This window comes from Rhea pennata, chromosome Z (genome assembly GCF_028389875.1).
Source record: "Rhea pennata isolate bPtePen1 chromosome Z, bPtePen1.pri, whole genome shotgun sequence".
In the NCBI taxonomy this organism is placed as follows: domain Eukaryota; kingdom Metazoa; phylum Chordata; class Aves; order Rheiformes; family Rheidae; genus Rhea; species Rhea pennata.
The window spans coordinates 49,452,004-49,524,092 of record NC_084702.1 but is presented as its reverse complement, the minus strand read 5'-3'; positions in this window follow the sequence as shown (position 1 = coordinate 49,524,092).

The following is a 72,089-nucleotide window of genomic DNA, read 5'->3' as shown; positions in this document are numbered from 1 at the left end:
CAACTTTACTATCTTCCTTACAAATACAAGTGCCAGTGTTTCACAGAATATTTACTTCAAAATGATGTTTTATTTTCTGAAGAATATTTAATTTTTCATTCATGCTGCTCCTCCTATTTAATGAAAATTTTTGAATACTTGTCTTTCATAAGAATAGTAAGACTTTGATGAAATAAGAGCATGCATTTTCTTTTTTAAAGGTTGGTCTTATGTAATAAAAATATCCAAGCCAGTCTTATATTTTCCTAAAATTAAATAAGAACTAAGAAGCTGTTTCTATACACACACACACATACACACAGAAAGAAAGGAAGAAACGAAGAAAGCAAAAAGCAAGGAAGAAAGAAAGAAAATGGGAAACATTCTGTCATCTTTTGAATTAATTATTCTTTTTTGAGGGAATGCTTTTTATTAATTGCAAATTTATTAATAAAAATATTGTAAAGAATTTTATAAACAGTCTTAAGTATAAAGAATAAAGTGGGAAATTGAAGCGTGGAAACAATATCTCAAATTTTAGGAAACAACAATGAATTCAACAGAATTTCTTTTTCAGAGCTGTGCATTTGCAAATTATCAGTTCAAAATTTGCGTTAGTCTTCATAGACTTGAGATTTAAGTTGGTAGGAAAGTTTTGTTTTTCAAACAGCTTCACTGTAATACTAGCATTATTTTTTGAAGTTTTCTTTATTTGTAAATATTCACTATTGCTGAAAAGGATCATTTTGACACTTAAGAAATAAGAAAATGATTTTTTTTCAAAAAAAATCTAAAAGATTGAGCTGATTATTAGCAGAAATGGTCAAGACTGTAGTAAAAATGATTAAGAGCAATCAAAGTTGTTCAAAATTACCAAGACTAGTAATCACCACAGTTAGTATTTTTCCTATTTCAATTGTTTGTGAATTTATTTATGAAATTTTTAAATCTTAAGTATTTTCTCATCTAGTTGAACATGCTTGCTTACCTCCTGTCTGCTGGTTCCTGCAGCTGCTACATGAGAGCATCATATTCCCTGAAAATAGCTCTACGAATGGACTTAAAAATTCGATGTATGATTTGAAAGTATGTTTGATTTAATGTATCAGCACATTGTGGATATCTCTTACTATTTTACATGTAATTAGAAAACTTTTTTCTTGTATTACATTGAAGGTCATTTAGCAAGAAAAAAAATATGCCTTTTTTGCTTTCTTAATTTTTATTTGGATCAGATCTTTATTTTTCATCAGTATCTTTAGGTTATCATATACGCATTCTACCATTCTATAAATTTAGCATATTGTTATGTCAAGTAGGTTTGGTTGGCAGGATACTTTTCCATCAGCCAGTTGAAATAACAAGAACATTTAATTTTTTCAGATTGTCTTAAGGCATATGAAAAAGCATTTGAAGGATATTAGCATGGAAACATTCTCAATTGTCTTTATGGCATTACTCATGTATTAGTAATTCATTTCCTTCTGTGGTTTGATTGCAATTTGTCACTTTGATTTTAAATCTCTTTTGTCATCTATTAGAAAATGATGAGCTTGAGCCATAGGAAGAGTTCCCAAGTGAACTGGTCTCTGAGTGTGACTTTAGACACTTCCGTTCATAACTTAGATCTTCTTTACCTTTGCTCAGCTGTCGCCTAACCCTGAAAACAATGGAGTTCTGTCCCAGGTTGCCTAAGCACTGGTTCTTCTGCATGCATGCACAGGAGCAGATGGGCACTGAGCTCCCTTCTTACTCATATGGGGATGAACTTCACCCACAGCATTTTCAGACACTTGATTTGAGAGGTGTTTGCCGAATTTTCCTTTTGGATTAGTTTTTATACAAAAATGGAGGAGAGAGTAACCTCACCTTCCTTCATTTTTGCCTAATAGCTTCGAGATGCTCCTGCTTGAGGGGACCTGAATCTTTGCCTTCTAGAAGAGTGGCTCAATGTGAGATTGTAAGATAAGGGAGCAAGAACAAGAACCTAGTTCTTTCCATATAAGTGCCTCAAGCACAAGGCCTGGGGTACTAGGCCAAAGAATAAGTCAGCACAAAATAGAGCAGTTTGAATAGAAAGGATTCCTGTTGGCAGAGCCCTTCTGTGTGCTCTGTAGCTGATGATTCAAGGAATCTTCTCTGAAAGGAGAATGGCAGAAAAAATTACCTTCCACAGAGGTCTAGGTTTGTGTCTAGGCACATACCTCCTATGTGCCAGGTACTCTGATCATTAAGGAACTGAATAAAATTGATGTGGCAGAGAATTATTTTGTGTTTCATTTATTTATCAAGAAGAGTTGTCTCCAGGCTAAAATGTAGTGGAACATCTACAAAATGTAAAGATTCTCCCTCCAGAACTCTACTGTATGGGGCTTTTTTGCATTGCTCAACATTTCCACCTCTCTCTCTCTACTCAGGGGGGAACTCCATGTACATATTTTGTGGTGGCTAATTTGAAATTACTTCTAAATCACTATTTCATTCCTACTTGCATGTCATGTTTTAACTCCCCTTCAGTTTTGCTGGTACAGCTGTTTGTCAGGTCACAGTGAATGACTAAGTCCCCAGTCATTCTAGCAACTGGTTTACATCATGGCTGTGTAGTTTCATTGGCACCCTAGGCTGTCCACTGAGTTGTATTATGGGTGGGCAGTAAGTGACTGGGAGTGGATAGGGGAAGGATAACATCGTGTAAATAGGCTTTATAGCCACACAAACTTGTATGGACTCTACCATTGCTGAGTCTATTGATCAGCGTCTTCAGGCAGACTCACATTTTAAGCAGACAAATCCCAGCCAGTTTTAGAACAAAGAATAGACTGGTATCAGTTTATTCACAACAGCGATACTGTCAATCCGCCTCGAATCCTCTATAAGTACGCAAGGCAGTATGAAATTTTGAGCTTTTTTACTGCCCTGTGTATTAAGCAGCTTGAGAATAGTTTAGACGTTTAGTGGATGTCAGTCTCATACAGTGAGATTTAACTTGCTAATATGGCAGAGAGCTACCCATGTTTTTTGTCTCATGGGATCCTCAGGATCTTCTCCCATAGATAGGGAAGAGAGAAAGGAAAGATTGGAAGGAATCAGTGGTAACAGACCATTGGATTTGCTCAGTTTTGTGTGAAACTCAGTCCAAACTGTCCCCTTTTTATATAAATTCTAGTAGTTTAGGTGTAGCATCATGCTAATGTAACTGCCTTAGATGTGCAAGTAAGCTCAATGCTTGCTGAAGCCACCGTTTGCTCACATCAGCGCAGTTGGATACATAACCAAGTCAGGCTCCTAAATGAAAGCTCGGGAGCTGTGGCTGGGTGCTCTAAAGAAATGTCTCACCAAATGGTGAGTATTTGTGTGCTAACAGTTATAAGAATGGTATGTTCCCAAGCTGGTGAGAGATTTCTGATTCTAAGCTGAATGGTGTTTTCTTGCCTTCTGGGAAAGAACTTGAATTGAAAAACATAGCTTTGAAATATAATTTCTCAATGCTCCAAACCTGGAAGTAGTAAGAGCAGAGGGTTTAGTTTCATAGAAACACTTATGTGTGGGAGAGTTAAATGGATTTTCCTGTAAGTTAGTGACTGGATTTGGCTTTCTTAGTTAAGCTCTTTTCTAGTTAAAAATAGAATTGTATTTTTTCTATTTCTCTTCTAAGCATTTAAAAGTAAAAAATGTATTATAGATGTCTGAGCAGTGCCAGTAGTTCCTGCCAGGAAGTGTCATGAACAGTTTCTGTGGTAAATTAAGGTAAATGGTAGCTCAAAGCAGGTTATGATGTTTTACAGCACTGGTTAAGCTAAACCCAGTGTTTCAATGAGAGTTACGTCTGCTTGAAACAGATGTTTAATAGCTATAGCAAATCTGTATCAGGCATATTTGACTCCCCCCCCTTCTTTTCTTTTCTCCTCTCAGTCCAGTGTATGCCAGTTCCCCTGTACACGACTATTCTGCATTATTTTATATATCAATATAAAGACTTCTCACAGGTGATATAGTTGTTCTTCTATTAAAAAAAAGTTATGCCTTTCCACTTCTGCCTGGTTGACTAGTTAGAGTGAGCCAGGTGCTTGCTATGGTGAAGCCAATAGCTTGGTGACTGCATAAAGCCAAAACTGCTATTTCATTTTGTATGAAAAACCATTTTGTGGAATTTCATTGCTTGCTGTGGAAACCCCATACTTCCTGTGAACCAGTCAGGCAGGACTATACTGTCACTTCCTCCACAAGTATGTTTGTTTTCTAATGGTCAGGTGGGTTGACAGACTGTGTTTCCGTTACGCTACAGAAAATAGACATTTTTGCAGTTATATAGTACGGGACTATACTTGTAATACAAGCTCTTATTGCTACATTTTAATTAAGAACCTGGAACATGTTTGTTGCGAAGAACATGTTTGTTGTGAATAGATTTTGAGCAGGACTATTTCAAATGCTAACTATTTTCAGTTTTATTGGCAATAATAAAAATATTTGTGGCTCCATCCCTATTAAAGTGAAATTAAGTTGTATCCTTCATTGGTGCTTTACATTTACTTTGAGAAAGACGTCTGGAAGGCTCAAAGGGAAAGTACTGCATGATGCCTTTGCATAACATTCAGCAGAACATACAGGATTCCGGTTACATGCAGTAAAGCAGGAGCAGCAAGAGTACCTTCCATTAAAAGGCTGCTTTTTTAATGCTTGTTTTTGCATCATATAACTATCTGTAGTGCTTCGGAAGAGTGTGTAAAAATACATTCAGTACTGCAAAAAACCATTACTGCAACATTAACTCTGATATTCACAAGCTCTCTTAGAAATCTCCCCTGCTCTTTGTGTATTGATTTAGTCATACGTTAGAGGAGACTGTTCTGTTGAGCAAAGGTGTTTTGCCGTGTGAAAAGAAGTGATTAAGGAACATCCTTTAATCGACCAAGATGCACAAAAATATTGTCATAAACAATGAGGAGGATGGTAAGTTACAACATTTATGATAAGCTTTCTGATGTCCAGAATGAAAAATACTGACTTATAACTCAGATCTGTGCCACTGTTACAGGTTACAGCTAGCAGACTAGCTTTTTGTAGGTAGCTTTTTTTTGTGAAGTAAGCAAGTTTTTAATTCACTGCATATATCATTTAAGAATATGTTTCTTTCAAGCAATAAAAATACTAAGAATGATACAAATTGGTAGAATCTGCTTACGTTCAGCAACATTCTTAGGTGAGTAAATAGATGAAATCAGTTTTGTAGAGATAAAACAAGTAAATATTTTTTTTTTCCCCTAAACTATTCAAGTCAGGCAGTAAGATGGGAGTAACATGTAAATTATTGATGTGCAGTTTCTATTTACCTACATTGCTACTTAGTAGTAGCACTTCTCATTGACTTTAGAAGCTTTCAAAGATTATATATTTAAAAGACTCTGTATGTGGAACTTAAGGAATGTCCAATGAACAAATACATTGTAAGCCTAAATATCTCTCCCAACTGCTGCATAAAACTGCTAATGAAAAATGACATTTTAATAGGAAATGATCAGTTGCTCTTGTAGCCTGTTGAGCAAAATCTTGAAATTAACCTTTTAAAATAAGTTGTACTTTAGAGGAAGAATCTGTAGGAGTTAATATTTGTATTTAAACAAAAAATTTTAATATTTTACCGAGAATTTGCATACTGTAGAACACTTGAAATATTCTTTACAATGTTAAAAAACCCTGTAAATTTTAAACACTAAGTTGAAACCCTCTTTCAGACCTCGCTGATGTTTCTAAGGCTGCAGTTTGATATACCTAGACTAAAATAATGGCTAGCTGTTGCTGAAGGGAGCAGAGCAGATTCCTCCCACCTCCTTCCCTGCCTCTGTCGTACGCTTCTCTTGCATAGGTTCTGAACCTTGCAGTGAATTGGTTCAGGGAGTTAAATCTGACAGAAGAAATTTTCTAATCTGACAGAAGAGTCTTTTCTAACCAATCCTTACTCTTCCCTAAAATAAGGGGTGTGTGGGGGGGGGGTTGGGTCCCCATCTTCCCCCCAAAAAGTATCTGGCAAAGCTACATCTTAAGAGGAGCACACTACTTTCTAAGTGTTTTACTCCCAGGTAATAGAAATAGCTTGGTAAAATACTGTTTTGGTCTTTTTCATTCTTAAAAAAAATGAATTCTTAGCACACAAGAAGTTAAAGAACTGGTGAAATAAGCAGAGTTCTTGGTCTGTTACACATTTTTCCTTGCGAGTGTATGTTTAGGGGAAAGTGCAAAGGATTAGACATTGCTGAAAGCACCAAGGAGTTTCTACATAGAAAGAAACTAAAAAAAGGCCGTGCCAAGATGGTATCCTACCTCCCTTGATTGCAGACTTTACAGAGACCTAAGTGTTTTGTGCTTACGCTGCCAGGTCACCTCTCCTCTCCCTCCTCCACGTGTCTCCTTTCCAGTTCCAGGTGCAAGGGGAAATGGTTGCAGAAAGATCCATGGTGAGAGCAGTTTTGCCTTTCACCCCTCTACCGCTTCTAGAGCAGACTTGGGGCCCCAGCACTACCGCTTGTGGGGTATCTGTAGGCTATTCTAGCTTAGGATGTGAGCGGACTTGCTCTTTTCTCAGAACTGGGATCTGCGTGTGTATTATAAAGCCAGAGGGCACACAACAATAACAAGTCTTTTTCCTAAAGTCAGGAAGAACTGTAATCTTTTGTGGCCATATTTCAAGACCTATGTTTAAGGCCCTAATTCTACAGATTCTTAAATATGTGCATAATCTCTGTAAAAAATGAGGGGACCACTCCTGTGCTCCAAAATAGCATGGGTTTGGATGTGCAGCCGAACTCCGTTACAGATCTGTAGTGTGCACTTCCTTCCTGGTGCTTGACTTCTCACGAATCGTTTCCAAAGACAGATTTGGTAGCTGCATGCACAAACTTGAAGATACGTGTACAGTCCTTTTAACTGTTGCGTATTACTGGTTTGTTGGTATTGCATGCATATATGTGTTCTTTATGATATTTGCTGCCTGAGGGGTCAGACTCTGACACCATTAGGCAATTTGAAAGACGAGTACTATTTACAGTGTGAGGTGCTAGTTGCTTATTTCCTCAACTCCACTGGCTATATGAGTGCCAGAATCAGAAATAAGTTTCTGACTCAGGAAAAAATTTGCATATTCTTCATTTTAAGCATGTGGTAAATCCTATTCACTTTAATTAGAATATCCACACACTAAAAATAAAGTGTATGTTCAAACTGCTTGCTAAATTGGGACCTGCATAACTGTTTCTCCATTAATTTTACAAGTCTCATCAATAGTTATTGTTCAGCACCAGTTTTTTGATACTCTACTATTCTGTAATTAAAAAACTTATCTTGATTGGCAAATAACATAACATGATTTTAGATGATTTGGTTCATAAAACTACCATATGCTATCATTTAAAAAATAAATCAGACTTCTCCTACCCCACAATCTACTGAAGGAATTTCTAGTTGATGGCAGTACAGTATTATCTGAATTCTAAAATTTGTTTCCTTTCTATTTTTTCCAAAGGAGTCTTACTCAAAAGAGTTTGCTGTTGTGTTCAGGGGTGTGGCAGATTTTTTTTGGCTCTGTTTCTTGCAAACTGTGCTGCCCGTAACAAACTGTCTAGCGAGAGCAATGGTACAACATTTTCTGCATTTTCTGTGCATTTGGCAGAGGTTTTTTCATTTTGTACATTATTGGTTGTGCTGTGAGATAGCACAACAGAGCCCTCTGTTATTCTCTCAGCTGAGCTATTTGTTTGTAGTGACTCTGCTAAGTACTGCTTCCTGTGCTGGTGTTCTTCCACAAAGCAGTCTGCTCAAAAATGAGGGAAATATTGATAATATTCAACTCTTTGTTTGGTTGAAGGTGTAACAAAACTCACATAACATACTATTTTCAGTCAAAATAAAAAATGCAGCCCACAGCTTTCTAAATAATAGAGACATAATTTTATTTTTCTATCAGTGGAGATTAGTACGTCTCAGGGAATTCTTGAGGAAACGTGACTGCTTTGCAGTTGATGTTCTGAAAGAAGAGGGATGAACTGTGCACTTGAATCATGGTTTGTGAAAGCCTATTATTAAACCTGTCCACCACTGGCCAACCAGGAGTTTCTTAAACCAATAATATTTTCTGTCTTTATGCTTCAAAATAGCATGTGGAATTCTTGTACCGTTCTTCATTCATACTGAATAAATCTCTGCTCCTGCTCATCCTGCTGCAGTTTGAAGAATTTCCTTCTGTATTCAGGTGTTTCCATATGCTTTATGATACTGCTGGGTGTTAACAGCTTACCAAGAAGTATACATGAGAATCAATACCAAAAAAAGAAAAAAAATATTGAAAAGAGAAAGTTAATGACTGTAGTCGATGGCTCTACTTCCACTCAATTAAGGATGCATGTTGATTATAAGACTTTTACGCTGTTAGTATTTACAGGATTGCTGTTATACTTCTGATACCAATCTTTCAGTGCGGCATCATGTAGATATGCAGTAGGGGACAGCCTCTGTTTTCTTAAATGGTTTTAGATATCTGCAGTACTTTGGCTGCTTCAGATTGTCTCACAACTGTGGAAACAAACACATATTTTGCAGAGAGGCTGAATTCAGCTACTTACCCATCTCAAGCTTTCTGTATATGTTTCTTTGAAGCATACCTATACTGAGTAAGGAAATCTGTGAAAATATTATATCAAATGACTGACTATTATCCTTTTTCACCAAACTGCTCTTTACAGAATTAGAAATAGAAGCCCATGCACATGCAATGCTTGTGACATATTGACATTTCAGAGCGTATAGGGGGAATTGCTTTAGCTAGACCTAACTAAAGATTTCATCTCAGTCAGTACACAGAATGTTTCCTCCATGTTTGGGGAAGTTTTTTTTTGCTTGCTTTTTTTTTTTTTTTGAAGAAAGAGAATTCTGTATTTATTATAGAAGAAGGGCATTTGAGGTAATTGCTAAAAAAATAAAATTCTTGACAAACTGAAAGTACATTTAACTTTATATTCAACAACATGTGTTTTTCTAGTACATTCCCCTTTTAGAATGACCTTTTCCCTTCTGTTAATTTCTTGCTGCCAGGCATATATATTTTAATAACATATTTCCATTTGCTGACTATAAGGTACTAAATAAGCACAAAAGAGTTAATACATTTGTAGACTAATTAAGCTTTTCCTGTCTCTCCATGCTTAGATGATCATTTTCTTAAAATAAGCTTGCTTGCCAGTTTAGTTTATTCAAAATCCCTGTTCTTGGCATTTAGAAATGAACCTTATACTGTCATAAAACTCCGGATAAAAATCTATTGCTGTGACTGTGGAGGCAATAGCTGTGCTTGTTCTAGGTGGCTAGAAAAGAAGATGGTATATATTTTATGTAGTGAGATAGAATGCAACAAGTGATCATATTCATTCATCAGAAGTTTACTGTAAGCATTAACCAGCAGAACACAAGAACCTGTGGAGCGGACAAAGATTAATTATACCTGTGCTCATACAGTAATGTTTGTGTTCCAAACAAATTATATTTGCTTCTGTTTAAATGATGCATAAATCTGATACGTGCAGATGAACGTGTGTTCAGGATGAGTGAGCACACTTGTTTGAATGTCATATTTATCCCTGTATTTTGTCAGAAAATTAACTTCTTTGGAGTTTGTGCTTGAGCTGAGCATATGGTTGTTGATCTCTGGAGATGACAGCCTATCTGAGCAATAGCTCCTTATGGCTCGAGCTCTCCTCTGCTGGCAGATGCTTTGGGCTTTTCTACAATTAAGTGGAGATCATCACTGTTTTCTTTGAGCACTGCTGTGCCTTGTACTCTGAAGTGTTTTGTTAATCACTGTCTGCCTTCGACAGAAGCTGCCAAAGCTCTCATTAAGTTTGAATTTTGAGATGTCATGCTCGAATGATGGAATTTCATCCCTTTTCTGCATGAATGGAATTGGCTATGGAAAGGTGCCAACAAAAAATCATGACACTGAAGTATATTTGCTTTGCATTTCACTGCTGAAACAAAAGCGAGGAAGGGGAGGACACTTTCTTACAGTTTGTCTCAGTTCCAGAGCAAGGACTGGCTTGTGTGGTTTCCTGGAAGAAAATAATCATAAGGTCCTCACCTTATCATCTGTAGGGCTTATGTTGTTACTTTCTATGAACAATCTGTCACTGTCTTGTTTGCACGGTGAACTTTAAACCAGTTGCCCAAAATCTTTCGATGAATGCCACAATACTGTGGCACTGGCAAATGAAGTTAAGGATGCTCTATTAGAGTAAGAAAAAATAATTAATTAATTACCTTAAAAAATCAACATGTAGTTTGAGGCAGGAGTTCAAGTGGTGACATTATGATGAACCATAATAGGAGCAAAAATTAATGTTACTTTTGCCCTTCAAGATTGCTTGCACATGTGCAAGCAGAAAACAAAATGCATCTGTTGGCTGTTTAATGATTTGCAGTGGGGAGCTAGATGTTATGGGAAATATGGTATGAAAAGACACTGCCCATTTCTCTTGGTGACTCTAATTGTTCCAGCTGTATCAGTAAAAGTAAGCTTGGAAGAAAATTAGACTAATTAACTGTAGTGCCTAATCATTTCTGTCATACACTGGATACACTTATTAAGGCCAAATATGTAGGCTGTATTCAAAGAAGAATACTCTCCACTGTCAATTTATGTTTCAGTCATCTTGACAATCAAACTTAGAAGTATGTTGTTCACCCCAAGAATTTAATGTCACTGGTATGCCCTAGCTTTGTTTCTGTTATTGTGTTCTATGAACTTCTGAGGGAGGTTGTAAGTGCATGCCAGTTGTGGAGAATGAAAGAATTCCTAGTGAGTAATAAGTATTCCCAAAAACCTGAACCCAGAACCATTAACAGGAGCGGAGGTTATCCATCTTTTTCTGAAGGGCTAGATTTTTAATAAAATGCAGAGTCTGTTTATTTCTGCTGGTATAAAACACAAAGCTTCAGTCATAGGTTCCTATGGGATGATAACTACCAAAAGATTGATACAAAATAATTGGTCTTCTACAAAAATAAATTACTGACTTATGTACATGGCTTGGATAGATAATAACTGATTTGTATTTTATGTAAGACTGAGTGCAAAAGACAACATCTTCCACTTATGCTTAATATTTTGGAATTTTTTAGTTTTTGTAGGTTATGCTCAGAAAGCACATTTACTGATATATGATTTATATTTCCTAGTTTTTCGCTTGTGTTGTGCATTCACTATTTTTGTGTGGGTTAGGAGGTGATCATCACAAATTTAAGGATATTTACCTTCACCTTATTTCTTAAATCTTCTCTCACACCTACTTATTTAGCCAAATTACCTGGAATCTAATAGGTGTGAATCACAGAATCATTGAGGTTGTAATGCATGTCTAGAATTCATCTAGTATAACCCCCCTGCTTAGAGCAGGGTCAACAAGAGCAGGTTGCTTAGGGCTGTGTCCAGTTAGGTCCAGTCAGTCTCCAAGGATGGAGACTCCAGAATTTCTCTAGGCACCATCACACTAAAAGTTTTAATTTATGTTTAAATGAAATTTTCTGTATTTCAGTTTGTGCCCATTGCCTCTTGTCCTGTCACTGGCACCACTGAGAAGAGTCTGGCCCCATCCTCTTTATATCCTTCTTTCAGATAATTAAATGCATTGATAAGATCCCCCTGAGCCTTCTAGTATCCAGATTGAACAGTCCCAGGACTGTTAGCCTCTCCTCATATGCTCCAGTCCCTTGGCCATCTTTGTGGGCCTTTGCTGGACTCTACAGTACATCCATGTCTTTCTTGTACTGGGGAGCCCAGAACTGGACCCAGCACTCCCAATGTGGTCTCACCAATGCCGAGTAGAGGGGAAGGATCACGTCACTCAATCCACTGGCTCTTCCTAATGCAGCCCAATACGCGGTTGGTTTTCTTTGCTGCAAGGGCACATTATTGGCTTATGTTCAACTTGTCTGCCAAGACCCCCAGGTCCTTTTCCGTCAAGCTGTTTCCCAGCCAGCTGACCCTCAGCTGTACTGGTGCGTGGGGTTATTCCTCCTCAGTGCATTTCCCTTTCGTGAACTTCATAAGATTTCTGTCAGCCCATTTTTCCAGCTTGTTAAGATCCCTCCCATTGGCAGCACTACCACCTGGTGTATCAATTACCCCTCCCAATTTCATGTTGCCTGCATACTCTGTCCCATCATCCATGTCACTAAACAAATGTTAAAACAGTACTGGTCCCAATATCAGTCACTGGAGTGCACCTCTAGCAACTTCCCTGCACCTGGACTTTGGGCCACTAATCATAACCTGTGGAGTCTGGCAGAGTCAGCAGGTTTTCAGTGAGCCTCAGTGTTGATTTATCTAGCCTATACTTCATCAGTTTGTCTATGAGGATGTTATGGGAGACAGTCAAAAGCCTTGGTAAAGTCAAGATAAACTATATCCTTTCCTCTCCCTTTGTCCACTGAGCCAGTCGTCTTGAGGAAGGCTATCAGGCTGGTTAAGAATAAATTCCCCTTCATAAATCCATTCTGACTGATCCCAATCACCTTGTTATCCTTAATATGTTTGGAAATTATATCCAGAAGGATTTTCTCCATCACTTTCCCATGAATTTAGGCAAGCCTGTCATTACCTAGATCCTTCTTGTTGCTCTTCCTGAAGATGGGGTGACATTTCCTTTCTTCCAGACCTTAGGAACCTTTCCTTCTCACCATGAGCTTTAAAAATGATTGAGAGTGGTGTTGCAATGACATTGGCCAACTTTTTCAGCACTTGTGAGTGCAGTAAATCAAAGTAACAGCTTTCTGGTATATATAAAGAAAATGGAGAAAAACTTCAATATTTTTATGATATCACATGGCTTCATGTATTCACTCACAGAATATATTCAACTGGCTAGATATGCTTGTATTGCTTTTGGAGAAAGTAGGTGTTCTAACACTGGTAGGGTTAATGAAGAGTGTCTATTGGTTAAACTATATTACCATATATATATATGGAGTCTGAGATGTTTTGAGCCCTTTTATGGAAATATGAGAGGGACATAAAAGCCAGAGAGTCATGAGTGGTAGTATGAGATATGGGAAGATAAACCTTTTACTTTTTGCCAGACTTTTTCTTTTGGCCTTTGTGCCCCAGGAGGTTTTGGGAGAAAAACAGAGAGTTACAGGGAGCTTTCTCAACATTTTACTTCTCCATGGAGCACTCGGATCAGATTTCTGTCTTATAGGAAGGATGAGTTGGTTACAGGCAATGAACTCTCTGGGATAAACTTTACATTAATAAGTCTTATCTGATTCCATGTCTACATTTTAATCTTTCTGTGGAGGATGGCAGGATGAGATTGTTTGCATGGTCTATGCTGATATTTTCCTAACTTTGTACATTCTTGCTCTCTAGAGAGCTCTGGCTTGCTCACTTGTTTTTATGTTACTGTGCATGTGTGTAACATTTCTACATCAATATATTATATAACTACATGGTGACAGCTCTTAAATCTAATTTAGCAATTTTTTTGACCCATATGGTATATGCAAGTAAAAAAAAAAAACTCGCTCAAGTTTTGTTCTTCTCAGCTTTGTACTGTTTTAGAATTAGTATCGCGTAAGTGTGTACATCTTGAAAAACAGAGAGGTTTTTAACTCTTACAAAAATGCTGGTCCTGAGAGAATATTTTTATTGTGTAAGAGTAGAACTAAGAATTAAGGATGAAGAATTTCTATTTTTTTAAGAGCCAAAGAACATCTTGGAAGGTACAGATACAGGTACAATTTTGCAAGAGAGTAGATTTATTATTGAGCACTGTCTCAGAAGCCCAGCTTTATTTGTAAATAACAGGGGAAAAAAAGTTCTTTTAAGAAAGAGTGTTAATAGGCAGAAAAGAAAGGACAAACTATTGAATGAGCAACAATACAACCTTTCTGTATTGCAGAAATCTTACAAGAGTTATTGCTGAATGATTGTGTGATAATGAGCCTGTGTGTGTAATGTACCTTGGTGTGTAATTCCTTTGAAGGAGTAAGAATGCAGTTTGGTGAATTGATATTATTAAAGCCATATAGGTAGAAATAAGTAGCATAAAAACATTGAAATTTGCCAGTTTGTGCAGACTGAATTCTGTAAACATCAAGAGCAGAATGAATGTCTGTTATAGTTGTACAATAAAGCCAGATCCTCAAAAGATCTAGGTAGCTGCAAATCCAAGGAAGTCTAGGGTATGTTCAACTTTTTATTACAAACTGCCTTTTTTATTAAGAATAAGTAGAGATATATGCATTTGAAGTTCTCTGTTGTAGAAGAAAGGTATTTAATTACATACACACAGACAGAAATGATAACATCTGTTGTTTTCAAATGCAGTGGGTTCATGGTTGTTTGGCATTCTCTGCAACAAGAAATCAAAAATTTAGTTCATGATAAATGAATAAAATAGAGGCACCTCTGCCTTAAGATTGGCTAGATCACCCTGGAAGGGCAAGGATTTTAAGAAAATGATACTAATACCAAGTTTAAGTGGAGCTGTCAATTCTTTCACTAATAAATGGGGACTTGTGTATGTTGTGTTGTGAATCCTATCCAATTAATGCTGGAAAGCAAATAGGTCACTGCTGAAAATGAGCTTTTGAAATAAAACATATTTTAGAAATTATTTACATGTTTGGCTTAGAAATTATTTAGAAATCAGAGAAATGTCATAGAGGGAAAAGACCAAAATGGCAATTTTAGAAGGTATTTATTTAAGGTAAACTTACATTCTTTCTGAATTAAACATTTTAGACATGAAAGTCCCAACCATTATGTAAAGGTAATTTGATTAGAGTTTTTCAGTAAACACATTTGCAAAGAAACATTTGAGATACTCAACGTAAATCAGTATTGCTTTATTGCCTCTAGTGCAGCTTCACTAATTTTGCTGGTACAAGATGTGCTCCATCACCTCTTGGATTTTGGCTAATGGGTTTCTGCATTGCATCTGCATAACTGCAATGGGTTTCCAGAAAACAAAAATCTGTATATCCACAGAACATATGATACACAGTCCTGCATGAGTCTGTTCTATAGTACTTAAAGAAAATACATTCCCAAAGTGCCGGATCAACGCTGTGAAATGTGAAAGCAAAGCTCAGTTTGAGTAGTCCAAAGCACATATACATGCAATATGACAGTTCTGACACTGTCTTTTGAAATCTGATGCTTTCAGGGTGTGTAAAATGGAAACAGTTTTCCTCCATTTATTAGCACTGTGTGGGAGAAGGCATGAAACCCCAAATATAAAATGCTGATCCAAAACATGAGAAGGGGCTTGCAGCAATTTTTGCCATGCAGTATACATGTCTTTGAAGTGGAAGGCAGGCATGTCACCCACTTTCTTTGAACTGTGGTATTGCACAAGCTAGCGCTGACATGGCACAGCTTGGTGGCATTCTGCAGCGGAAGCTGCAGGGCTGTGACGTGCCTTTTACTCCGCCGAGGTGCCGCACGGTTCTGCAGTGTCTCATGTCTTTGTTTTGGGGAATACAGTCTCTGACAACAAACAGAATTGATGAGCAGAGTCAGCATTGAGATAACATACGCAATATGGGACATTCTGATGTCCAAATTCATGTGCATTATGATGTCCACCCGCATGTAAAAGCCTTTCGTAGTGTGAAATAGGGTGTTTTACCTTGAGCAAAAAAATACATTTTATTTATTTGCTCCAAGTGTTTATGTGCCATCTGTCTTCATCAAATATGTAGAGAGCTATGCCTTTCAGAAAAAAATTGTTCCTGCTTTAAGGAGTGGACAATTTCATGTAACAACATGAGCAGGAACCTTATTTTTGTAATTGTAAATTTTGTTGATATGAAACTTTTCCGATTGAATATGTGTTGATATAGGCACCAAAGTACTCAGTCTTATTTGTTACTATTTATTAAGGTTTATTACATGCATCTGTTACATAGTTTTTCTCCTAGCTGTGCCCATTTAACTGACAAAGAAAAATTTATAAAAGTGGTCGGGAGCTCAACATTTTGGAAGCAGAAGAGTGTTTCTAAGTAGAAAAATTGTATTTTAAGTAAACAAAAAGACTCTTAAGATTTTAACAAAATCTGTGGTCCCAGTTTGGATCTTGTTTGAAATACCTTAGCATAATTGCATTTGTCTGAATTAATGTACAATGATTAGTACAGAGATAGGTACTAGCCTGGTATAATGTATGGTTTACAGTGAAACATGCCATTGCATTAATAATGGTTGAAGTCAGTTATTTCTATGTTTGACATATTAACCTGTGTAATATTTTCAGTTAAAATCTAGACCGTAGAAAATAGTTGTATGTGTAGCTTAGGACAGAATAAATACACAGTCTTAAAAAAAATTCTAGTGAGGTAAAAGTGTTACTTTCTTTTTAAATTATTTATCTGTGAAGAATGCCTTTCCTTCTTTTGTGCTTAGTTTGTATTGCAAATCCTAAATACTGTCTTCTAATAATTTATCTGTCACCTTTCCAATTATTTCTGTTTACTTTAACTGAAGTCACAAAGGATATTAATATGCTTTTGAAAGTGGTAAAATATGCACATTGATGAAAAGCAGATTTTTTAAAGCATCTGTATGTCTTTGAACTGTATTTGGGGGTGAGGATAGAAATAAAAGATGCAGCATTCAATTGTTTCTAGAGGATGGGACAAAAGTGGAACATACTATTTATTATTTACATTGGGATGTTTATATTCTAAGCATTTAGAATCATAGAATCAGTAAGGTTGGAAGGGACCTCTGGAGATCATCTAGTCCAACCTCCCTGCTCAGCAGGGTCACCTAGAGCATGTTAGACAGGGCTCATATGGCAGTAGAGAGCTGATCCTATGTGTTGGTGGACACTTCTATCTTCCATTGCACCCCGGAGTGCTTTGCCTTTCCCTGGCTCAGAACCAAAGTCTTGCCTTTTTTCTTGGACCAACAGTGCTTCAAGTCAATGAGAAACCCCTCAACAAAAAGACGGCAATTTAAGAATGAGCCTTTTCCTGTTCATTGTATACTTTAAAGAAACCCTTTCAGGGTCCTGTACTAGCACTATGCAATAGCAGTGCTTTACCATGTGCTAAGATATGTTCATGATCAACATAAATTGCTCTATGCATGGGCTGTTGCTTTTTGTCTCTTACCGTGTGTTCCCTATGCTGCATTTGTGCTGGTGCTTGTACCTATGTGGTTGGGTGGTGAGCTAGATCAGGGGACCCATCCATCTGTAATCTAATCCTTTTTCAATTACATTTATTCATTCATTTGCTGGGTTTGTTTTCATCTAGATCAACTCCCTATTGGTAGACTTAAATATCACTCACTGAGTGCTTGTCTTGTTTCTTTTACTCTTTCCCATGGCATCTGCTGTTGGCCACCAGCAGAGGCTGGATACTGGTCTAGATGGACCTCTTCAGTCTGATCCAGCACAACCATTTTTTATGTTCTTAAAAATTACAGCACTTTTTCACCCTGCTTCCTCACTGTCTTTCAGCCTTGGAGCTCAAAAGGCCAGAAGGTCATTGTGGCCTCCTGACACTTCAGTGCTTGCCTTCTGACCTGGGAATTGCTGGTATGGCTACTTGTGATGGTAATTTTACGCTGTGCACTTCCTCCACTGGGAATTACTTGGAGTTTATAATTTCAGCATATTTTAATATCTACAAAATAGATAATCTCCGAAAAACAAAGTCAGATCTAAAATTTGTATTCAGATTGGTAAAAAGCAAAAATAAGAAGTCTTTTATAGCAGCATGTTCCATGGAATAATTATGCAAATCATCACTAAGGAAACAAGTGTTAAGTATTTTAATATATCAAAAATTTAGGGCCAACTGTGGATTTTGGGTGGAACATGTTGTTTTAAGATACATTGTTTTATCAACCTAAAGTTTTGAGAACAGCTATTTCTTAAATCAACAGTAATTCCCCTCCTTCTTTCTCCCCCACTGCCCCAAATTATAAGGCATGTGTTTAGCTGTTGTCTAACTTCATAAATTAAAACTGTTATTCTTGATAATAAATCCTATGTAATACACCTATGTAAAATACTTATGTAATAAACCCTTGTAATAAACCCTGTGCAACATTCACTTGGTGATTGTTTGGGAAGAAATAGCTACAGTCAAAACTTGATTCAAATATTTTTATTTTTGCAGGAGGAAAGTAGTCTAGAAATTCTAAAATGTAAAACTCTACTAGGCAGCCAGACTGCCTATACTTCTCATGGCAACAACTCATTCTTTAATCTGAGCTCATTAGATGACCTGGAAGTACCTAAATGTGCGGGTTCAAAACCTGAATTGAGTTCTTAAATGAAGCGTCACTTATACTCTTTTGTCTAGTTTATAGTAAAATAAAAAAACTGCAGTAACCAAGTTCAAAAATAGCATCTCTGTAACCTGTAGAAGGTTTCTAAACAGTTAGTGCTACAGTTTCTTACCCAGAAGGGTACCTACATAGATTTCAAGAGGGGATCAACTCATGTAGTTCATGCTACAGTGTTTTTAGGTGTGTGACTTCTCAGCGCAGACCATGGTTTTAGGAGCCACCTTAGGTGAATGATTCTTTCTTCCTCTGTCTCCATATAGTTGTTATGATCATGGTCTCAAAGGGATAATTCTTCATTCCAGGGTCTGGAAAAACATTCTCCATTTACAGTTTCGCTTACATGTGTGTTTATAGTTATGCATGAATAAATGCATGCTACAGAAAGAAAAAAAATGGATTTTTTTCCTTGGCTTATGTGAGATTGAGAGGACTATGGATAATATTGCTTATGAGGGCTGTTTTAAGTACAGTTACTAAAGTCAGTAAATAGTACTCTGTTACTGCATGGGTGGTTTGCTATACACGTGAGTTATCTGCTACATTAAGTGCTGAAGCTCGCAATGGACATTGGATAACCTTGAGTACATAGAACGTTAGGTACCGTTTCATTTAGCTTGCTCTTAACTGGGTAAAGAAAGTGTCTGTGAGGTGTATACATTCTGTGTGCCTAAGCTGAAAGAATTATGCTCCCATGCTCTCTCTCCTCCCCCTCCCTCTGCCTTCCCCTTCTCTTTCCCCTCCCACACAAGCTCTAATTTTGAACAATGCTTAAGCACATGCTTAACCTTTTTTTGGAATAAGCGTACTTATTTCACTGGGACATAAGCAGGCTCTTGAAGCTGAGTATGTGCTTAAGGTTCTTCTCTGAATTTAAAATGCTTTCCTAGATCATCATTCTTTGGGTCATTTTATTTTCTGCGATTTAAGCATATGTTGCTATTTACTGTTGCATAAATTGTTAAAATCTGAGTGTAAGTGCATAACCTTACTTAAAGCTGAGTTTTTCTTCATTTCCTCTGACTTTCTACGGTTGCTGTCTGCATACTGTCGACACTTAAACGCGGAGAGATCAAAAGATTGACAATTTTAGCGTAACCTTCATTTTAAGGATTCATAACCATCTCATAAAACATAGCAGGAAAGTAAACACCTATAGAAAAAAATGAAATGCCTGCATGCATTCTGTATGCTTACATAAAAGTTCATTTGTATATGAAGTAAAATCATTCCAATATGTGGGAGTTTTTTCCTCTGAAAGTTTTTATTCAAACTACTATTGTTTCAAATGTTTTCTACTCATACAAAAGGTAAATGATTTCTATTAATGACTAGTTATGTTTAATTTATAGTTTTTTCCATTATATGCAGGCTCAACCCTTTCATCCTCTGTAACTTCAATAGTCTGCATGCTTCTCATTGCACAAATCAGTACAGCCTATTTTTTAAAGTCTTTTTTGGCTCATTTAGATTTTTTTAGGGAGATTATATATGTATACATGAGTAGTGTAGCATCAAGCAATGGAGATCTGCAGTAGAAGTCCATGCATACATTATTAGTCAGATTGCAGGAAGATTTGAAGCAGAAAAGATGTTAGCTCAGCATAATGAATGTCTGCCAGCCATTTTTTATAATGACTAGCTGCAGTTCTTATTGTATGTCAAACCTTATGCTGTGCTGTACTGTTAGCTTTCTTGTTTGGCACAATCAAATGATGTAATGTATCCCTAGAAGTCTAGCTGGATCAAAGACACATACAAGGGATTTTTTTTCTGCCAGTAGTATTGTTGCATATTTTGCTAAAATTATAGTGCAGATGATAACAAATACATGATCACTTATCATTTATAATGCATTGTTCCTGCTCCACAGTAAAGACATTACTAGAATGGACAGCTTTGCTTGCCACAAAAGGAATGTTTAGATATTAAGTAGACCAGCAGGTGTTCAAAAAAAATCCCTTTATAATTGTAATATTGACCTATGCTCACTGATGCGAAGAACTGTAGTTAAAAGGAAAGTGCTTTCCTTTCTAGCTATTACTATAGCCCCTCAATGAAATACACTCAATTTTTTTCTTGTCCTGCTCATTAACGAGCAAAGATTTCAAGGTGAGCCAGCAACCTGAAACAATAGTTGAAATGCAATGTATTTAACTGCAGTTGAAGAACTCACCAGTTTTGCCTGTTTCAGGGACTATGCAAAGGCATGGGAAGCTTGCTTGTATTTACTTCTGATGTAAAGTCTGCAGCGCTATAGAAGGACAACAGTACTGTATGGTATGTGTATTCACTTTGGTGATAAATGCCTCATTCCTTCTTTAGAGGATTATTAAAAGAGTTCTCTGGAGGAATAAAATCGTGGAAGTCACACATTTAATAGCTCAGGTACAAAGAGTCAGATTGTGCCAGTTGGCAAAAGTTAGCAGGAAGCTGTCACAATAAATGGCAGCAGCTGCTCATAGTTCTAAAGAGTATGTCCCAGTCAGAACTGAAAACTGATGGCATCTACATTAATACTACCTTAATGGTCCATCTGCTGCTCCATAGGGTCCCTAGCTGCTGTATGGAGTCATAGGCATTTGACAGGCAGTCTCTGTATGCCAGACACACATCGTGCCAAATGTTTTAGGCTGCTTCGTATCGTTCTGATCTGTCAAACTTTCCCTATCATTTATCAGGCAAGGAGTTATGAGGGATTTTTTTTTTCTACACATCATTGACTTTTAGCATTTGGGGCAGCCAGGAATTTGGAAAGAAAGTTAATTTGTTTACTTTTTTTAAAAAATTGAAAAGAATGAAGCTACTTGACAAACTGTAAGCTGTGTTAACAAAGCAGGGTGACAAACCCTGTTGAGAAATCACCAGTTCCTTGTTAGAGCATAGAAATCTTTTTACAGTAGCAGGTAGAAAATTAAATACAAATAGCCACCAGAGAACAAACAGTGTTGACAGGCTCACTATTATAGCACTGAATTTGCTAAAAACCGGGTAATTTCTAAACACACTGTTGCATAAGTATTTTACAGTTTCTTATAAAAACAGCACCATGTATATATCAAATAGCTTCATTAGTCCGTAGAAATTCTGGTAGTAATGTTGGAGAAAGGTTTATTTAACTACTGAAGAAGAGAGATACTATATATATTTTTATGCATACATAAAAGTCATTCATTGCTCATATGATGATGTAAGATATAAGCGAATACAACCTAGTCCATCACTGGCATGTAAAAACTGTGTACTTTCTTAGAATCCTCTATGCTATCTTAATTATAGGTATAATTTTAGCTTATATAACATGCACATTATGCTGTTAAGGTAACAATAGTGTTAAAACTGTACAAAGTCTGCCACAGTATTGTCTAAACAGGAATACAAGCAGAGCTGTAGCATATCCACTGCCTTCGGACATTCTGTATCTTGCAAAAAGCAAGTATCATTTTTTGGCTGTATCTTGCTCCCAGAAGGCAGCCTATTTCTGGTAAAATTGGAAACTCTCACAATTTGCTTTTCGTGGTTGTATAGCTCCAGTAAAAATGCATTGTCTATTTAAATTTGCCATTTGTGTGAAAATGTTGAAGTTAGCACAGAAAATCACCCAGACTATGAGTAATGATCAAGGTATAAATGCTTGGAGACCGAGATCGGGATGTCAGCAAAAATGTCACCACTACTTTTCGCAGTACATGTTTTGATTTTCCTAGCTAGATTCGTTGAAATAAGCCAGGTGCTTGAAATTGCATGATACTCCTCTTCTTTTTTTTGGACTGACTGAGCCATGAACTATGAAAAATCAGTGAAAGGTTCTGACTCAGTTTCCAAGGACAGGCTTTAGCATTTTCCCTTTTTTCTCTCCTTGTTCTTGGATAGTCATGGGAAAATCAGTCAGCCACCAGAAATACTGGGCGCTCTTTATCATACGTGCTCTAGCCTGAATATCTTGAATTATACTGTGCTTAGGAACATATCATCTAATAATATTTTCTAATTGCAGAGCTGGCCGATGTGACGTGCTGTCCCGTCTCAGCACGGAGGCTGGGTAGAGGTTCCTCCCGTGCAGAGGGCCACGGTTCCCAAAAGATACTGCCCCGTTTGAGTGCTTATCTCTGCTGCCCTGGTACAAATTGTTGGTTGTGTAATTTCTTCCATTGTGGTTATAAAATAGTATTTGATTACTAGGAAATTATTCTACAGGGAAAAGTGTGTGCTTTGGGATTAAGAGTTGTATTCTAGCGCTTCAGAAAGTGCAAAGGGCAGATACAAGCACAAATGCACAGGTTATGAAACAAAGGAAACCATTTCTGTAAAGAGCTAAACCTTATCAGAGTGCTATCTACAGCCGCCTTATAACGTACTTGTATCTCTAGAAAACGGCCATCAAGACCGTCTCTAATCGCTGAAAATCTACCAAGGTGTCTTGGTTTAGCCACAGGTGATTTAGATGTGGGTAATGAGCTCTAAGCGTAGGATTCCTCAGCTGTGTTTAATTCATCAAAAGGAGCAGCGGTTGCAGGGAGCAGAGCCTGAGGCTGTGCAGCTGAGCCCCTCTCCGGCCGGGCTGCTCCCTGGCAGTAAGGGGCTCAGACCGGGGTGTGCTTGGGAGGGCATCCCGTGCGCGTCGCGTCCCACGTGAGCGGGACCTCGTGCAGAGGCTGCGTACCTGTGCCACGTGTGTAATGCCAGTGTGCCCATACGTGTAAGACTGGTGATGTGCTGGCCTGTACTTGTGCGTGTGTTTTTCTCCGGGATTGTTTGGACAGAAATAACGGAACGTGACCGCTACACAAATAGTAGGAAATCAATGAGAGTCGTTGTGAATGGCAGCGTGGCGTTGCCCCAAGGAAGGTGCTCTTCTGTGCCCTCACTGAACAAAGCACTTAAAAATTCCCGTGAATTTGCCGTTCCTTGCCCGGTTAGGGTGTAACCAGGTGTTCGATAGGTTGGTGACTGTTGTGAATCCCTCCTAGAAGGCTCCTGTTTGAGCAGCTGCTGTCAGCAGCCTGGCAAAGGAGGTGCGCCCTCCCTCCTTAGCACCTTCCTCCATCCTTTGCGAGTTTATCTGCTATTAGATCAGGGACTTTATGTGATCTCGACTCAATCTCTCTTCAATAGTCTATTTCTGTAAAAAGCCTGCACCAAAGAGGCTGTTTGTGCTTACTTTTACACACATTTAAATGCTTTGCTGGGCTGAAAACCCTGATTTCCTGTCACAAACTTGTTGCGAGGCCCAACGCCACTTTTGAGATTGGCCTTGGGGTCTTGAGGGGACCCTCTGCACACCACTGGGTGCAAAAGGGTTAAGGAGGGGCCCAATCATCTCTGCCAGCTGTGACCACCCAGCCATTTTAGGAACATCTCCTATAAAAGAGACTACAGCTGAGGTAGTTTGGTTTAACAGGGAAGCATGGCAAAAGCTGTTCTGGAGAAGGCTGAGGAGAAAGACTAGAGCTGAACAGGTAAGCACAGAAAATGTTGCTTTGCAGCTGTTTATTTACATGGTCTTTGGGCTATGAGCCAGAGGAAAGTGTGGTCTGAGCTTCTCTTGCAGAAAGCAGAGTAGAAGTTATGGTTACAAAGGAGCAAATAATTAGTGGCTTCCCCTAAAAGAGCGGATGGAGTTGGATTAAGAACTTTTTGTCCTTGGAGTATAAATTCAAAATTTTTCTTTCTAAAAACAAATGATTCTCTGCCAAGCTGGTTTGGTTTGCGTGTAACTCTTTTTGCTGAAGGATTTCTGTACTGAAACGTGGTTTTTAGGGTCAGATTAGTTCTGTAGAAGCTCTGTAGGACCATGTTGTAAGCCATATCTAGAATTTGGTAACAGAGAGAGAAATTCTGGATGGGGTTGTGCAAGGCAGCCATGAGGCAGCAGGGCCCATTAGCGCATATGGAAGTGGAAAGCCCCAAGAAGCTGTGTATTTTTGATGTGGCAGGTATCAGGCTAGAGAGTGTCCTGTTTCACATGTCTGAGCTAACCTCTGCATTCCAGGAGTTCAGCATTGTGGTGTTAGGCTTTTCAGTTAAAACCAAGAATCCTGCTATTAGGCCGGAAAGGTTATTCTTTGGGGTTGGGGAGTGGTGCTCACAGCTGTAGAGTCTCATCTAATTTTCCACTGTTATACTGCTGATTAGTGTAAGCTTATTGCTTTGTTTTAAACTGCATTGTACCAAAGCTGAGGCACTTTTCCTACATGTGTGACTATCCAAAAGGTGCGTGTAGGCTTTCGTTTGTATACGTAGCACAACTCACAACACATAGATGCTTTATACTTGATATTATAAAGTCTGTGCACTAGGGTAGCTTTTTTCAGACATTGAGGATAGAGGGAAATGGTGAAATCTTTATAGAAGCAGCAATACTCTACCCTCCTGCCCCTGAATTCAGCTTGTATTTAATGATATTGAGGAAGATTAAAAGATATTTTTCCTCATTTATCATGTTTCAAGCTTAAGTGATGGGATTAGATTTCCTATACAGTGACTAGACAGGCAAAGCCCTCCATAAAGCTGTGTTTTCCAGGCTCTTAGGCAGCAGAGTTGCTGTTGGCAGTGCCTTTTCTACCTCTTCTTCCAAAGCTTGAGGCAACTTTTCTGTTTCTTCTATGCATTCATTTCCAGTAGGAATAGTATATTTGATATGCGTATAGAAATTTATGTTATGTAGAAAACATAATTTGCTATTTTTTTCCAAGAGCGAAAACTTTGTCCATATTTTCTCGCGTTTCTAGTTGTATGGAAATGAATGCTCCTTCTGTTTAAAAATGAAAAATCTTCACATTTCTGTACCTTTCAATACATTGAGTCGAGACACTTTCCCTGTAAGCTCTTTGATAATGACGCTTGTAACCTAAGCATTATGTTAAGTGCAATCAATTTTAAGGGATTTTATGTAAGTAAAGGCCTTAAATAGACCTTGACTTATTAATGCATAACCCATATTGACATTAGTGGGAGAGACATTCACAGCAGAAGACTTTGCAGAGTACGTTCTACTATTAAAAATTATTATATTAGCATTGGCTTGGTATTCTGAGGGTAGAATCTCAATAGTCAGAGATTCATTGCTTTTGGTTTTTGTTTGAGTATTGAACTAAACACTTAAAAGTACCCAAAGGAAATGCTGAAAGAACGGAGTCAGAAAATTAAAACTATCCAGTAAATTGAATTGTTATGGGCAGATCAATAAGAGGGATAGAAATGTATATGCTAGAAGAAAGCTATTAAAAGCCAGTTGGAAGTGTGTGTGGGGGAACCCTTTAATGATGAAATTTTGACTTAGACTGGTATGTTTTTAAGTTGTACAATGAAGGGAGGGTGGAGGGCAATACCCCAAAATCACTTTTATCCTGGCCAAAAAAAAAAAAAAAAAAAAAAAAAAAAAAAAAAATCTTACTGAAAGGTTTCTTCAGTGTGTTCATATCTCCCTGTATGCTCAATCCTCCTTTTCCTCTGGCTGCTTAATTGGTGTTAACAAAGAAAGCACTGATGGCAGAGCAAACTGAGAGGTAGCTTGGTTTATCAGCTGAAGACCTGGTGTTGCTTAATTATTTGAACCTCAACTGCTGTGAAGTGTGTGGGGGGGGGGGGAATTAAAAATGTTATCTTTGTTTTTTCCTCCCTACATTTCTTTCTGCTGCATGTATATCTGCAGTCTAAAAACAACATTTCTGTTCACTATATATATTCATGTAGATCCAATCTCTTATTTTTGCAAAGCTTAAAATATCTGAGAGGAAACTTTTGATTCATTTTTAGGACTTGAGAGCTAATGAGCTTAGCTGTTAAAATAGTAACCCTTAATCATGGTGTCAGAGTGAGAAACACATGTGCTATGAGGGACCCTTTTGTGTGTCTTCAGGTCTAGTCATATCCTTTATTGGATATTGACTTGTAAATGTGCTCATGAACCGATGAGGCCTACTCTACAAAGAGGCTTTTTGCATCAAGTTTTTTTTGATGGTTTGAATTTTTGCTGTTCTAATCTGAAGATTGTTCTTAAACATGCTGCTGTGATGGTTAAAAACTGTGCTTTCAGCCTGAATTTGTTTATGGTCAGTTAATCCCATTTGTTCTTATTCCTGTACTGTCATGCAAGTTAAATAAATTTTCCTTGTATTTTTCTCTCCCTCTACTCTTCTGATATGCATATAGACCTTTTCCCACTATCCCCTTACTTCTTAATTAGATTTAACAAGCTACATAATTTCTGCCTTGTATAAAGAGATCCTCTCTTTTCCTGATCGTCCCAGTAGTTGTTCTGTGCATATCTTCTGCTTTGAATTAATATATCCTGAAATGCATGACCAGAATGGCACACAGAATTCCAAGTTAAAAGTCTCTAGTATTTGGAGCAATGATATTAATATTTCCTAGGATCTAACAGGAATATATTTTAGCATTACGTTTGCTTTTTTTTCTTGGCTGCGTAACGGTGGTGTCTTAGTCAGCCTGTGATCAACTAGTGCAAAGGAGGAACATACGGAGATCTGGTTGTTTCCAGCTGATGAGTTGGTGTATGCTTGGTTTATGCAATTGCATAGCCAGCTGCTTGGGATATGTCATTTGCAGGAAGATTTGAGAGGCAGCAAAGTATATGCATAAAAGACTGAAATTTGGGCTCAAGTGCAAAATGTGAATGTGAGCACCTAAAGCATCCAACAGTCAGGCCTGTTGCATGGCTGTTATATAGAGAGGGAACATCTGTAAAGTGTGGAAATGAATGTATGTCTGGATTTCAAACACTCGGTGAATTTTGCAAGTATTTAGTTTAGATTTGGGCATGTTGCTCCTTTTTTTTTTTTTTTTTTTAAAAAAAAAGTTTGTGAAAATGAGATGCATCCACAGTCTGAATAGTACTAATGTAAAGGCTGAAAGATGTTTTGAATTTGTGTGATAACCAAGATATGTATTTCTGATTCCAGTTTGTTAATGTTTATGTTAACTCAAATGATGTTCAACTCTAGGTATGAACTACAGCTAGCCAGTGAAGAGCTTGTTCAAATAAGAAAAATCTGTGGCATCTGTCTCCCTTCTGAGTAGGGAGTACTGAGGGAGAGTGCTAGTAATTATCTACTGGTCTATGGTTTCCTAGAGATTGAACCCAACTGTGGTAAATTCAGCTCCTTTAACTTATCAGTGTCAAGGCTGTGGCAGGTGAATTAATTTAATCAATTAGGAATCAATCTCCTAATTTGCTTTGATTGATTATGTTATGTTTTGAGACAGGAGTGAATCTAGTCCTTATGGCTACATCTATCCTAGTAAATTAAATGTTCTGGAACTGAGGCCAGAGAACTTAGGCAGAGAACTGCCAACAGCCCCACTGTTGACCACTGGGAAACTAGTCAAACTAGATAGCCTTGTGAAAACTCTATGTTGGTCCTGGGCATAGGCCTTATTTGGGAGAATTTTTGCTGGTGCGGGCTAAAACAATTCTGATAACTTTATAGGTGATCAAATTGCAGTGCTAAGAAATGGCTGGTTGGAATGGAAAATGGGGTGAGTGCAGTGTCAAGAGAAAGTTAGTCTAGACAGGTTAGACCCACAGAAATTGTGTAGAAGTGATTTTTTTTATTAAAAAACATGGATTTTTACCAGCTCCTCTATCCCCCACTCTAAAAACTTGAATGTCTTATTTTTTGAACTTTAAGAGATGTATTTAGCATTTTACATGCAACTGCACATCAAATAAGAGACACATTGCAGGACAGTTAACAGTCTGGTATTTACCTGTAAAGATAGAAGCTAATACAGAAAGTCCTCCCAAACTGGGCAGGGCAGATACATGATCTGAAAATTTTCTGAAAGAAGTAGATAATCAAGAGGCTGCTGGATATTTTGGGTGTGCTAGTTCTCTAATACTTTCAACCCCCTTCCAACTAGGGAATCTTTTTTAAGGGGCAGTTTTAAAAAACCTTTTCTGCCCATCTCTAATTTCATTTTAAGGGTCTCTCTCTCTCTCTCTCTCTCTCTTTTTTTTTTTTTAAACAGAAAATATGAGCATCTCTTTCACACTCTTAAGGAGTGAACCTTCATTCTTCACCCTCAGTCCTGCCAGAAAGGAGAACATGCTGCCAACATCTTCTAGCAACACTTAAGAAAATATGAGAAGAAATTGGCCTTGTTTTTTGCTTAGAAAGATGTAAATAACTTTTTTTCCACAAAACAGGCCTATTTTAGAATGGACATACCTTTAAAAATACTTCCTGTTTTTGTGTATAAATTGTCTGTATTTCTCAGATCTTGCTACTGTTGCCCAGATAGTCCAGATCTGCTTTGTTGAACTAGATAATCTCTTCACAGAGAGGGGATACCTTTGAGGTCCTGCCCCAAAGATATTCTGTATGTTTTTTTCTCTCTGAATATTTAACATGCTATTTCTTACTGATATTATGAAGATTACATTAGTTTCCAAACAGTGTATATATATATATTTAAAGATTGCTCACTGCCTACTGGTTAACATTTTCACACTGTATTACATTATAGGCATTTTCTCTGAAAGTGTCAAGCGTTTTGTCAGCCAAAAGTGAGCTTTAATAAAAGTCAGGCTCTGACAATTTTCTGGAATAACCTAGAGCTCAGCTTTAAGCATGTATGTGAACAGGATGTGAAGGTTGGATCTCCTGATAAAAATTAGCGTGAGCCATTACTGCACTCGACTGACACCTACATTTCAGTTTGCTCTGTGATCGTGCTTTCTATCAGGTTTAGGCACTTAGAAGGAAGCTGTCACTCATTTTAGCTAATCAATCAAAGTTTGTCACATTCTTGTGTGTTTTCACTAAAAACCCAAACTGGGACACCAGATGTGGTGAATACATGGACAGTCTATGTTTTTGTATGAAAACATCTGCTGTGACAAAAGAGCAATGTAATGCAAGTTTGGCTTGGAGCATATACTTTTTTTGTCACATGCACATCCATAAAATATTTTCCTAACCTATGACTCTGAGACTGCCCTCCCTAATTTGATTTAAGAAAACATTCTCCAGCTATTTTATTGCAAATTGGGTCTGGTTTTACTAGTCTTTCATAGCAGCTAGAAAAAGAAAGCTTGGCTAAGGAATAAATTAAACATTTGTTAGTATAGGTCTTCTCTTCAGAGCCTCACTTTGCGACTGGACTTTTCAGGTAGTGTGGCTAAATAAAATAAATACACTTATTGGGGGCAGGGAGAACCTTACAGGTATTTTGACTCAATGCTGCCTGTCCTTGCCACGTCTTTGTGTGAGGCAGCAATAGCTGCTTCTGTAAAGGCTTACAGGCTTCTTGCCAAGCATTTGTGAATAAAATTCCAAAGTATGCTCCAGAAAAGTACTTGCTGTAGTCAGTTAGCCCAAAGCAGCCTGGGTGGAGACCTCTGCAGAAAATGCATGAGCTAGTGGCCAGGAAGGGTAGGTGTTAATGATGACCTCCTCTTTGAGAGAAAAATCTAACATGATACTTCTGCTTAGGATGGACCTGCAGAAAATGCATGAGCTAGTGGCCAGGAAGGGTAGGTGTTAATGATGACCTCCTCTTTGAGAGAAAAATCTAACATGATACTTCTGCTTAGGATGGACTTTTGTGTCAGCTCTCCACCTGCAAGTGTATCTTCAGTATGAGCTTTCAACAGTACTTTGCAGTCATAATGGCTTGAAAATAGCATGAGTTTTTTTTTTTTTTTTTTTTTTTTTTTTCCTTAAAAGGAAACTTTACAGGCAGTTCTACTCTTCATTTAAAAGAAACTGAGGAACAGTGACAGGCAGACACTAAAGGGGAGAAAAATCGTTATATTGATCTATTTGGGAAAGCTTACAGTGGCAGAGATGACACTCATGTCCATGTTACTGGGATCCCATTCCCGAGATGCGCAAGTGCTATGCAGAACTGTTATACCTGACATCTATGCGAGAAGGACTGTTCATGCTTAGCATGCGATTCTAAAAGTTACTGTTCATTAAATTTTAAATTAGGATTAATAACAATAATTAAAACTATGAGATATGTTTATTGGGCAAGTAACACAGAGGGAACAGTAAGAACAGAAGTGGCTAAAGAGAACAAAACACATTATGAACCCAAGGCTTAAAAAGAGAGAGCAGATCAAGCCTCCCTCGTTACTCATTAGGAGAAGAGAGCATCTTTCTCCAGTTTGCGAGCAGGGTCTCTAAATTTTATGGGAATTCAGCAGCATGCTGATAAATAGTCTGCTTTTCCAATTTTCCAATTTGCTGCTGCAAATACCCCAAGATCATAACTGACAACATAGTCATAACATAGTCATATCTAAAATGCAGTTAGGTGTATTGCAAAATTTCTCTCTGCCAGCTAAACTCCAGTAGTTGATGCAATATGATGGCCAGGTCCCAAGTTGTCCAGCAATGAGCTTGACTCAAAGTCCCAGACCTTCTGCTGTTACAGGAGGAGCATGGAAGTGTCCTGGGAGCAGCAGGAAGTATCAAACAGTTGTATCCTTGATGTTAAAATTTGGCGGGGCCTGGGCTGTGCTTCCTACACCTTTGTACAGAAGGACCAAGAATGGTGGATAACGAAGTGGACACAAATTGGTTATACTGATATTTGGTTATGTTCCTTCTGCTTCTGTCAGCTTTAGCGTTAAGCAAGTTAGTTTCTTTTCTTTTCTTTTTTTTTTTGGGGGGGGGTCTGCTTTTTTCTGTAAAACCGAGATGATAATTGCCACTATTCTTAATGATGCTGTGGAAATAGGTTGATCCATGTTTATGAAATATTTACTAATGTTAAGGCCTTGGGGATAAATAGCCACTCTGCTGTTTTCATCCTGCCATGTCCCCTCCCCCTGATAATTCTGGTCCGTATTTTTGAACTGATCCCTAAAACTGAACATACTGTGAACTGACCTTTTGTCCAGCTGCAGGCTGCCTGCATCTGACAGCCTGATCTGAATGCACAAGTACCTGATTATGTGCATAAACAGCAAATGCATGCAGTTTTGGAGGCTAGTTCTGAAATCTTGACCTGTAAATGCAATAGGTCAGTTCCAATGCATCCACAATTCTCTTACCTTTCGTGTTTATTCCTGGGCTGACTCTTTCACAAGTGTTATGGTGTTTTTTCTGTTAATCACTGGGTCTTTATCTTATTATAGAAATATGATCACACCAGTATTGCCATTTATATTGAATAGAAAGGAGAAAAGAAAAAGTTTTAATTGATTTAAAAAAAAAATCAAACACAAATAAAATAAGCATGTGGAGTTTTGAGTTACAGTCAGATATCCTGGTAGGAAAAACTGAGCTAGAATTTTTATGAGAATGGATCTTTCCTTGACAGATTTTCAGAGCTTCATGTTTTTTTCATCCAGCTTGAAAATAATTTATCTTATTTTAGCATTGTTGCTTCTGAATCTGGCCTAAGCAATAAGGATAAAAGGTGACTAATAACAGCTGGTCTGTACAACAATAATTTGAAGATTTAATTTGGATTTTTGATGATGGAAATATTTTTTTCTAGTTATTCATATAGACAATATGCTGTTTTTTAATATGTGGCTCAGCTGTTCTTTTCCCCATTTGGAGTTCAGAATTTTTTTAAATAAATGACACATTTTGAGTCAGATACTTTCATATATATTCATAAGACCCTTAAAGTTTTGACATTTCAGGACTTACTCTTGCTGAAATCCTGGTCAGCCTGGGTCTGCTTCACAGGTGGAGAATCTTAAGTCTCCACAGAGTACCGTTAGCAATAGGCTCAGTGGCAGCTTTTGCTTGCTATTTTTCACCCTGTTTAAAGGGTTCCCTGTGAGGAACACAACCTTGAGAGTTGTCTTGTCCCTTGGGAGCTGATGAGAATTGTCCGGCTGACCGGAGGAGAAAGGAACCCCAAATCGGGCTGAAATCTGTTGCACCACCTGCCTCCTTGGACATCCTTGGATGTGCAACACAGCCGAAGCCCGAAGCAGAGGGGTACATAAGACACCTGATTATCAATCTCGTTCAATAAATTCTTTATCAGTATTAAGCACAGGTTAGTTTTTGTGCCAAACTAAAATGGTCGAGTCCTTTATTGTTCATTTAGTAGGTAAATTCCTCAAGTTCACTTTAGTACAGACTTATAAAACACTTCTGTTTCTGCTTGCTTGAAAATCAGTCAGGAATGGCACCATATGTTTATCATAAGCTGGAGAAGCTTTTATCTAACTAATTGAGTCTGTTCTGATACTGTGGATTCCTGATACAGTTGTGTATTACTGTAAACATCATTTTCATTGCAAGGCTTGTTTTCCTGTTTGTTTGTTTTCATGTTGTCGTGAGGTAGATTGACCAAGAGGGAAATATGGAATTTTTTTAATTAATGAAGCATTTAGTTGCCAATAAAGTTAATCCTAGTGTACTTGCAACTATTCATTCATTTAGTCAAGTTCAAATGGTTTCAGTAAAAAAGTAAGCAAAACACGGTTTTGAAGTGTCTGTTAGAATGAGTTATTCATCATAGTTTTATGTGACTGCCCTCTATTTCTTTCTCAATCTAGCTATACTTTTTTAAAGGTGATTAAATTATTCCAACTCAGTTTCACAAATGGAATCTTTTGCTCAACCAACTATCAATTTTTCTTTCGAAAATAAAGATACATGTTGGTTAGCTGAAACAAATTTTGAGGCATTATATGGAACTGAAAAGTCTCTCATTTATATTGGAGCTGCCAATTATAGATGATAGTGCGTACAAACATGTGCCCTTTGGGCTGCATAAAGAACATCTTTATTTCTATTTATTATCAATTTTTGAATAGCAGGCTTTATGTTAAATTAGACATACAAGTTCCCTGTCAATTTAGTAGTAAGAAGCAGTTGGTGAACTTGAGTACTGGTAGCAGGTGTGATTATTTGGGGGTAAAAAATAAATAAATCAGGGACTGGCCAGCTACAGGGGAGCATTACTAGGACAGATACCTTATCTATTCAACATTTCACTTAAGTATCTTTCATCTGATCTTTCTTCCCCTTTTGTTTTGCTGGTTTGTTTTGAAGCCGGAGCAATGGCCAGCTCTGACTTCCATGAGGAAAAATTGTAAATTGTATAGGGTCCGTATCCACCACAGCGTGCTTTTTCTGGCACATTAGCAAAGCTGTACTGGCTGGTGTGACTTAATGGTGGAAAATTAATTCTTTATGCTTTTTGTTCTTGCATTAAAAGATATGGCTCTGTAGAGCCAAACTGTTATGGTGCTCTTTTTTTTTTTTAATTTGAGACTGATGAACTAATTTCATCACTTATGAGGATGGAAATTCCTTTTTCCTGTGAAGAGCAGAAAGCTGAAGAAGAAATATGGCAGGCCTCTGGGAAAGGAATGAGGGTCTTTGAACTGGGTAGACGGTTTGCTAAATGTTCCAGTAAGACTTACTGGATGCTGATGTTATGGAAATCACTAGTCCTGCAGGAAGCAGCCAGTGATTATATAGACCTTGCTTTTGGCATGGACTGACTGCTCATGTGGTTTCTTTTTTCAAAAGTACTTAGCCTAATTAGCAGTCTGGATTTGTATTTAGGGCAAGTCGATCATGAAATAGATCCAGTGGAACTTAAAGTTGGACATATTTTAATACAGGCGGCTGATGTGACCATAGTCTTACGACTTGATTTTTTTTTTTTCAAATGCATGTTTTTATCCATGCCTCTGTTGTTTATTTAAATGCTATATATATATGTGTATATATATATACACATATATACACACACACACAGACCATTTTAAGGTGAGCAGGACTGGTAGCATATATATTGTAATACAAAAGAAGTCTCTTTGATAAAATTTGCTTTTAAATAACTGCTTCTATAATTACTTTTCAGGCTATGCAAAACACTTGCTGACATAGAAAAAAGTATAGTCTCCTTAGTTCTGGAAAGGAATCTTGGAGCACAAATGGCAAGAGGGAGAAATGAGTGGAAGTAATTTATTTTTTAGTTAACTATGTAGCAATTTATTTCAGCAAGCAGTTTCTTTTCTTGAAATGGTTGTATAATTCCTTAGATTCAGTAATTTATGACTTTATATTGATAGCAATCAACACTTTCAATACAAGCATGTTTGAATTCTTCTCTGGTAAAATGCAATGCCTGTTTTCTACTTCTAAATAATAGCGCTTTTGTCCTTATCAAAAAAAGGAACAGAAATTAAACTGCATTTTTAAGACAAAGCAAAGACCTTATTTTTAAGCTTGAGAAGGAAACATTCAATATTTTGAAGGAAATTATCACTTTTTTTTTTCTCTCCCCTCCCTTCCTTTTCATATAATTTCAGGTCAATACAGTGCAGGATGTTTTATTTCTTAGCCTGGGTAACTAAAACTCTAGAAGCTTATATATTTTGAGTGGAACTATAGTTTTATGAACTGTTTGCCCAATCTGACGGAAGAAATAAAATTATTTAATTACATTATTTTTAGATGTTTTCAAAGAGAATTTTCTGTGGAAATATGTATGCAATATTTTTCTAAATCCCCTTTAAGTTTTCAAAAATCCAGTTTGTGTTTACCTTAGTTTTTAAAATTAAAAATGGTGTCTGAATGTATAGGTAACTGGGGCAAGGTTTAATTTTAGCAGGTGAATAGATCTAATTTTCCTAAGCAGGTGGTATTGAATGAAATATCACCTCTAGAGGGCAGTGTTAAATTGAGATGCTCAGTTTGTATTTTATCATGCAAACTTATTGAATGTCTGATTAACTGACCTTTGTATAGATTTTTTTGTGGTGATTAAGTATTGTTCATATCTGTAAACATTAAATATCTTGAAAAACAGATCATGTTTAAAACTTTTAAGCAAGGCTGTAGAAGGTCATTACATTCCAGTGTGCATTACGCGGAAAATGAAAATGAGATGGCATCAAGTTGGAATAGCAAGCAGTAGTGAGAAGACCTAAAGAATCACGGGGTGTAGTCAGCATGTGCAGCTACTTGTACTTGAACAGGCAAAAACAAGGGAGAAAAAATTATTTTAAGCAAAAGTAATCCTTACTAATCTGGGACTTCTCTAACTGGCCACCTTCTCAAGTCAGTGAGACTCCTGAGGCTGAAGTGTAGTATGTTGCAGACCTTAATAAGAATGTTTAAACTTCATTTTGTACTTCTTAAGATGGACCTTAACTTTCTTTTTCATAAAAGATGACTCTCTTTGTCACTTGTAATGATTCTGAAATTCTGGATTTGTAGTTGTATGTATTTGTTTTCTTGTATTAACCTTCATTTGTTAACCTGTTTACTCATCCTGGTAGGCATCAGATTCACTCCTTAATTCATAGCTGCCTTTGATACAGATAAACAGGCCAGCACATGCCATACAGATATCTGTATGAATCAAGATCTGTAAAGTAAAATCGTAGAACCTCATAACCTTGTAACCTAAGCAACAGTGATATTATTTCTTCCTTTTTTTTCCTAACATTTCCTAGAAGAATATAATGTTTTGAGTGTTAGGGTAAAACAAACGTTGAACTGAGTGTATGAAGTACATTGTTGTCCTTGTGGGCTTTAGTTTTTGGAATTGCTTACTAGAACTTTTTTGAATATAGAAGTGTTAACAGCATGCAATGAACAGGTGGTCAGGCACATTGCTTTCAAAGACGGGTAGTTCTTAGCACTCTTCCTTGGTGATCTGTTAAAGCTAGATGTGTTGACCCTTTCTGCAGCAGTGTAGATACTCAAAAGAATACAAGTATCATTTCATTAACGGTCTTGCTTGACACAAACTAGGCGTGTATCATGGATAAGAGAGCAATTATGAAGTCAGGTTTAGCCCCATATGCGCGCCTTTCATCCATTTCTTTGCATGCCTGTATTCTCTACAATATGTAATTGTTTCTAATAGCAGCTTTTCCATCTCCATTCTTTACTGTGATGCCTGAACTAGTATTCTTTTGTCTTCAATGCTATTAGTAATTTGTGTGATTCTGAACTCTGCGTAGTGTCTTCTGCCTGTGAAGAGCTCAGGAAGAGCAAAGTATCTAGTTTCTATTTTGCATCAATAGGTCTCCATGGACTATTTGTGGTACCTCTGCCACATAGAGGGAGGAACAGGTCAGGTCTTAATTTTGGAACGGGTAGGGGTAATAGTCTACAGCATATATACTTAGTCTGCTTCCTTGAGGATAGGTATATTTTTGGAATTTCATGTGATGATAATGGTATGTTCAAAAAGGTTCCTCTTTCTCTTCCTAACTTCCTGTACTTCCTAATTTGTTCAATTCGGTCTGAATCGGGCTAGAAATGTGGGCCTTGTTTTGCCTTTTGTGATGTGAATGCTATAGTGTCAAATTTGATGTTCTTTTTTGAACTGGGTGTCCTTTCTAAGGAAAGCTAAGAAACTTTATAAAAAGTTTTGATAAACATGCATGTATACAGGCAGGTTTTGTAGAAAAAATTGACCAGAGAATTCTCCTAGAAGACAAACTAACTTGTAACTGGAAAACTGTTGATTCTTCAAACTATTGATTAAAAATCTTTTGAGATTAATTCTTACTGGAACTTCTCAGCTGCTCTGCAGGAAAACAAGGGGGAAAATAAGGAAGCATCTTCTAGAAATACATTGCAGCATGTCTTTACTGGTCCATGCTGTAGACTTACAGAAATTGTAGTTGTGTTTTACACTATGCATTTTAGGTGGTGGGGGGGAGAGGAGGAGAAACTTGACTGTGCAATTATGATGGTTCTTCCTACTGTATTTGGTGGCTTTGTGTGGCCAAGATCTGACCCAGATTAGTAAGGGAGTGTACTAGGGAAACAGTTTCACTGAGCTGCTCCAAACATACAAATTGATCTCAACGTATGTGGAAATTCTGTGTAGGATATAATGCAATTCTAGTTTCTAATCACAGGCTTTGTTAGCTTGTTAAGGTATAGCAAGAGCACTGGGACTCCTGAGGCGGTCGTTTTCTTGAGTTAGCTTGTTTTATGGTGACATTCATATTAAATTTGTGTCTCAAATGAACTCATAAAATGAGAGGGAAAATCACTTTCCTAAATTTATTTTGTTCTAGGGCTTTACTGATAGTTTAGTTATTCTGTCTTACTAGAAATTAAATGAATGCTCTACACATTTTGGAGAAATGTTCAAGTGGTTACAACCAGATGCATTTTGTATTCCTATCATGGTTGCTCCTGAATCTGGTGTAATTTAAATAACTTTATAAGAAACAAAGCAGAGGTGTAGACATAAGAGTCCTGCAGATTTATGGGTATTACTGAACATGAAGATTTTGATCTTTAGGCTCAGCTGTGGCTGTTCTGTAAGGTGACTGTAAGCGGCTGTTATTTTGGTGGCGTGTGTTGCGATACCGTCGCGAGCTGGTTTCCCGACAGGACAAGGAGAGGATGCTTGCAGCTGTGCCGTGGCACAGAGCGTTTCTCTGGCATGCTGTCTCGATCCATGGGTAAATTACAGTTCCTGCACTGAAGATTATGCAAGATGGCAGTAACATAAATTTGTAGAATCTGTTCTTTTTATTTGTGGGCAATGTTTCCTTTTTGTTGACTTTCAGTGTGTGGAGACAGTTTAAGGTGCAAAAAACCAAACTGGTACTGCTATAAAGATTGTCAGCTGTACCGTGACTTCACACAGCTGAAAACTGGCTCATTATTGGTAGATGTTGCAGTCTTAAAGGAATTTATGGCCAGATATCTTGATAACTGCCAAGGCCTTCCACTTTTATTACTTTTTCCGAAGACTGTAAATGTTTAGTTTATTTGGAATTCTGCCCTACAACAGAGTGTGGGGATTGTATATGTGCTGTTCTGTATGAACTGTGAAATCAGTATACAGTCTTAAATATTGGAAGGACATCATTGTAAACTAGTTATTGATGTGCTAAAGTCATTTACACCTGACAGAGAAGATGGATTATGACACTATTAATTTAACTGGCAGTGGGTACAGGAAGATAACCTGCCATGTAAGCCCACAGACAGTCATCTGTAAAGTTTTTATGCATGTTTTGTTCAGCAAGCTGTACAGTTCTGACAGCTACGAATCACTTTTAATCCGTCAATTTCAAAGGTTGTCATCAGAAAGTTCAGCTGAAGGAGAATGTCTGTTTGACTCATCTTATATGTAAGATGATTACTGTTTGTCACATTTACAAATTATCCTATTCTTAGAGAAATAAAGCTAAGCTGTTTAGCATGGTTATTGTGTAATTTTGAAGGCAGGCTGCAGTAACGCATCTAAAATAGAAATATATGGTTGTATAGTGAGACTTGTTTGCTAATGGATGGCATGCAGCAATAGCAATAAAAGCAAAGATGTTTTCCCTTGCAATAACTCTTGATATACATAAAAATATGTTCGAAAAATGTAAAAACTGCTGAATGTTCACTTTTTTTCTGTGATATACAGTACAGAGATAAACTCTGCAACTGATAACATAATTTCAAAAAGATATCTGTGATTCTCCAGATAGAAAAACTTAAATCGACTTTTTTTCAAGTTCTCATACATAATCAAATTGATCTTGCATGTAGACACAAAACATGGTGCAGTTCTATGGGGTGTGTCCTTATTTGAGGCATTTTGGGGGTAGATTTTTAGCAGAGATGTTAGGGTTTTATGCTTTGTTAAGCTGAAGGTTGTGGAAGGTGTTTTGTTTTGTTGTTGTTTGCTTGCTTGCTTTTTAAGGTAACTGTGATGAAGCTAAGGCCCTTTGCCTTTTAGGGTTGTTCCTGCTCCGGCAGCATTTCTAGTGCTTTCAGTCTGTTCTTCAGTTCTCCAGGCTTCTCGTTTCTAGAACTTGCCCGCGTTCCACTGACAGATCTTGCAGTTAAAGCTACTGTAAATTGGAATATTTTTGTCCCCTTAGATCTCCTAGTGTGCATATTTTTAACAACCTGGGATCTTGTGACTATCTGTGGAGGTGAAAAGTGTCTGCCTTGGAGCAATTGTTCTCAGTTGTTTATAGAAATCACAAAACTGACTTGGCTCCTAGAAGTGTTGCAGCTTTGGGAGGCCAGGAGAAATTGAATCATTTTAATGACTGCGTGTGTGGTAACCATTGGTTCCATAAAAGTTTCAATGACTCTACTGGGCTTTGAAAATGGCAGTGTGTATTATTCTTACTCATTTAGCTGGGTACTCAGTATATAATGACAATAAGCAAAACAGTAAATAAAAATACTCAGGCAACACAGTCATTAAGGAAAAAAATTACTTGGTAACGGAATAACAAAGTGTTGCTGCTACATGCAAAAAATTGAAGACTTTTATTCAGTCAACAGTGAATTTCACAAAGTATGAGTAGTTCAGCAGTACTTTGTTCAGCCAATTCTCCTCTTCTTGCTCAGAAGAACTTTCCATTGACTTAAAACAAATTCTGTCTGATTCTGGAGGGTTTCAAAGGCTTTAAGAAAGTTCATGGGATAATTAAAAGTAATCCTTACTTTTCCTACAAATTATAGATCTACTAAAAATAAAAAGGCCCATACAATGAAAACAGTATGAAAGGTAAAGGAAATATTTGCCCTTAGCTAAATAAAGAGATATCTTTAGACTGGGGCAGCTATGTTCTGTGTTGGTGCCTTACACACTGGGGAGCTCCCTTGGCTATTTGTTGCACCTTAACAATGTTCTCCAAATAGCTTCTAATGAACTCCTTTTACACTGAACCATGCGAGTGCTGAATAGGAAGTGACCTTCCTTCCTGTTGCATAAGCAAAGTTATTTCTGTGCTGCAGCTTGAGCTGCAGCAGAGCTCAAGCAAATTAGTTTTGACCTGTGCGGGTTTTGTGTGCCCATATGGCACTCGGAGCACTGGCAGTGTTCTTGCATGAGGGCCTCAACTACCAAAAGACCGATAACCACTTAAGCTGTATGTCACCCTAACTGATATTCTTTCTCTGTTGTTCTCTTTACACTATATTAGAAAAAATAGTTTGGATCTCTGTATTTTTCCTGAACTAAAATTTCCTGGATCTTGCAGTCTTAGGACGTTGCTTGGTAGCTATTGCTTGGTAGACCTTCCTGTCTGCAGAAAAAACTTGGAAATGTGTCCAGGAGTTGATAGAAGGAGATAGAACTAATTATAGGTATTGCTGTGCTCAGTGTTGAGCAAGCTCCCTACCAGAATTACTGGGAAAAATAAGCTTATTCTTTTGCTTTTAATGGAACAGCTAATATTGCACCTTGGTATGGATTACTGAGGCCAGGCTTTATCTCTTCTGCTGATCTTAAAACCAAGATCACATGTACTGTGTGACAAGCTTAAGGAGAGTGAGGAGGATGCACCAGAAAGCCACAGAACCTTAAGCAGCATCTTTATTACCAATTGTGTGTGGTGCTCGTGCATGGACAATTTCTTTGTGGCACAGTAATCGTTGCATCTCAGTCTAATCCTTCATTTTCTTGGTCCTTCTGATAAATCTATGCTGAGCTTCTCAGTTTCAGGAATTGCCAAATTGTGTCAAGGTTGTCATTGCTCTCTAGGAGAGAAATAAGAGATTCAGTTCGGGCTTTTCTGCTTTGTAGATATGGTTTCTTTAGGCTGTGGTAGTATCCCCAACGGAAATCAACTGTTGAACAAATTTATCCTGTGGATTTATGAAGTCTTACTTGTCTTCTGAGTTCCTGTATCATGCCCTTTACTGGTCTCTGTTCCTTTTGTCTTGCAGACTAACTGTTTTACAATATCTGGTTTTGTGCCCATATAGTGTTCTGTATGTATCTACTGCTGTTGAATTTACAAAATGAGTCTTTCTGACTAACCTGTAGCTGAGGTACGGCAAATTCATTGTCAGCGCTGCATCTGAGGCTAATAAAATTAGTTTATTGTTCACTGAAGCATTACAGTAACTGGGGAGGCAGAGTCCTGCAACTGAGAAACTAAATGCAGTAGAGGAGCCTGAGACCCGAGTATGAAGACGAACAGCAGTGAGCAGCAAAACCTACTACTGTTACTGAGGATCAGCCATGTGTAACTCAGGTATAAGAAATTTTTATGCATTTCAAATGCCTGGAACTATTTCAAGTAGAAAATAAGGACATGGGCTGCACAGACCGTATGAATCAGTTGACCTCATCAAAGGATTTTCTATGAGGTTTAAACAAGAAATATAAATACAAATATACATGTTTCAATGTTGTATGCAGGTAATGTATTTTTATTGTTTTTTCCTGTGGAAGATGCATGCAGTGGTTCACCTTTTTTTTTTGTAGGACAAATCTTTGTTTCTAGGCATTGGCTCAGTCTATTTTCCTGTAGAAGTGAAAACTTTAAGGTCTCTTGTAATAAATAAGGTTGGTTGCATTGTATCAGATAAAATAGTTGCTAGACATCTAGTTTTCTTGTTGAAGAAAAGATTGAGGGGCAGGGGGAATACTTCTTTTTCTAGTTTCTTCCCCCATTTTTTTCCTCTGTCCTGCTGTTTGGCTGCAAACCTAGCTTTTACCTCTAGGCAACTGGGCAAGCAAGCATCTCCTTCTGGAACTAATGTCAATGTATCTCCTTGGATTAATTGGCAAGTAAATGGTGCAGTGTATATGTTGCCCTCTCTGGAGAGAGTTCCTACATCAGCAACTTTGTGATACTTTGCTCTGGAATTCAACCCTATGTTTAACCCCTTCTTGATGTTGCTTATGAGAACTAGCAGTCTTTCTTAGCCCTGCATAATGCATGAGAGTGGCTGCAATTTTCTTGAGAACAAGACTTGTAAATTAATACTGACTGATTATTTTAAGATTTTTCTTCTAACAGTGTCCTTTGGCAAATATTAGTATAACACATTGAAATGATATTAAGTAATTCTGTAAGCTGGGCTTTTTATTGATAAAATAAATAAATGAGTAAGAATAAAAATGGCATTCCATGTAATTTGGACTATTGAGCACAACAGAGCTATGCTGAGGTGGTCGTCATTTCAAAAACCCTTTGAATAAGTTTGGAGTGTTCATCAGAGGTTGTTAATGTACAATTAATTCATTTGTTACCGGAAAATCCTTTCTGTACAAAACACAATCCTACTGACAGGAGCTGCTTAGCATCCCATCAGGAAGAGGAGTGCATAGTGGCATTTCTGAGATGGTTCAGAATTTTCAAATTGCTTCCCCCAAGCAATATATCAAATTATCCACTAAAGTGAAGTGTGTGTGGTTTGGGGGGGGGGGGGGGGTTTGGGTGTGTGTTTTGGGTGTGGGTGTGTTTCATACTAATGTGAACAAAGCCAGTTGTTTCACTGGCTAGCAACTTAAATTGGATCTGTACATGTGGTGTTTTTTCAACTGAAAGATTCACTAATAATGCTTTATTTCAGCTTTTTAATTCAATGGGTCACACTAGTTAAAGGAAAGAAAAAAAATCTTTTATTGATATACTTAACTGAGCAATCTTAGGCTTTTTATTGGATTGTTTTCAAATGACAAAGAATATTTCAAAAGAAAACATATTTATTTCCTGAAGTGTGTGCTACACAGATGAAGAACATCTTTAATAAGCTAGCACCCTCCTGCTGATTTTCTACCATCGGAACATGTCTATGCTAGGCAAAGTTTCATTTCTATTTAGTTTCAATTAAATGCCTGTAATGTAATTACATAGCACAGGAAGGCTCTATTGATGTTGTGAATTTGATTTTTAATAAGATTTCAAAAAACCCTCTAAGGTGCCTCCATAACTTTTGAAATTATTGTCTGTCCATCTAACTTATGTGCAATGATAACATCTGGCAAGTGTCAAATCCTGTATTTTTTTTTTTTCCTGCTCTGAGAAATAGTTTACTTGGCCATTGATTTTGATGGGAGTGCTCAGAATAAAATACTCCTCACTTGAGTAAAAGGCAATGGAATTGGGGCTTGTGGTATATGGTGGAAGCAGTGTAGTGGCTTCCAGTGTAGTAGATATACAGATGCTGATGCTCTCAGAGATAGCATAACTGTGTCAGTAGAACTGTGTACTTTTTTTGTTTGCGAGACTGAAGCTGAACAAGCAAGAACAATCACTTTTACCATTTGCAAAAACATATCATGGCTTCACCTCATATTTTTAGATTTTTGTGTGAAGCTGCTTTTCCATCTGTCTGATAGCAGAATTTCACCATTTCATCAATAAAACTGGCATCATTTCACCTTGAATCTATTCACAGAAGCTTTGTCACTTGAGGTGTATAAATCTTGTTTGGATGAAGCACTTGCATTTAATTAAAATCTTATTTTGTGCATGAAAGTCCACAGTTCAAAATTCATACAATTGCGGTAATCTGTAGTTTATCATGTTATCTTTCACATACAAATCATCTTTTTAGTTTTGCTGAAATCCTTACGTGAGTTTCTTTCATTTCTCCCAAGAGAAGGCTGGTTCATTTCTGTGTGGCTGGCAAAGAAGCCAAGATGACTGGAAAGGCAAAGTGAAAGATTTGATAATGATCCAGAGGTGCAACTTTGAGCTTTGTTCTAGACTCGTGCCCCCATGTCGTTCTCAGTGACCCAACGCTGTGTGTGTGTATTTAAATTGGAAATTTTACCTGTTGGGTTATAGCACAGGCCATTTCACTGTCTTATATGAAGCTGGTTGATTTGCCTTAACCATACTAGTTTGGTGTGTCATCTCAGGTGGGTTTCTGGTTGGTTGACCTGAGCTGGCCAAAAGGGGAAACACAGCTCAAACTGATTTTTTTAATTTAGCTACTGGTATATGATTAGAGGATAAGCTGAAAAGCTCATCAGGGTTGTGTCTCTTGATTTCTTTGCTTTTATAGGGAATTATTTAATACGATGCTAGCTGAGGCTGCAGGCCAGGGAGTGGGGGTCACCAGCCTTCTCTAATCTAGGATCATTAACCCTCAGTGATTTTTCAGAATAGCCTCAGTGCCATTACAATGGTATCTCAAAGTCAGAACAGAATGGTCATGGAGGGACTTGCAGTGAGTCTGTCTCAGCAAAAGTCATTTACAGAGAAAATCTAGCACAAAAGGAAACAAAACCTTTATCTCTCAATTGGGCACAAACTGCAATACGATAAATTTTATTTAATTAAATATAGCAAAACACTTTTAAAATTATAATTGTAGGGGGGTGACTGCACACTGGAACAGGTTGCCCAAAGTCTCCATCCTTGGAGATGTTTAAAACTGTCTAGGCATAGTCCTGGGCAACCTACTCTAGTTGACTCCAAACCCTTTTTTTTGAGCAGGGGTATTGAAATAGATTATTTCCAGAGGTTCCTTTCAACCTCAACCACTTTGTGGTCCTTTGCCTTCACAATCCAGTGCAGATTGTCTTCACGCACAGGCAGATTTTCCTTTTGATGTTTTAAAGGCCTTTTTACTGCACAGAGTGGAAGAGGCATTTCCAGAACCAGGTGTTTGCACTGTCTTTGTTGTAATTCTTACGTATAATTCCATCAAATGGTGTGTATACATTTCAGTAGAACTTCCTAGAAAGGAAAAAAACTCTTAGAACTTTTGTGTGCACAATTATTTTCATTAAAAAAATATCAAGAGTATTTGAGGAACTAAGAGTCCTTTCACTTCAACAGTACTCTTACAGGGGAATTGTGTTTCTAAATCAAGCCAAGGCATGCATGCAAGATGAATGGACTTGCTCTGAAAATGTTGCTTGCTCTCTCACTAGAAAAATAAGTGTGTGTGTGTGTGTGTGCGTGCACGAGTATATTTATAAATTTTTTTTCTCTCTACCAGTGTGCTTTCCCTGATTTGTATAAAATTAATAAGCTTTTGATAGACAAAAATGGTATCTTTTAACATACAAGTAATGCAGAAAGAAAACTAGCAAATGCTCTTTCAGTTATTGAAAGAACTAAAGTTATTACTTCAGTAAAGGTATTGTAATTATGTCCATCAGCCCCAAATGGAGTAAAGTTCCTTGTAGGCTAGATACTATAAACGTCTAATCTGAACAGATGAGGCAGAATAAAGGAAGACAGGAAGAGGAAAGGTAATGTGTTGTTATGTCTGAAGTATTAGTGCATTAGATTAGGTTTAGAAGACAGCATCCTCACTCCTGTTTGCCCTGTGCTCTAGGGCAATGGCACGCAATGCATGGAGCTTAGAATTAGAAGTTAGTCTCCCAAGAGCATTGCTTGCAGCAGGCACGGTGTCATGGTGGCACAGCTATACTACTTACAGACCAGAGCTGTTGTCTCTGTATAAGGTGCACTGTGACTCATGGATGTACCAGGTCAGCTGTGTGCTTATCAAGAGTATTTACGCTGGAGTTTGCTGCCCATGATAACGTAGTCTACCTGCATCTTTTTTTTTTTCCTGAACATAATGCTAGTTATTAAATCTTTCCTTGTTGTTTGAATAAGATTCAATAGCAGGTGCTGTATCCTCTCTGTAGAGGTCCTGTAAGACAAATGGATTACATGTTCTCAGTCTTCCTTTGTTCTGTCAGGTTTATTGACATACAAAGTAGCGTCATAGACTACATCTGTCTATACAAGGCTTTGCTTTTCAGTGCAGTGTGAGTTGCAGCGTGTTCAAAGTGGTATGTTAATGATAATTGAACACAAGTGTTAAATGATTTTTCAGACCGATGAAGTTAAAACAGAAAAGTGGTGTCAGAGCATTTGTAACAGTATGTTGGTTTTAGTTAATCTGGAAGTAAATGCAAGACTTAAGCTTTAACTCTTCTACGTAAATACATACAGAAAGGAAATAACAGTAACTTCCTTAAAACTTTTAAGTTTTCCTATTTATAGCCCATATATATGATTAGAGATCGTAAATTTTACAGCGATGATACAATTTTAGAGGCTGGAAACCAACTATCTGAGAAGCAGCTCAGGTGAATAAGATCTGGAGGGAATTGCCTGACAGAAAACCGTGAACCTTCAGTGTGCCCTGGCAGCAGAGAAAGCCAACATGATCCTGGTCTGTACTGACAGGAGCACAGCCAGTAGGCTGAGGGAAGTGCTTATCCCCCTTTACTCAAGACTCATTAGACTATGTCTAGATACTGCAACCGATTTAGGGGCCCGCAATATACAAAAGGTGTTAATCAACTGGAGCAAGCTCAGCAGAGGGCCTCCAGGTAGACTGGGGGCTGAGGCACCTGCCCTGTGAGGGAGAGGCTGAGGGGACTTGGGCTCTTTCAGCCTGGAGAAGGGATGACTTTGGAGGGGGACCTAACAGCAGCCTGCCTTTAACTACAGGAAGGTTATCAAGTCAGAGCCAGTCAGGCTCTTCAGTCTTCAGGGCAGAGTGAGTGTATTCAGGAAGGCTAAACAGCAGCAAAAAGGGAAGCTGCAGTTGCTGTGTGACCTGCAAGCTTTCAGCGAGCGCATGCTGGAGCAACGGTCAGGCTGTCCTCGGCGCGGTGCTGCGTACCCGTGTTCTGCATTGTTCGAGTCCAGAAAGCGATACAGCCCCGTTATCATCGCATGCAGTTAGGACTCTGCCCGTTTTAAGAACTGGAGTGTATTAGCCTTGGCAAAGAGCCACGTGTGACTTGCTGTTCTGTTTCCAGTACTTGAGGTAGCTTGCTTAGAGCTGTGTTGTGTTCATGTGCTGTGACTACATTTCTAAACTTCTAGCTATTTCTGGCTAGTATATGTGAAGGCTTTAGGTGGCAGTAGGAATTATCCTTAACGCTGATCTCCTTCACAGGAGGAAAAGTTTGGATCCCTTTAAAAATATAGATCTGTAAATAGCTCTTGATAAGAAGAAACACAAGTCAGAAAGGAAACGAGCCTTTCGCTTGTGAAGGCGTCGGAGTCAATACGTGGGAAAGAGATTGAAATTGTTGTTGATTTGTTTTTCTTTCATGTTGTCTATTTTGAAACTTAAATATTTTTTATGGAGATATAGTTGGCTTAGTGTAAAGAATTAAATATAGTGACTATAAGCTAAAATGGTATATGTGCTAAAGAGTAGGATAATTGCTTTTGGATTTCTATTCCATTGCTCTGAGAGGCTAGTCTTCCTAGAGGAAATAAGAGCCCTACATCTCTGGTAGCAGTGAGGCTAAACCACCTGGTTAGCAGATTGTTCTGTCATTCTTATTTATAAGATTATTTTGGGGACTTGCTGGAGAAGTCTGGTTACATTAAGCACAGGGTGTTTGAAGATGCAGCAGGGCTATAGAAAAGTTGGAGGGAAAGATGTAGCACTGTTAGTTTCTTACATTAAGTTATCTTACTGATTGAGTTGAAGTGATATAGTAACATATAAAGTAACAGGAACAAGCAGCTGGTCTTGAGCTTGTCCCTGGTCTCCTCAGAGCAGGAGCAATGTGCTTCCCAAGCAGGAGCTTCTAGGGGCTGATGCTTTAACAGAGCTAAGCAGCTGCAGCCTTAACTTAGACAGTATGTGACTTACCTCCCAGTACTTTTTCTCTATCTAGCTAAAATTCAATTTCGATGGCATCTTTCTCTTTCTTGACAGATCTTTCACTTTCCTTCCACTCTCTCTCCCCCTTCCTTTCTTTAATTGGATTGCTAGGAAGCCAGTTTCTACCAGTTCAGAATTAGGGTTGAAGGAAGCTTTAAACAGCATAAAGAGAGAACTTTTTTTTTTTTTTTAAGTCAATTATAAACAGAAATTCAGTCTTCTACACTAGGGTTTTTCAATCCCAGGTGCCTACACAGTGCCTCCTGTTGAAGCCTCCTGCTTCTGAGAAACCAGCTATACCAGTCGGTCACTTATCCCAGCCATGGGCTAACACTAAGCCCTTCCATTTATCAGCTGTTAGAGCTCAGATAGGAACTGTAGCTTCCCTGGCTTTGCACTAGCTGCCTTATCACAGCTATAAAAGGAAGAATGGAGAAGGTGCAAATGTATTGTGGGATATTTTAAGACCATAACTGTGAAATCATAGTCTAAAATGCTCATCTCTTTCATACCAATATACTATTACTGTTCCCTATTCTGTACTTTATCATCTAGTTTGTTAAATCAGAATTAATTTTCAGGAGAGCTTTTGAATGATGGCAAGGAAAAAACCAAAAATATTATCCAAAACAGTGCAGTATTTTGAAACAATATTCAAAACTCAAACAGTTTATCCATTAGAACACCCACGGTGTTGAATTTTGTTACGTGCGCCAGTGGAAAAAATAACTCCTATGACCTTTTCAGTTGATATGGGTTTTACAGATTTTTTTTTTTTCTTGACCAGTATTACTTGAAATCTAGAATACGAGGCATGAGCACACCAAAGCGGCTGCTAAATCAAAGGCTTAGCATTGGTTTAAAAAGAGGGGGAGGGAGTTGGAGGGGGAGGTATCAAATGTGGGAATGAAGCGCTCTCCTGTCCCCTTATTAATCTTGAAAGGAGCTGTGTATGGACATTATGAGGGATTTTCCCAAGATTTATTCTCAGATCATTCAATATCTCAAAGAATCAGAATGGTGCTCAGCTGGGGCAGTCAATATGCAGCCTAAACATGTGACAGATGCACAGGCAACTTCAAAGATGCCATTACAAGTGCCTGTGGAGATATTTAAGGAGCCAGATGCTACTGCTTTATGTCTTCCACAGCTCCCAGTCTGTCCTGTGATCACCTTCCAAAGGGGGTGTGTGGTTCAATACGCTGAAATAAACAGTATTTCATCTAGTCAGTTTTTGTCCGTCTTCAGTGTTTTGAGCACTTATTTAGCACGTGTGCAGGCTAAATAGGGGCTCTGTGTGTGTGCATGTGTACACATGTGCACATACATGGTCTTGCATGTTCCCTCCTGCTCCCTCCTGAGCACCTTCACACCTGTGAGGCTATTTAGCAAATGTGTCCTATAGTTTATCTAAACATGGGTTTCTAGACAGTTGTGTTTGGGGTGGGGGGGTGGGAACCCACCGATAACTGCGAGAGAGTTGTGGGTGCTGGGAGTGACTGGGCAGTAGCAGCCCCAACAGCTCTGTATTCAAAGCTAACGCAATCTTTCCTCTTTCTTCATGTTGCTCCTGTTATAAATGATCATCTGAGGATGAACCGAGAGTGACAGCACACTGAGAGCTCTTTTTCAGTTTACTAAGAGGCTGTCACCTTTTAACTTTTTCTCCAAACAAGAATGCTTTTTTAGCCAAATTTTTCAATATATTATTCAATTAACTACAATTGAGTTAAGAAGCGATTCCAGAAATAGTTCAATAGAAATTATCTTATTGCCTGTTGACAATTATGTTGAGACCTATCAGTTTTTTTTTTTTTTTTTTTTTTTTTTTTTTTTTTGAATGGCTATGTTTTGATGTTCAGCAGTGGTATCACAGTTGCTTTGTTTTTGTGAAGACAGGTATCTGTCTAATCTATGTATTATTTTCCCTGATGAAACTGGTATAAATTCATCTTGTAGAATCCCAAAGTCTTTTCTAGTCCTTGCTGTGCTTGTTAGAAATGCCTGATTGAAAATACTGCTCTTTATGGTCTCATTCAGCTGACAGCAGTTCTTAAACAACCTACTGGGTTCTGTGCCGCTTCGCGTCTGGGCCCAGGACTGGTGGGATTACGAAAGGACACGCTCAGTTGTCGAGTGGGGGAGTTAAACTATCAAGAGTGAGGGATCCTCTTTGTGCTCGGTATTTTTCCTTGTGAAATTTCATTTTGACCCAAACTGTTTGAGTCTGCTACCTCGGTACCTAGATACTTTGATAAATATTTTAAGAAGCATTACTACTTTGGTCTAGTTCTACTACAGCGTAATGACTGGAGATTGTTGTTGTTTTAACTAGGTCAGTAACTTGGCTATTTTATTGACTAGTTGTGTTTTTTTATTCACTGACCTTATTTAAGGCAACACAAAAACTTTTCAGAATATGATTGCTGTTTGCTGTAAAGCATCTCTGTTCAGTGCATTTTTAGCATTGCTCTAGCACGCATATGACTAAGGGTGTAGCAATACTGAGCAGTAGTCAAGAAAATGATGTACCTAAACGTGCATCCTTGCTTTCCCAAGCTTTCGGCAGAGGAACATGTTGGAAACCCTTGCAAGTCATTCCCAATGAGTGCCTTTCCTTTAGACATTTCTGTCATAATCTGATGTGTCTAGGAAGAACAGCGTTGAAAAATGCCTGAGAGTTTAAATGTTGGCAGGGGGTGGGGTGAGAGAGAACGTATGAAGTATTTGGCCATTTCTTGAAGGGGGGGAGGGAAAGAGTTCTCCTATCTTCCAGTAGAAGTTTATGAATTCTGTTGCAAAATATAAGTCTTTTGATAAATATTAGAAGCAAATTTTATAGAAAACTGTGTACAGTATGTATTTTTCACTTTTAAATAAACTGTTCACTCTTAATTACCTGCACTAGAAATATATATTGGAATCATTTAGGCAAAATCCAGGGAGGCTCTGTATTTTATTAATCCACAACTCAAATTTGTGGAATATTTAAAAATAAGACACTTTCATATAATTATCTACAAGAAAGGGGATGGTTATAAGTGGAAAGTAAATAGCAAAGGATATTTTTCTTTCTAATGTAAACATCTGGCAGTAATCCTTGCTTACACAATTAATGGGCATTTAATTGGCAATGATCAGTTTATTGCAGCAATATGAAGTGAATGTTTCCCCAGGAACAAACAGCTGTTGCAAGAATTTCACAGCAATTTAGCAAACACCAGGTGATAGCTGTATCTAGAATGAAGTGTTCTGTCTCCAAGCGAATGCAGCAGCAGTGAGTCAGAAAAAGGTATGAAAACAGGACTGCTAGATTTATCTGATTTTTTTTTTTTCCCTCCACAGCCTCTGTAATATTAATTTCTAAGTTAACCTCAGCCAAATAGCTTAAAGATTAAACAAAATCTCCCAAAACCCATGGGGGCCCTTAAAGAGTAGTCTACATCTGAATCCGTGAGACATTCAAGTTGAGATGAATTTTGAGACTTTGCTTTGAAAGTATATTGTTTTATTCAAAGTGCAAGCCTTTCGAAAGTGTCTGTGCTTAGAATTGTCATGTCTGGTTATGCATAAGTATTTGAATCCAATGGGCTGTGATTATTCACATAATCTTGTGTCATTCAGTGTTTGTAAATTAGACCATACAACAGTAGCTTTTCCTGGTTTGTTCATTTGTATTACTCGTCTGACAGTTCTAAGACCAGAATTTGATTTGTCTTTAGTGGGGGAAAAAAATAATAAAAATTTAAAAAATTGGCTTCATTCACAAATTACTGACAATTAAGTAAAAATATAATTATTTCTACCAGCTGTCTAAAATTAAATGTATTACTTTTTAATTTGTGTTGCTTGTGAGCAGCTTTTCCATTATGGCTTAAATAAAGTTTTTCATCTTTCATTATGTTCTCTCATTACTAATTTAATATAATGATAATAGCTATGCGAACTTAGTGTTACTCTGCTTTTGGCATAGATTAAATTGCACATTTTATGTGTGGCATGTAGGCCAGTACTCTCGTTTTCTGAAAGCTTGGCTTCATTGGCAAGGAAAGTAATTTTACTTCAGCAAAATGCCTTTCTTTACTACACTATTTTGTATTAGCCTATGCCACAATCTGAAAACAATACACCAAAATGAGTGAAGAATCAAGGGACAGTTTAGTGAACAATGCTTTCATTTTTTTTATGTTCACATTCTGCAATAATTCATCTCCATGACAAAAGCAGACAATCAATCATCTTCTATTGTGCTTTTCTCCTTTAAAATTACCATTCTTGATATAACAAAAGGAAGCTGCCTAAGTAACGGGAACATTCCTACATGTTTAAATCAATAAATTGATCAGACTCAACAAACAACCCCTTAAACCATTAATATGACAATGCAGTTTTCTGATTAATTCATGCATATTAATATCAAATTATACCATCGTTCTTTGGACTCTTCTAGAAAATAATGCAACAATACATATTAAAGCAGTGTTTTATTATATTCCATTAGCCAAACATTGCATCTGGTTCTTTAGCCTTGTGAAAAACTTGTAATTTTCAATGTGAAAAGTGAATATTCTGTGGTATATTATACAAAATATTGTGGTTCTTTATAATTATATGAAACTAGATGCTTTAACTCCTGACCAGGGTTTTGTTTGCAGACAAATCTCCTACTAATGTCATTAAGAATGTGCCAAAACAGTTTGGTAACAAATAATAAAAAACTAAAAAGAATTATTTTGACTAATTAAATTCAGATGATGCTAATGTATTTAACTCTTTTTCTGAACTGCTGCTAAATGTAGCAAATATAGTAGGTAATCACTAACAATAATAATGTTTTGTTTTCATTTGCATGAGGATGTGAAGTGGATACTTACTTGCAAAATACTGTTATTTGAAGAGCCAGTCATGGACTCCGCTAATCGTGTACGATGTCTACCACCAAAGAAAAGGACAATTTTTATAAGCTTACAATCTAAATATGAAAGAAATAATAGAAACTGGCAAGCATGTTAGATGCAAAGGAAAGTGGTATCAGGATACTTGTAACCTGTTAACAAGGAATCTTTTCTGCAGAGGGAAAATTTAAGGAGAGATTTAAGCAAAAAAGTGAAGTGGACTCACGAAAATAATACCAGCATATTGATGTTATGTAGTGATTAATAATCTATGACACAAACTATTGTTTTGCCTCCTGTAGCTTCCTCGATTAGGGAGAAAGATTGTCTTATCTATTGACTTAATGCAAAGAAACGAAAGATATGATAACTATTTGGAGAAAATATTAAAGTGGACATGTATTAAAGTTAGTTTTGGTGAATGCATTGATACAACCAGAATGTGCTGTTAACTTTTTTTTTAATGGCATAGCCATCAGAACAATGTCCTTCTGACCCTGCATCAGTATTTCTTGCTATGAAATTATAATAAAATACTTGGATTAAAATGTGAATAGTTTATATATAACACACAAAGTAACAGGATTAAGTTAAGCTAATAATACTGCATGTCATTAATTCAGAAAAAAGAAAATACAATTAAAGAAATCTTCAGGGGTTCTAAAGTCATCTGAATTTTGTGCTAGTTAATGAGGCCAGGCCATAACATGTTTCAAGAAAATTAAGTCTTTTGTTACAGGAATGCAAATGCAGTGGCATGACATCTAAGATACCAGACAATATAGATGGCTGTAAGAATGTTTTCATCACGTTATAAACGGACATCACAGTAAGTTAGATGACCGTTATCTAATTAAATTTTCATAATATCTTCTTCTTGTTAAACACTTCCTAGGCATTAATTGATTGTGAAGATTCAGTGCCTGTTTTCATTTCATAATCCACAAATGTCAGTATAAAGTAGTTTTATATTTAACAAATGTAGCCCTAACTTCAACTAACAATCGAAAAAACCTTCCCTCTCTTTTCTTACCTGCTCTCCACTAGTGCCAGTCACCAATATATGTATAATTAACTGGAAATATGTAACTAAAAATATCAAAATATACATATTAAAAAATGACAATGTGTACTGGAAAATGAAAGATCAGCAAAGCTGTGGTGTTAAACGTTCTGGTCAGCACCAGCAGCACGTACAGGACTCCAGGCTCATTTGGTGAAGATATCCTAAAGGATGGTTGAAGAGGAAAGGGCCAAATGGAGGAAGAGACCTAGGTTCATCGGAAACCAGGGCTTGCTTTGTGAAAACTGTTTTGGGTTTCTGTGGTCCTTTCCTCTCCACCTCCCGTTACGGAAAAAAGCCTCCTCGCATCCCAATACGAAACTCAACCAAACAAACAAGAAAACCTTACGGAGGTTTCTCTTGATTAGTAATCAGGGACGTTTGACTATGATACAAGAACAGCAAAAGGCCACGTTCGTATTAGAATCTTACGTGAACCTTGTCAGAAAATTAAGTACTCCTGGAATGCTTTCTGTTGCTCTTGCAAGATGTGTAACTGGCATGTTACACATGCTAAGCTTTCCAGAGAAATTGAGAAACTAATGACAATTTTTGCTTATCTGAATAAAAATGCTATAATATTTAAAAATAGATAAAACCTCTATTTTTATGAATTGCTTGTAATCTTGCAAGTATAGCTTATATCTTTCCTAATAAAATGAATGACATAAATGTCATCTTTGCTCCTTCTATATACTTTCAGATCGGTCCTTTTCATAAACCTGGAGAGAGCATTTGCAAGTTACAGTTAGGTTTTGTTGGCCCTGACCAACAAGCAAATGGGAATTTAAAGGTAATAAACTGAAAATGCTATTATCCAGCTGCCATTTAGTTTTCTCAGCGAGCTGTTACCTGAAGTGCTCTTCGGCTGTCTCCTATTTAGTATCATACAAGGAGTGGATAATTCACAGATAGCAGGGATTCAAGTCATGGCTTGTGCTTGAGAATTAGCCCCCAGGTTACAGGCTGAGGAACAGTGGATGTAATTAGCTTTTTAGTTTCTACCATTGCAGAAGATTTTCTTTTGTGGAGGGTAAATTGGCTTTTTTGTGGTAAAGAGGTGGTTCAAACTTGCAAGAATTTCATCTGAAAGGTATTGTTTAACCAAAATAGTATAAATGTGCTCCTTCGCTCCATACTCCTGACTGGTATCAAGGAGAAGTTGAGAGAATTCAAAAAGATTCCTGGTTTAAAATTTTCATAGGGGGTGAGTAAATCCTCTGAATTAGAAGATAAAACTTTCAGTCATTTCTATTGAAGTTCACGTCTTCATTCTGGCTGTTGGGTGCCGTTCATAAAATTATACCATGTTTATGAAAAGCTATTTAGCAATAGGCTAATTTTTTTTTTTTTTTTTTTTTTTTTGGACTCTTACTAGTCACCTGAGCTATCTAAATTATTTTCCTGGGTCAACTAAGATAAAAAGGAAATCTTTCTAAGTTATACTAATGAAGCTACTTGCACCTATTCAGGTGCTCTGAACAGCTGTGTGATCAGTCCATACTGACTTAGGCATGTTTTCTTTTTGCTGTAACAAAAATCAAAATTGCTTGGCCAAAACTTTTCTGTGTAATGTGAAAACTATAATAGTATTCATGGTAACCATAAGATAGGTTAATCTTGAAAATTTTCTAGTTATTTGTTTGCTTGATTTTGGGGAGCAGGAGTTTTATTAGTAAGAAATTGTGATCTTTGGACCAGGATTCTTTTATTTTCATCTCCTCTTATGAAAATATTAAACTTGGTTTCTGTATAACTATAGCTATGTAGTACCCTTTTCCACATAAATGTATAATGTTTGAATCTTATGGCTGTAAAAGTTCAGCTAGAACTAACGGTTTAATGGAGAATTCAATCAAAGATACTTTAAAAAAATCAGGTTTTCTTTTTAACATTTCTGTTATGGGTTATTATACCTTAGCTTTTACTTTAAGCTGGTGATACAGTATCTAATACAATCAAAATTCTATTTGTAAAATCAATATCCATGACTATAACCCAATAATTAAGAAAGAAACTAAGGTCATTACAGAATGGGAAAATGAGTTTAACACTTAAGACTTTTTAAAATCTATACATTGGCATATTTGAGCTCTAATTGCTAGACACCTAAAAGTACAATCAGTTCACTTACTGGTATCAGTACATTTACTGCTCTTCATCAGGGAACCTTGACTGCGTGGACATACCAACTGAATCTTTTTATAGAAAAGAGTGAAATGATTTTGGAGGTTATTTGTAATATAACTAAGCCCAAATCAGAAACCACACATCTTTCCTTTGAGGCACAGATATGGAGAAAGAATTGTTACTCCTAGTTTTTTCCAGAATGCTGCCCAGGTTCTGCTCTCAAGGAACATGAGATCATTTTTACTTTGAAAATAAGGGAAAAAAGCATCATGCTGCTTTCTGCGACAAGTGTGATTGACTTCATGCACACTATGCATTTATTTTCAAGTTCATAAACTCTAGTTTTTGTGAAAATGCAAAGTTTCTCATGGAGTTAGTTCCCTACTTCCACTAGTAGACTCTATTCAAAACAACTTATTCTAACTTGAAAACTGATTTTACAGCATACTTGGTTACGATGAGTAATCCTCTGTCCTTTGTGAATCATCAGTAGGGAAAGGAGGGAGCTATTTGCACCCTGCTGTGTAGGTGGGTTGTTAACAGGGTGTGCTCATGATTATCAAAGGGGAGCTGATAGATCCAACAGATATCTGACATTCAACTACACTTAGTGCAGGCGCCCGGCGGGCCGGGCGGCAAATGTGCTACAGAAGTATTTAGGAGTAGTTCACGCTCCAGTGTGGCAGAGTTGCCCATGTGAAGAAGATACTAAAATTTGGCATTATTAAGTTTAAAAAAAAATTGCTTGTGTTGCTCTGAAAATGCACAAAGGTGTGAAGAAAGTGACAAAATGCTCAGAAATTCACATCCATTTAGGAAGCTGCTGTGGCCAACAGAGTGCTAAGTTGACTGGTAATGGACACAAAGTGAGATGCTGAAAGAAAAGATGAGGAAAATCCTCAAATTTCCTCATTTCTTGATGTCTTATCTGGTCTTGAGTATTAATATTTATCTTTGGGGTTTCCTTTCTCCATTTTCCTTCAAGCTCAGGGATATAAAGTAACTGAGACTTAAGCGTATCTGGCCTGAAACATAGGAATTTTTATTAGCTTTTTTTTAAAAAGAAAAAAAAGAAGAAAAACAGTTTTGGAGGACCTGCAGAATAATTTACGTAAAATATTCAGGAGGAACAGATGAACTTAGTTATCTGATTTGGAAACTTAAATAAGTGCAAGGGTTAATGCTTAAGAATGCAGCATCTCAGTTTCACATCTTTCTTCAAATACAGCATTTCAGTAGGCTTATTAAGCATGATGCTGAAGCATCTGTTCAAGCTGCAATGCAGAGGGAAGTCTGCCACCTTACCAAAATAACTCCGGAATTCAGAGTCTCAATTAAGAACAGACCTACCTCAACCAAGCTGGCTCAATTCTTTGAGACCTAAGCTAATTGCAGTTTGAGATGCTGTGAATGGAGGTGAATTGCAAATAGATGGTTAGAATTAATGTGTACCAGATGCTGTACATTTACCAAAATATACTTAGTGTAATAGGCACAATTTTATCCAAAAATTTAGATATCAATGTTTAAAAAGGAGGGGGGAAAAAAAACACAAGCACCTAGCATTGCCGGGTTTCAAGGATTTTCTGATGTAATAGTGCAGGCTAGGAGGGGACATTTGCTATTATACTTTCTATGGGGGGGGGGAATGGTTGAAACTGGTTTTACATTTCCCACAGAAATTGCATTGATTACCAAAGTAATGGTTGATTACCATTCTTTACCTTCATGCTATAATGCCATTCATGTTACTGCTTCTCTTAAGTGACTATGTCTTTGTGCATATTATATCCTGGTAAATATACAGTATTTTTGCCTATAAGAAAAAATTATCATATGAATACAGAAAATAAGGGAATGATCTATTCAAAGTGAAAGGAAAACATAGGATATATTTCTGTGCACCAGAAGAGGTTGAATCCCCGCGTTTGGTCACGCAGTTGTGGCAGGCCTCTACCCTCCATCTTCCCACACCCAGTACTCATGTTCATTCACCTTGCAAGCATTAGTTAACAGTACAGATTGTTTTGCAGCTTGAGTGACAACTCTTCCAATCAGTGTATCCAATATAATGCCATGTTGGTGCCAAATAATATGTTATAGTGTGTCATACCTTGCATGTTCTTTGGATCAGTTTCTGCTTCTCTGAAACATTTCGGTGGAGTCGTTGTTGCAGGAGGGTACGATCTGACAATGCGCTTGATGCTGGATGCAAGTGCTCAGAAGGTAGCTGACAAGGTCGAGGGGGCACTTAACACTGCATCACGCTTTTATAGTTCACGAAGGATTTAAGGGGAAATGCAGGTTTGTTTCACACAATGTTTTTCAGTGCAAGTTCTAGCCTATGATCAATGTAATGTCACATAATCAGCCTGTTTCTGCAGGCACTGTGTTGCAAACTCAGTTTCCTCTCCTAGCAACTTGCAAATAATTGTCAGTGAAATCATTGTGTCTTATAGTTACTAAGATGTTTAAAATGTTCCTAGCAGTAGTATTCTGTCTTTTAAGTGACTGAAGATGTCAACCTGTAGAATCTTGAGGGACTAATGAAGTTTTTTTTTTTTGCTTGTAGTGATCTTATTTCTTTGTCACAGTATTTACCCAAAGATGATTTCAATTACAACTTTATAATTTTTCTCATATTAGAGATGGGATTGTGGATTTTTATCTCAAGAATGGCTAGATAGTAAAGTATATTGCATTTAGATTCCAGGAGAATTTTCACAAGTCACTGTATGGTCATCTGTGTTTGTGTAGTATATAAAATGTTCTGAAATTTATCTTGTAACTTTTCCTATTATGTTGCTGCAGTGTTTTGATTGCCTGCTTTGCATATGTGACTTATACACAGTTTTTTTTCATGGTGACAGAGGCTGACTAGCTGTTCAGTCCCTGAAAGATCCCATTGCCTTGCCGTTTGCAAGCTAAACCAGCAACTTGTTTAAGTGTGCTGTAGTAAAGCTTTTACAAACAAAATGCAGCAAGACAAAGTATTGTTTATCACAACGTAATTTGTATTTGCATAGATTTTCACTGCATTACTGAAAGGTCAAACCAGGTTTGCTGGTTTCCACATCTTCAGTACTATAATGCTCATTCTCATCAGCTTGCAGCTTACACCTAAGCTTGAATTGCTTTTTAATCTTGTGAATCCAATTGCCCATGCCTCCATCAGGTGTAGCTGATGCTGAAGACCTTAATTATGCTACAGTTGGCATGTTTAACTCCAAGCCATGCATTTGACAGGATTGATTAGACATTTTGATAGTATTTTATAATTGTAGCTCATGTATTCCTAAACAAGGAAAAATCATCAGGAAAACAGTTTTAAACACACCTGTCAATAGAGACTAGTCAAAGTAACTGCAAACTGATTGTTATATTTGCCTCAGTTAACTTAATTTCCTCTGGTCTATTTGAGTTTCCGATAGGCAACTTGAATTGGCTGCACAGAGTAGTTGTGGAGAGAGGCAGCAAGTCAGAACCTTGCCAAGATTATTAGTCTTTCCCTTCCAGATGAGGAGGGTGACTCAGTGTCTGATAAACTCAGAGCTCTTTGTAACCTTAATGCCTTCTGTTGGACTTGGAAGGTGGATTTTTCTGGGGCACGCAGGGTGGAACTTCAGATTCTCATGAACTCAGAAGTCAATGCAGGCTGAGTTTATGGCTCTTGGCTGACACTAAATCAAAGAAATGCTGGGTAGCTGCTTGTTGATACCTTGATGCAAAAAAACAGAATTTGAGAGTCAGTTTGCTGCTTAGTGATGAATTAGACTGAAGGCATTGAGTGCTGTTTATCCTCAAAAACTGTTATCTTTTGAAACAGAAGCAGAATGTGTGGATCTGCTTATTTGGAAAACTTGTCCTGAAAAGCTACATTCCCCTACCCCAAACCTGCAAGTTCAAGTGCAGTGAGGCAGCATTTAAAGGAAGACAGCTAGACTAGAAACCCGAATAAAGTCCTCTACTGATTTTGGGTTCCTTTTACTGTCAAGAAATAGACATCTCTTACCAAAAATCTGAATTATCTTCTGTAAGTGCCATCAGTTCTGATTGCTGAGTAATCTTAAAACTCTAGGGCACAAAGTGCTGAGTAGCACATAGCACTTGAAAGCACTTAGCACTAAGCTATGTGGTTTAAACATGGGCCTTGGCATACTGCAGCCTGCAGCTACCTAAGAGCAAATATCGAACACTGGGATATGTGTCAAATCCAGTCATCTTCCTTGGGGCTGGGAAAGCAATGCTATCAGCTTGGGTTTCACAGCCTGAAATCCTTCCTTGAAAATAAGTGCCTACAAATTTTCTTTTTAGGACTGAGCAAAAATCTTTATTAAAACACAATCGCAAATGATGATTTAAACTTATTTTCTGCTTGCAGTTTTTGAGTGACAAAAGTACCAACAGTAGACTATTTTGGGAGAGAGACTGCCTGCCCTTTGTTAGAGTTGTGCTGTTCTGCATTTATTAAAAAAAAAAAAATAGAAAAATTTTCCAATGTTCAGCCAGAAGCAAGTATGAAAGATCATGTAGGGAGGTGCAGATGATCTCCTGAGGTCCCTTCCAATCTTACTGATTCTATTTTGCAGCCTGCAGATTAGGCTGTGTGGAGCACTATTTTCCCTCTTCCCACTCCCCTGTTAATAGAAATTTTATGAATTAGGAGATTTTTAGTATCATATTTGTGAGTTCTGATGCCTAAATTTTAATTAGGTGATAATGATCTTCTTGGTCTGGCTCTTTTTTGATTGTTTATGCAGAAATGTTTGGGCAGAGTTTGAATCCAGATCTCTACAGTCCCTACCTTATGCTCAAAACAAGCCTTTATATAGACTCTTCTTTTTTTGCCTCACTTTTCTCAAACTACTAAATGCAAAACAGCCATTTCTATTTAGTGTATTGCTGGGGCTAAATCCTGCAGTTTTTAGACTATAAGAGGCTTTTCTCTAATTAAGATCACGTTATAATGGATTTACACTGTCTATGCTAGACTTGTTTGCCAGTCCAACAGCACTGGGGCTGATGACATTATGATAAATAATCCCAGAACTATCTTCAACTGCAAATCACTTTCACAGCCAGTTGGTTTAAAATTTAGCTAAAACAACTTTTGGTATTTGCTTTCTTTTTCTTTCCCTCCAAATGGGCACTTAGGTGGTGCATTTATAGAAGCTTGGAGTGCCCTGTGGGTAAGAGAGAGTCTATTTTAGCACATTTTCCTTGCTGTTAGAATATCCTTCTTCCAAAACACCTTCAGGTCATAGCCTCTGAGCAGGAGTTTCTGGGTTATCTGAGCTGCTGCTGTTAATGCAAAGACATAGGTCAGATGTGCCTGGTAGTAGAAAGGGATGAACATGAATCACCTCTAGGTTTAATTGGCCAGAGCTGGGAGGGACAAGGTAGGCAGGGAGATGCAGTAAGGATGTATGTAGATCTGGGGGAACTTGGTGAAAACAATGATGAAGTTGGGAGCTAGTTCTGCAATGCTTAAAGCTTTAAGAAATGCTGAAACAGTTGTCATTTCGATGTGAGAATTGGTTGTGATAGAACTCAAGATTTAAAACTAAAGTTGCCATGCTTATCTATATCTTCACCCACCCTCATCCCCCCAAAAAAAGAGGAGGGGAGTAGTGCAAAACACTCACATACTCTCCTGGAAGAAATGAAAATCTATCTTAAAAGGTGCAACTGAATGCTTCAGACCAGTGTCAGTACAGTCTGCTGAAGCTTCAACCCTAGTAAGGTGACTTGAGAGAGTATTCTATTTAAAAGATTTCTGGCATAAGTGAAAGAATATTAAAATGCCTTGAGTCAAATTAGTCAATAAAACATAATTAACATTGGAATACTCCCACTCTCTTTGACCCAATTATTAACTCAGTTTTGCAGTAAGAGAGGAAGAGTGCAAAACAAAGTTTTACAGTAAACAATGCTATAAGTAACAGGAATGAGCTAAAGTTCCTAAGTCCAAAAAGTTTTAGCTCTTTCAGAATATGAATATCCCTAAGGATTTTCTGTTCTAGTTATCTGATTTAAAAGCCACTTTCAAATAGGTAGTGATAACCATTAGAGTGCAACTTAAAAGTATCAGAAACAAAACTTTTATTGGCCTCTTAGTATGCAAAGTATACTCAGATTTTCCCCCTCAAATACTGTGGGGAAATAATGCCTTACTGATGGCAAATATATACATGTAAAGAATCTGAATTTTCTACTTTTTTTTTTTTTTTTTTTTTTTTTTTTTTTAATAAATAGATGTTTTTACCTGGTGAAACTGAGATAAAGTTGCATCTCTCTAAACACATTCAAGGACTTGCTTTTTATGAGAACCACTGCAATTGCTCTTTTGCAAACCTTCCTATCCCAAGAGGCTTTGAAGTGACAAACACAACAGTTAACTTTTCTGTAGCTTTAAAATTATTGAGCTTATTTTGGCTGTATCTTGAGTTTGTCCCAGCAAATGTAAGTCTAATTTGTACATTAAATATGTTGAAGATTTGTTGCTCAGGCCAAGAAGAACATGGTGGTGAAGACTTTTGTCACGTTTGGAGGCTTTTTTAAATTCTATAATGCAAATGTCAGCACTCATTTTGAATGTACATTATTTAAATTCTTTGAGCCCCGTAGTCAAACATTTCTATTATAATAACTATCTGCACAGAAGTGCCATAGGAGTGCTGTCTACAGAGATGGCTTTCTATTGCGCTGTCGTCTTTCTGCGGAGTTTGCTCCTGATGCTGCTGACTCTGCTAGTTCTACCCTGCTAGTGTCTCAGCTGTTAGAAATCTGACTTGAGACTGTTCTAAAACTGTTTCAAAATCTTTATTACTCCAGTTTAGCTGCCCTTTCCCTAAGCCATGATTTTATTTTACAGGTAAACACATGTTTTTTTTTTTTGAATCTGACAGCAAGTATTCTTGACCCCCTGTGCTTGGGCAACCTCATGGCAAGCTCAGCCTCCTCATGGCTGCCTGGCCGGTCCCAGTTAAGGGATGACTCCTCAGAAGATAGACATGCAAAGGTCTGTTTTGACCTGCTTTGAGGATTCAGCTGGGAAATGGGATAGTTGCAATGTCTGTACAAATCTATCGCATGGTGATTTTTTTGCTGCTTTGTGGTGGGAAGAGGATAGGAGGATGCACAGGCAGTAGGAGAAGCTTTAGCATTATGCCTTCTTGTCTGCACCTTAGCAAAATGATCTCTCTAAACTGAAGACATCCCCTAATGTGATCCCTTATGAAGGAACATTCCTTTCCCTTCACCTACAGCATGCAGTCCGCCCGTATATGGTGTATGTTCATAGATTTCAAAAGTCGATCGGGTTTTATGATCATCTGCTTTCTGTTAATGTAGCTTTGACTTTAGGAGACTCTTTTTCTTTCCTTCTTCTCCCCCCCTTCCCCCCCCCCCCCCCCCCCCGGTAATATTGTATTCTTTGGATGTTATTCATGATATTTAACTTTAGTACCTAGTTTAGTCAGCTAAATTGGCCGACCAGTCTCCTAAAATAAAATAATAATAAAAAAAAAGTAAGAAAGAAGTCACCTTAGGGCCTATTGTCTCCTTTAATACTAGTATTTTAAGAACTTTGACTTGACTTAGACTCTGTGAATAGCCTCCTGAGGAGCCTTACTCTGTCCATCGATATAGGAACTCAGCTACCTGAAATACTTATATGAATGCTCCCTTGTTTTGCATTAATACAGCTGTATCCTCAACATTTTTCTAAAATCTAAGGTTTGCAATGTATACTTGCTTCTATATGCACATATTAAAGTCACTGTGACTTAATGAAGCAAATCTCAGCAGTCAGTTCAAACACCTGCTTCACTTTGAACACCTATGTGCTCTCAGTAGTCTTAAAATTACTGCTTTTTAAATTAATACTTTGCTACAATAAAATACAGTGTTGCTTACTAATGAGGCCCAAGCTGATGTGAGGGTCTGTTTATAATTCAGATATCTAACAAGGATAAATCAATGTGGAAAACTTTGAATTTTGACTCTTAAACACTCAAATGTTGTATTTTATGCAAATTTATCTGTCTATAAACTGATCTGATATACATTTGCCCAAGCCTAGTTTCTAATCTTGATGGATATATTCTAATTAGGAAAATTGACTTGTATCCCAAGTGACATAAATTAAAAACTTAAGGATAAATACACACCTAATTGACTGGTGGCATGCTGAGGATATTTGGTTTGCAGATGAGAATGTTCATGAAGATTATTTGGCAGAAAGCTATGGGAAAATATATTATTGTGCGGTTTGTATTTTGCTTTGCAAAGATGCAACCTTTTTTAATATAAATGATCATTGAGTAGGTTGAAGTGTTAGCAGGTAGTTAATGTCTTCTATGTGTTTTGTTGTGAAATCACCTCTGACATGCATCACATGTTTTCTGTTGATTGATCTAATTATATACATATAGTTTTATCAGAGCTATGTGAGCCTGGAGATACCTGTGTTTGCTAATGTTCTACAAGCACAATTCAAAACCCTCTAGGCTCACCGGGCCTGTTTCCATAATCCTTAACTGGGAAAAGTAAAGCCTTGAGAGTTTTGAAATACGGTGCTGAGATTGAGCTCAGAGGCTGGAAGCAGTAACCATCAAAACTCCCCATGTAAGCCTGCAAACTATGATACGTAGCATGGTCTCCTTCCTTCAAGATATTTGGTTGCTAGTTTAAAAATGTGCAGCTATTACACAGTAAGTTTGTTATGAATAGGAAAAAATACAAAACTCTGATTTTTACTTTAGAAAACGTAAGAAAAATGTTAATTATTTACAATAGTTTTGACGACAAATTCTGTTTTGGTATTTTCTCCAAAATAATGTTTTATGTTAATTATTCCTTAACTATGAGGGGAGCTATTGTAGAAAACAACCAAGTTTATGATTTTACAAATTTACTTGTTTATCATATTCCACAACGCATTGTGTGAAATTTCAGTGTTTGCTTTATAGAATGGGCTGTATTCAGCGATTTATCATTTTTCTCCTCTTCAGCTGCCACTCCCAATCGTACGCATTGCTGAAGGGTCATATGGGTGGCTTTAAGTAGTGTTGTTGCACTGTAAGAAACAGATTCACCTACACCCTCACACTTAGGGGCTTGTCTCTTCAAACTTTTTGCAGGCTGTCTGCAGTGCATTCTAATGGTCCTGCCATTAATTTGAAACACAAATCTCTGAGTGTTTAAGGACTTTTTAATCTTTTCAAAGATGAAAACAGTGGAGTAGGTTAGTGAAAGGCGGGCAGAGCAGCCAGGGGTTTGCACTGTTTTTATGCTGCTGTGCATCATCTTTTTTAGATTTACTTCAGGATAGTCATGACACGTTGAACAAGTGGGAGAGGAACTCAGAAACATGTCTATTAAAAGTGTTTTCTTCAAGGCACAGATAATCTGGTTCCTCATGAGGAAGGAATGAAATACTGTTTATCTTCTGAAATTCAGCTGGCCAAATGTTCTGAACAGAGTGAACTAAAACGGTGTAGAAGCAGACTTTGGGCTAGAGAGCTAGAAGCTAGAAACTTGCTGGTAAAGCTTGTTTTTGGAGGATTCAAGGATACTCTTAAAAATACTATCTGGAAAATTGTTATTGATGTCTTACAGTAAATGTCATATGTTAAGCAAAACATAAAGCCTTAGTGCTAATGCAAGAATTGAAAGTGTTTGTAAATTTAAACTTGGTAGACTGATAGTATTTTCATTGTACTTTGAAATTGATAGTTTCTAAAAATAAACTTTGGTCAATATCTCCTAATTTTACAATAATTAGTAATGTAGTAATATATTAGTAATTATAATATTTAATAAGTAATATTTGCTGTTTATTGATACTACTTTCCTTTTATTTACACAAGGAGACTGTGGCTCCATTAGACTTGTTTTGCATTGTTATAGTGCCGTGTTTGGTTTTAACTGTATTTAGGACTCGAACTAAAATTTATTCAGCAGCTGGAACAGGATTTCTTAGACACAGAACTGCAACTTACTGTTTACAGTGTGGAGAAGTGGTGACAAAGTAGATAAGGGGCACAAAAAGCATTGCAGTTCTGGTGGGAGGAAGGCAAATGAGAAAGATGGCTTCAGTTTTTTCACTAGATCTGAGCTAGCTAAGAATATTACCCATAACACTACATAATTGAATTAGTATACTAAAATCTTGGTGTTAAGTTCAAAGTCTGAGTGAGAGGCTTAGTGGTAAAAGACTGCTAAAATTTAATTTCTCTTGAGTGGGATTTGAAGGAAGGAAATGTGGGTTCACAGCTATGGGGAATGGAAGCTTGTGTAAGGAAATACGTGTTCAAAGTGGGAGAATGGAAGATGAAGTCTGTATACAGAGATGGTTATGCTAAGAATTTTGTTTTTAGTTAATTGCTAAGTTAAATCTGTGGAAGATGAGTGATTATTCCACTGGCATCTGTGCTTTTGCTGCAGTCTTCACCAAATCTGAGCTGGAGCATTACCTTTAAAATTACTCCAAGCAACTGAAAAATGGGACTTGATCAAAGAAACATTAAGGTGAAATGCTGACTGTATCAAAATTCTCTTAAATTTGTTTTCTGTGTCCCCCTTATCTGGATTACTGACTGTAAGTTGCTCTAGCAAGAAGCTGCAACAACAGTTGTGGGCTGCGCGGGAGCCTGCGATTCGCCTGCCGCCCCCCTTGGTGTTCAGCCTCGCTGGCAGTGTGCAGTTAGCGCTGTCTGCACGCATAACTCCTGTTTAAGACTCGTGTAGGTTAGCCAGTGGATCGCAGATGTTCCACTTAATAATCATCTACTATCTAATAATCACTTGTAGGGGATGGGTTCTCTTGTTGATGTGTATAAATGTATATAAAATCAACCATAGCTCTTGATGCTCTAGGCCTTATTTAACTTCTTCGCAGCCTCAATAAATGTGGTTTTCTTTTCTTGAGGATTTATATTTTTGATTAATCCTTCTGCCCTCTGTGTTTCCAAAGAATTTCCTAAGCATTAATGAAACATCTCCCTGTAGACAGCTGTGGTGTTCTCTGCCACTGCAACATGCTATAAATTGCTGAGAAAAAAAAATCGCATTTCTTCTGCATCTATGACATGCTATACTTTTGCATGGCTGCTTAATACAGATCAAACAAAATACTTGAAATATCCATGAACTGATTAATATACAAGCCTGCTTTCACAGGTCTTTCTCTCTTGCTTTACACAAATGGTGGTGTGTGTATAGTTAGTGAATTTGCTTTCTTGCATCTATAATACGAGTTTATAATGGAGGCAATGTCATATAGTATTTAACTCTGACATTTAGTGTTTGCCCTAGTAGATGGTCTTCCTTTTACTTAAGTGCCATTACTTTTATGTAGTCCATTTTCATTGCATTTAGTCCCATTTTAGTAATAATGCTTGCATGATTTACCAGGCAAATGCAATCTTTGCCCTGAATGGCACAGTGCAAGAAAAAATGGAAGCTGTTAAGAGGCTGAATGGCAAAAAAGTATTATTGACCTATGCTGGCAGCCATGTGTTTCAATTATTTTCAAGAATCCATTTGTCAAATAAGTGAAGCGATGTGGGACGTCAAGTTCAAGCTGGGGTTAGTGCCTTTCTACATCTGATATGATGTATCTTCTGTAGCCGTTTAATTGAATTACCCAATTTATTTTTCAAGCAACAATGCTCTACCAAGAGCCATGACATTAAACAATTAAATACGAGTTTAAAAGTCTGCATTTTGTGTAGTTCATCATTTCTCTGCAGCAGAGAGCCGGCCTAGGGCCGTACAGCATTCCGGTGCGGTAAAAGCTGAGTGTCTCGGGGAACACCCATCCTGTCGCAGATAGCAAAATTTTGAGACTAACACGCGTGCAGAACGCGCGTGGCCTTTCCCTGGCCTGTGCTGCAGTATATGATTAAAGCTGATCCCGTCGTTTCTTGGGAGATGAAAAGGAGCTGTTGTTAACTCTCCTTGTGCTGAGAGGTCCTTCAAGAGCTTCCAAAGTTTTAAACTGGAGATTTTTGAGACTTGGAAAAGGGGTTAAAATTAAGAAATTAGGAGTAAGTAGTTGAGGGGAAGGCTTGGCTAAGGGTTAGATTACAAAACTTTCTTAAACTTTTGAAGCTGGAAGAATTAAATTATTTAGCATGTACTGCCTGAAGTAATGAGACTTGTGCTTTGTTTATTTTTTAACTTTTTGTGTTAGAATTTTTATCTGTGGTGTAGAAAGAGAAGTAGTTGTGTGTGTGAGAACTCAGCCTGCTAAAACGCAATAGTCATCTTCTGTATTCTTCCACAAATATTTAAAAATTTTCAACTAGTTTTATTGAGACTTAGTATTGACGAGCAGAGAGTGTTTTCCTTTGTATTTTCTTCATGTTATTAGAAATCAATGAAAACTTAATTTTTAAGAATCTTAGAGGTTATCTTTGGTTATAGACATAAAGATATATTTTGATATGAGAAGAATAATTACTGAAACAGAGAGAGCTAGTGACTTATTTTTTTCAATTAACATTCAACAATTAAATTTTAATATGGTCAGGGAATTGTTCAGAGCCTTTTGTATGGGGATAGTGCACCTTTAATTATCTGCCCTCTGGTGCCAAGCCTTTTCTTTGAGTGCTTCCATAAAAGCTTATTGCAGCTAGTTATTGAGCAAATTAGTACTTGAGTTTTGGTGAAAAATGTCTTTATTAGTCCTAAAACCAGAGTCACTGTGCATTCCCAGAAGGCGTGATTTTGTTTGATGAATAAATCTAGTAATTATCCTGCTGTTAGGGCTGTACTGCAAATGTCATAAGCAGATAAACAGAGGGAGTAAGCCTTCCGTAAATTCTCTAATTATCTATGTTGGACTACTTATTGCCTGCAGATGATTTATGAGCATATTGATATATCCTTAAGTATTTTCATTTGAGTTCACAGATGCAAATAATTAAGACACTAGTCATTTGCAAAAGAGTGGCAGGTCAGGGTCATCTCATTATAAAACTTGTGCCTATGTTCATGCTATAGAAGGCAACATAGGTAAAATCTGTTTGAGTAGGCTACTTCCTCTGATATAGTTATACTAAAAATTAAAATGAATACTAATTCTCCCAATATTCTGTATGTCTCTTACACATCAGTTGGCTTAGATCCTCTCAAGTCAAAATACAGATTGATTTCCAATACCCAAGATGTATATTAACCCGGAGAACCAACCTGGAAGATGCTTAGCTAATAATGCTGATGATGATCATTTTCCTTAACTTACTATGAGTACATTAAATGTTGAGTGCACGTTTTTGCATCACGTTATTTTAAACCTTTTTGTATCCCTGAGGCAGTCAATATGGCTTGAATAGAGTTCACTTTCTTTTCTCAGAGGAGCAGAAAGAATACATAGAGACCTTTGTATAGAAGCATATACCTGTAAAAGTTTTCAAGTAACTAAGAAATCTGTATGTGTTTCAGGAGTAAGGTGCTTATCTGCATTTTGAGTGTTAAGGGAGGTTTCTGCTGATTATTCAAGATACAGAGAATTTACCTCTGGCAGTGAAAACACTGTAAAAACAGGTGCTATACAATGTGCATGATATCCCTAGAAACGTCTGGGTTTTTTTGTGTGTAGATATTTTCACGCATTTCTTTTCCTATGTGTCTATTTGTTTTATCTGTCTGGTAGTACACAGAAAATTTGGCCTAATGTATTACAGGTTTTCTTGGATGCTATTTTTATTAAAAAAAAAATGCTTCTGTGGAACTGATATGATTTGTGGGGTGAAGTAGGGAGCTAATGCAACATAAATGATGACCAATAAAATGGATATTTAACTGTTTGAGCAACTTTCACTCACGGCTAAAGCTAATTCACAGAGCGCATTTCTTCTGTTGTAATAACTGTAGTAAGTGTATTTTAACAGACTTTAATATACACGGAAAAAACAGGTTTTGCATGTTTCCACTGACATGTTGGATATTGAATCTTTGATGTATTCCAGTCATAATACCTTATTTTAGCGCAATTGCTTCTCAGAAATCCTGGCTGTTGCATGAAGCTTGAACAAATTTGAATGATACGGTGGGAAGTTTTAAAAAAATATTCTCCTCAAAGTTTTAAAAGAGAAGTTCTAGGGTAAAAGAATATGCCCCAGAAATGACGATAGTCACTATGATGCTTTTTGACCTTTGCCTTAAGCTTGATTGTATAGATAATGATGCAAAGGGAATAAAATAGATAATAATTTACTAATTTTAATACAGGACTTACTTGGGAGTCTGTAGGCATGCATCAGATGTTTGAGAGAGATGACACAGGTATCTTCAAGGGCTATCTGTGGACATTTTTGTTTAATGCTGAAGGGTTTTGAGAGCTGTACATGCCTGCACATTTACTTGCACAAGGAACTGTAAATATGGCAGGGTAATTTTGGAGAGATGTGCTTCAGGTTTACGGGGGTGCAGCAACTGGACAGCCTTGATCTACCAGCCATACAGAAAATGGGAGGGAAGTAGAGAAATAATCTGACTTTGGCACCATCATTAATCCAGTCTAGGAAACCTGGCCTTTCAGGTAATTTCTTCTGGGTGTAATAACCTTAGATATCACTTTAATCTTAGATGTCATTTTGAATACTGTTGCATAAACAACATGTGGACGTAACAAAATTGCGCTGTTTTTTCTAATCACCTACGTATCATGGGCTCATTACTTGGGTGAGAAAGCGTGGTTTCCTTTATCATTAGGAAATCCCCTTTAGCTTGGGTTTTCTCCTACATCTCACTAACCTTATTTTACACCTCCTTTTGTTACGTAGTTGTTTAGCTGCAGTTCATGCTCAAGCCCTTAGTTATTTTATTTGCAATCTACAGAGATGTAATATGTTCATAAGAAAAATATGCTTTGAAAACACTGGAGCAATACATGAATTTCAGAAAGGATATTAACAATTAGCTATGGATTAAATGTTAGTCTGCCAAGCCACTGTTAATTGGTTAAGCCTCATATGCCATCAGCTCATCAGTCAGAACTTTTCTTAACTCGTGATGCAGCCAATCTGCTCATATAGACAATTTTTTCTTCTTTGTGCACACGTCAGATGATGATGATGATGTTTTTGCTGGTTTTAACGTCAAATATCAGATATTTTTGTTTTGGGGGAGAGGTGCAGAGGGTAGAGTTACAATAGTGATTGGCCAGAAATAACGGGGACATAAGAAGCAATCAGTATATAGTGATTTTGGGACAGCAGGAAAACTTGATGTGACTAATTGGTCAAAAATTTCAGTTGTTTTTCTTTTCCGACTCTGTTCCTTTTCTGAGTTTAGGTTAATTGTGTTTACTGCCCATGTGCTTATACAGAACTTCTTCAGAGCACGTATATGTGAATGTACGATTTGATTTTAATATGAATTAAAATCAAATTTCCATTCATTCTCCTTTAAAGCCTTGCATGTTTGTTAAGGCAAATAGCAGAAATAGTATGGTGTGAAATTTCTGACCAATTACAATGTAGCTTCATATTTGACCTTCAACAAACTATTTTAACACGGTAAGAGTTCTTACAGTTATTCGACTAAATCACTCAAAAGTTAAAATATAATATGATCTGATCAAGAATATACATGAACCTAAAAGGAGTCAGAACTAGTTGGTTGAAATAATTATGGGGAATTATTCTGTAGGTGTATTTGCCCGTGTAGGGCACCGGGTGGGTTGGTCACCTCATCTACTGTGAGCAACAACTTAAACTCCTGCCTGGCTCACAACAAAGTGAGTTACTGCTGTGTGGTAAGACTTGAATCCTCTTCCTGCTAGGTGACTTTTTGTGGAGGGAGGAGGAAGGGAGCCTGCAGCCCCCAGGGAGCTGTTGTTTGTTTTTTCTTCCCCATGAAGATGTACATCCATTGAGCCAAGAGGAATCAGCTGAAGTGTTGTTTGGCCTCTGTCACTGTCTTTCATTAGGGTTTATATGAAAGCTAGCTTAGATGAATAGCTTTTTCCTTTTATGAGAATTAATAAAACTGGGCTGGACTTTTTGACATTACTTCTGTAAAGGTCAGCCTATTTGAAAATGCCTATGCTGCTTCTTGCTGAAGGAGCTGACCATTTATTTCTAAGCAAACAATGCAAATATCCAGATACTGCCTTTTGAAAGAATTAAACATCTAATATTTTTATTAAATGTTATAAAGGATAGGAATAATTCTGTTTACATATCTTAAAAAAAAAAAAACAAAAAACCACAAAGATACTAAACAACTGGCACCAGCTTCGTATTAGGTGCAGCAGCGGGCATTATGTATTAATAGGTCAGCTTTTGCAGGGGGTTTAAATTATCCTATATCTACTTTTCAGTCTGCTAATTTTGTTGCGAGTCCTCAGTAGTTTGTTTATTTTGGAAACA